The sequence below is a fragment of the Sebastes umbrosus genome, chromosome 6 (assembly GCF_015220745.1).
Source record: "Sebastes umbrosus isolate fSebUmb1 chromosome 6, fSebUmb1.pri, whole genome shotgun sequence".
Lineage (NCBI taxonomy): Eukaryota > Metazoa > Chordata > Actinopteri > Perciformes > Sebastidae > Sebastes > Sebastes umbrosus.
Genome location: NC_051274.1, coordinates 7,945,254 through 8,006,201, shown reverse-complemented (window position 1 = coordinate 8,006,201; position 60,948 = coordinate 7,945,254). Strand labels below are relative to the sequence as shown.

The 60,948-nt window shown below is 39.9% G+C and overlaps 3 protein-coding genes across 7 annotated transcripts in view; 1 reads left to right on the top strand and 2 right to left on the bottom strand.

Annotated features, from left to right (window-relative positions):
* The first annotated feature begins 495 nt into the window (after nucleotides 1–495).
* Nucleotides 496–15,594, top strand: LOC119489634 (serine/threonine-protein kinase 38). 4 transcript variants are annotated; one of them, XM_037772345.1, is made up of 14 exons: nucleotides 496–638; nucleotides 2,535–2,672; nucleotides 3,482–3,533; nucleotides 5,268–5,390; nucleotides 5,821–5,904; nucleotides 6,011–6,134; nucleotides 7,621–7,775; nucleotides 8,915–9,026; nucleotides 9,305–9,366; nucleotides 10,920–11,037; nucleotides 11,151–11,274; nucleotides 11,488–11,583; nucleotides 12,851–12,945; nucleotides 13,044–13,180. In XM_037772345.1, exons 2-14 carry the CDS (start codon nucleotides 2,542–2,544, stop codon nucleotides 13,178–13,180), a joined length of 1,413 nt encoding a protein of 470 aa, XP_037628273.1. In that variant the 5' UTR covers nucleotides 496–638; nucleotides 2,535–2,541. The 4 variants fall into 4 exon arrangements, with proteins under 4 accessions (XP_037628273.1, XP_037628275.1, XP_037628274.1 ...); XM_037772347.1 differs by having other exon boundaries at nucleotides 497–638; nucleotides 8,915–9,017; nucleotides 13,044–15,594; XM_037772346.1 differs by lacking the exon at nucleotides 496–638 and adding an exon at nucleotides 933–1,068.
* Nucleotides 15,595–16,719: 1,125 nt separating this feature from the next.
* On the bottom strand, nucleotides 16,720–25,882 carry LOC119489635 (mitochondrial carrier homolog 1-like). Its single transcript, XM_037772348.1, has 12 exons — nucleotides 25,474–25,882; nucleotides 23,965–24,049; nucleotides 23,775–23,881; nucleotides 23,000–23,062; nucleotides 22,384–22,441; nucleotides 21,917–21,968; nucleotides 21,605–21,664; nucleotides 21,404–21,497; nucleotides 20,411–20,458; nucleotides 20,254–20,321; nucleotides 19,197–19,272; nucleotides 16,720–17,831 (listed from the first exon to the last, which is right to left on the bottom strand). Exons 1-12 carry the CDS (start codon nucleotides 25,624–25,626, stop codon nucleotides 17,757–17,759), a joined length of 939 nt encoding a protein of 312 aa, XP_037628276.1. The 5' UTR covers nucleotides 25,627–25,882; the 3' UTR covers nucleotides 16,720–17,756.
* A 30,081-nt stretch (nucleotides 25,883–55,963) lies between these two features.
* The window catches only part of stk35 (serine/threonine kinase 35), a 20,228-nt gene continuing 15,243 nt past the window's right edge, over nucleotides 55,964–60,948 (bottom strand). The window contains exon 3 of one of the 2 annotated variants that reach the window (XM_037772581.1): nucleotides 55,964–59,747. The gene's annotated coding sequence lies outside the window, so the exon portion shown is untranslated. Of the gene's footprint in view, nucleotides 59,748–60,648 lie in introns of those variants that run through there. The other variant, XM_037772582.1, reaches the window with a different exon arrangement.

Below are 60,948 nucleotides of genomic sequence, written 5' to 3'. Positions count from 1 at the left end.
ACCTGGACTCATCACTGAACATGACATTCCCCCACATGTTCAGGTTCCATCGTCTGTGTTGTCGACACCAGTGCCAACGGGCCTGACGGTGAAGGGCAGTCATTGCAGGCTTCCTGGTAGCCTTATGAGAATACACTGTTTACCATCGGCAGAGCATTTTGGCAAATTTTTCTTGGGCTCTACCCACATAATCAGCTGTGCTACTCATCCCACAAATGCATGATCCTTACAAGTTGGACATCATTGCGAAGGTAAGTAGACAGGCTTTCCAACAATGTAAAATACAATGCCAATTAGCATTGGAACAACAGAGAAATAATCCACCAAACACAAGTTTCCAAACTTTTTTTTTCCAGTATATATATATACACTATATGCTATAATTAGACTATGAACTACCTTCATCACAATGCTCAAATGTTTTGTGGCTCCAGGCAGAATATATATATATATATATTTTTGTTTTGCCTAAAATGTCTCTTTTGATAGTAAAGGTTGCTGACCCCTGTGATAGAAGTAGCTTCTTCCTAGATGCATCCTGATTGGCCACTAGGTGTCACGCTGAGTTTAAAGTGATGGTGACGCAGTCGTCGGTCAAAGCAGAGGAAGAGACGGCAGACACCGCACCTTCGACCAAGGTAAGTGAACAAAGAACAACTATAAACACACAAAGAAAGCATTACAAGACAATATGCTGAACTTTTTATTTACTTAAACATCTTACTAAAGGGATTGTGGACGTGCTCTGTTTAATGATGTTTCTATTTTAAAACAAAAGGACTCGATCTATGTTAGCAGATAAGTAGCTAACGCGGACGAGCTAACTTTCCTTTAGCTGTTGGCTTTGGGGAACTTCAAGTTGTCAAGCTCGTCTTAACGGAACTCAAGCGTGTCCGGTTAAGGATTTCAAAATAAAACCCATAATAACGAATATGCGATAAAACCGCCTTCCCTGTAAACGTGACGATTTTATTTTGAAGGAAACATCCGGTGTTAGTCATACGTCATACGCCGGACTTAACGCAAGCCAGGAACTTTAATAGCTAACTAGCAAGCTAATGCTAGCAGGTAAAAGCGTTTAGTTTGCTCTGGGTTAACGGAAACTAAGACAACTTATACACTATAAGTAAATCAGGGTTACGTCAAAGTGCGTAAGGTGTTGAGTTAAAGTCCTCTCTCTTTGAATGGTTTACACTTTAGGTAGTTTGTGGCACTATGTCGCGTCTGAAACTAAAGTTTGGTAGCTAACGTTAGCTCCGTGTTGTTGACACTGGGAGTAGCTCAGAGACTAACTTCATCACTCATCGTTCAGTAAACAGCCTCCAACACAGCCTGTCTGTGTTTGTTTGTTTTGAGGACGACATGATGAGCTGAGTTTAAACTCTCTAACGTTGCAGATGTAACTTAAGGCGACATTGCACGTTAACGCTAAATAGGTTTTATATAATCCTCAGTATCAGGTTATCAGGTTCCTGTGCTACATTTGAGCCAAACTGTTAGTTACATCCTGAAATCCAATTGTTTATAACTGCTTCTCTAATGAAAACGTTTACAGTCTAGTTTACTGTCATTCCCACACAGCTATTAGGCCAGTAAAGGATGTGGTTGTGGGCTGTTTTGTATCATACCAAACACAGACAATGAATCAACTAATGCAAACAATGGCTTAAGTATTTTATATGGATAGTTCAATGATTTTCCAATATGCTTGTAACTTGTCTGTATTAACTCAATATATATACTTAATATCCTTATGTATCATGTCTAAATAAGCACTTAAAACTATCTGCATGGCTAGATATGCTTACTGCATGAATAAATCTATGAATTTCAGCAGTTATGTCTTGGTCAGTCAAATAGCTGTAACTGATTTACAACTGTGTTGGTTCAATATTGACATGTGATTCTCCAAAAAATGTCAAATTAATTGCACAGGCTGCAGGTATTAATGCACCTACTGTGCAATTATTTTTATTTGACCATTGTAAATCCACCATTGCAAACTTTACAGTGTACAAATTAGTGAAGGGACACAAAACAGTTATCTGAAGTATTTAGTTTCATGCCTAGCCCTACTAGCCTTAAATCAGCATTAAGTCTAGAAACCTTTTAGGGCTCAGCTTACCTCAACTATCTCACAGAAGGACTCCACCACCAGTGCTTGCACAAATCAGATTTCCTCATAATTTCTTCATAACTGCACAATGTTATCACCATTGTTGTGCTCAGACGGCGGAGCCAGCTGCTTTCCTTCCTCTTTCTCTGGGCCAACAGTCATCTCCATTTCATAGTTCCAATTTTTTAGAGTTCAGCTCAGTGTTGTAACATCTAACCTTTACAGTCTACTCTGCTACTTCATTGGCCCTCCATTATCCTGTCCCACGTCCTTCTCCTCAGTGTTGCAGTGTTGTTGTTTTTTGTCTTAGCTATGTGGCAGCATTCTGAATGGACATGTCAACAGTGTGGACTGACAGGGGATGTATTGTACCATGGACATGCTTTCTGCTCTCTTCATCGTCTGTTTGTCTTTTCAGGTAAAGCATGGCAATGACTGGCCCGAGCTCGTGCTCCTCCATGAGTAACCACACCAAGGAGCGGGTCACTATGGCCAAAGTGACCCTGGAGAACTTCTACAGTAACCTCATCGCCCAGCACGAGGAGAGAGAGATGAGGTAACGTCCACAAGATTCATAATCTTGCAATTCCAGGTTAAACCATTCCAACAATTTGATTTGCAGTGAAATTGAGATATGATTGCTGCTTCTGCTCATAAGTTGACACACGCACACAAACATTTAAATTTTGTTTGTGTTTCATCGGTGCGTGTGGCTTATGTCAGAATTACGTTGAGCCAAGACCACTTCCTGTTGTGACAAGTTACATCAGAGTACTCATCACTGTCCTGCTTGGTTTAGTATAGAGGCTGGGTGATTTTGTTTCCTTTTTCTTTCTTTTTTTAAATACAGATTTCACTCACTCAATGATGATAATGATAGGAATGTAACAGTACACAACATCCATGGTTCAGTACAGCTGTTGGTTTGAGGGTCACAGCAGGGAAAGCACAGAAGATAACATTAACAATAATATTAATCAGTGGCTCATTGGCAGGAATTCAAATTCCAAACCCCAGCTTGTAACACAGGCTTTCTGTTATAAAATTGCAGTCTCCGAGCCCCTGCTGAGATAAGGATGCATTGGGATGCAATCAAATAATTCAATCCCTAGAAACAAGATCCTTTTGAGTATAGTAAGTTCAGGGATTTAAGTGTTTAATATTGATTGATTTGTAGCTGATATCTATGAGTTTATGTTGTAAACATTATGCATAATTTCGAAACATCTGAAAAATAAGTTAAAAATGTTATGCCCTTTTCTTGATATTGTTTTTGCCTCTTAGCTAACATAACTGAAATGATGGAATGTGCTTATGCTTCTTTGTGGCTATAAAACAATGGTAACGGTCAGATTGTCTCTTCAGGCAGCAGAAGCTGGAGAAAGTGATGGATCAGGAGGGCTTGCAAGATGAAGAGGTGAGTGACAAATACACCTGCAGTGTTTTCCCAGCATGCTCTGTAGCAGTATGGCAGAACTCACATGAAGTTGTTCTCAGTCTCTGTCATAGTGTTGGTAGGATTTTTAGATCTGCTGGAGCACTGCTTAAACCCTCAGACTGCGATCCTGACCGACATTACTGTCTTTAAGAGGGTATAGCTGGCTCAGTCTTAAGGCCCTGACACACCAGGCCGACGATTGGCAGTCGGGCAAATCCGGGCCATCGATGTCTGTTGCCCTAGTTTTTGCGGTGGTCCCGCACTGTTGGCACCTTGTTGGAGGCTTTTTGGCCGATTCAGCATGTTTTTGGGGCAAAAACCATGCAGTTTTTTGCACGCAGTATAAATGTGTTATTTTCGCCTATTCTAAAAATAGTGTATTTGAATATTTCTGCATACTGAAGTCATGGAATTGCATAAATTGGGTATGACTGTAAAGCTGAGACTCTTGTGGATCCAATGAGCCCAACTGTATTCATGTGTGATGATGTTAGTCCCCATAGTAGCCATTTCATTGTAATGAGACCATTTTTTTAAAACTTGACCTCACTGTATAAAATGACCTGTGGTGACCTCTAGGATAATCACAGCCCCATGAAACTTTACAGCCACAAACTAGAGACCTAGAGCATTCAGAGGATGGATGGCTTTCCTAAGTAGATTGAACTAAACAGAAAAGGAGTGCTTGCTGAAAAATGCAGTTCTTGCAGAAATCTACAAATGTCAAAAGGTTTTGATACCAAATCACAGCATGGCTTTTTCTTTGGTGATGCTCCTCAAGGCCTTTGTTTCTTAATGTGGTATTTTGGAGGGATTATTGATCATTTTTATCAATTCTCATTCAAAAAATGGTTAAATTAAAATAGGGTCAAATGGTATAAACCCCCAAATTGCTGCAACAACTTATGAGACATAATAGAGCATGGGAATGGCCATCATTTACTTCTATCATAATGTTCTAAGCCCTTATACACTTTCACAAATTATTTTAATTAATTCATTAGTTCATGTTTATTTCAGATTTATGATTAGAACAACTTGACACACAGTGCTGAGCTGCAAATCAAATGGATCTTCAGGTTCCCAACTTTCAGATGATGTACACCACTTCTATGTGGCATCTACTGTTGACCTGCTATCTCCCCCTTAAGACCACCTGTAAAAAAAAAAAGGGACAAAAAATGGTCTATGTGGCTCTCTAAGGGTTAAAGTGCTTTATGTGTATTTGCCATGACTGAACAGTAAGCATTTCTAATGATTGTCCTCACAAGTGTTTGATGCTTGATAGCTTGATGGAATAGTTTGGAATTTTCAAACCCTTTTTTCTATTTTACACTTCCCAAGCAAGTAGTTGGTTGATAGTTAAGTGTCATCATCCATCGTGTATCCATCTGCCCATTTCATTCATCTTTTTCTTTGAGAATTTAGTGCATGTAATGATGTACAACTCTTTTGAAGTTTGTAGGGGGTAAAACACACCCTGGGAGTATCCTGAGAAGACAACTCTGGGGAAATAAAATCCCAGAGGCAATAACCCAACACAGACTGTTGAGAGCACTGATTTAGTTAGAACTGGGTCTGTAACAGGGACTGTTATAATAGTGAATTTTAGTTATTGCCTTAGAAATAGGCAGTTATGATACAAATGATGTAGTACAGTAAGTGTGCATCACACATAATGGTGTATATAAAAGTGATGTCTTTGCTCTGCAGAAACGTATCCGGCGTTCTCAGCATGCAAGAAAAGAGACCGAGTTTTTGCGTCTGAAACGTACTCGACTGGGTCTGGAGGACTTTGAGTCCCTGAAGGTGATTGGCCGAGGAGCTTTTGGAGAGGTAAAAACCTTTTGCATAAATACTTGCAACATGATTCCTGTGTGCCATTGTGAACCCGAGAGATCAACAGACCTTCAAAAATCTGCACAGTGTTGGATCACAGTGGCACACAGGGAAGAACATACTACTATATCTATATCTGGAGGTGTGTCATTCCCGGAAAGCGTGGGTATAATAAGTAAGCACGATAGTGTTAGTGTTGTTATTGCCTTAACTGCCAGTCTGTCTGGAGATTGTATTACTACCCTGAGCTAATCATTAAATATGAACTCTCAAAAGTCTCACAGTTTCTACTCAATGAGGAAACATCCTGTGTCTGAACTCTAACATATACTCTTTTACTTATTAGATTAGACTTTTTTCAGTGTCTTTTTTTTCCCATTGATCAAGTCCGTCAGGTTGGTATGAGCATTGCTGTGTTTGCCTCCAGGTTCGTCTGGTGCAGAAGAAAGACACCGGTCACGTCTATGCCATGAAGATCCTCCGCAAAGCCGACATGCTGGAGAAGGAACAGGTGAGGCCGAAAAATGCACACACTGGAATGCTGCTGTTGCATCAGTTGGACATGTTTGAACCCTTGTGTGTTGGTTTGTGTGTGTGTGTCCTTGTCTGTTTGTTAGGTTGGTCATATCCGTGCTGAGCGGGACATTCTGGTAGAGGCAGATAGCCTGTGGGTGGTCAAAATGTTCTACAGCTTCCAGGATAAGATGAACCTCTACCTCATCATGGAGTTCCTGCCAGGAGGTATGACCCCATAGCCCTACAACACAGTACTGTGAGAAGACCAGAACCCATCACAAGGCAGCTAACACTGGTGTTCTGGCACCACAAAACTGACTCGTTTCTAACTCGGATAGATCGTCATGGTAGCCTTACATAGCACTTTTCCACTACAAAGTTCCAGGAACTATGAAATCGGAGGAAATATTCTCAGGAACTGAGTCCATTCCCCTGTGCGTTTCCACCGCATCTGAAGAACCATGAAGATTAGGTTAATTAGACAGATGAGGGACTAAAAAACGATGGCAGCGTTTGAAACGCAATCTTAACACAGAAAGCAACACAGAGTGATTCTGTTGAAAGAATGAAAACGATTCATGGAGACTTAGAAACTCCAGAGGGCCTGTCTCCACAGTAACAGTCTGCTGGTTATCTGTTTCTGATTTAGAACATAACTGCCGGGCAAACAATCAGAAAATAAAGTTTTACTTCATCCTCTCCCTCTCTCTTGTTCGCTCATGTTGTCGGCTTGCTCGCACCGCGTCTCTCTTTTTATTTCTCTTCTTATAAAACAAGTTGGGACTCTTGACAGCAAAGCATAAGTTTGTTTTAAACATTAATAAAACACCAAGGAGTGTCTACCTCTCATCCTAATATCAATATTACTACTGGAGTACTTTGTTGTCTTATGAATGAGGAAGTTGAGCAGCTGCAGTCTGTTTGACCAATCAGTGATGTCAGTCCTGCAAACTTTGCCCCCAAAGTTCCTGACCCACAGAAAGTTCCACCCCCAGAACAGGGACTGTCGGAAAAGTTTTTTGTCCATCGCTACAACATGAGTTCTAGTGTTGCACTGTATACCGATACTATAAAGGTATCGCAGTACCCAGCTGTTAAAACCAGTACTATACCCCATTATAACAGTACTGGTACTTTAAGAATGACAGTGTTTTAATAAGAGATGTTTTATTATGAGTTGGGTCGATGTGCAACAACGGGGCAGTGTGCATGTCAACCTTTTTTTTATTTTTTTTTCATATGCATATACAGTAGGCTCTGCCGTAGCCTGCTCTGTCTACCGTCGCGGCTGTAAAACGATGGATAAATAGTTTTCAGTGAAAAGCTGTTCAAAAGTAACAATCCACAATCTGTTCCAGGATTTCCCAGTGTCGACAGGAAGGAGTTTCCTCCAAACCACAGTCAATTATTCAGTCTCTCAGTTCAGTTCAAAAGAAATCTTCGCTTCAAACAATATAATCCCCACAAGCAATTCGCTGGCGTACTCGCACACTTTCATAGAGTTACCATGTCCGTGAAGTCAAAGTCAGAAGTCCAGGCATTTTAAGTTCCATGTTCTGTCATCTATTATCCCATTACTTTTCCTGACGTTTTATGTTTTTGCCGTGGTATCATTTCAGTATTGGTATCGAGCTATTTAGACAGGTATCGTCATCATTTTGGTATCATGACAACACTAAGTGTGACTGTGGTCTCTACTGTTGTGGTGCAGGAGACATGATGACCCTGCTGATGAAGAAGGACACTCTGACAGAAGAGGCCACTCAGTTCTACATAGCTGAGACGGTGCTGGCCATCGACTCCATCCACCAGCTGGGCTTCATTCACAGAGATATCAAACCAGACAACTTGCTGCTGGACTCCAGGGTGAGTCATGGTTAACCATCGGTCCAGCATTCTGGACTAGGCAGGCATGATGGGAAATGTGGGCCGTCCCTGTCGCTATGATACTCGGGACACTTCCTGCATGTGTATGGCATTTTAAACTGCATGATTTAGCCCAGCAGCTAGCAGACTTTAGTTAGTTAGTTGGTTACTTTTCCTTACTCGTAGCTCTTCTACTCTTACTTGGTTTAACATTAAGTCACTGCATCTCCAGAGAGAACAATACAGCCTACATGCACGTTTAATCAGAGCAGCTGATAGTAGCAACAAGCTAACGGGACTACCGAGTGCCGTCTCTCAGCGAACACGGACTGTCCAAAGCTCCACCTCCCCCCTCGGTGACAAACGAGAGAGGAAAGAGGACTAAAAGAGAGGAGAGAAACACACGTATTTTGTAGATTACAGCGCACTTGTAATGCTCTGCAGAAGGATGTCTGATATGTTTTTGTAATGATTCTGTACTGAGGTGAGTCACACAGATACTGATATTGAAAAGATGCAGCTTTTTACAGTGTAGACTGTTGTAGTCTCATTTTTTGAAACACTTTCTAAATAAAAGGGGAGTTCAGTTCTCTTTTTAAGAAGAATTTGAAAGTGTAAATGACAGTTGTCAGGGCATAAAACCTACTGTACGAGCTATTGATCTTTACCAATCAAGACTGCATAGTCTAACAATGGCATGTTTAAATCAAATCAAATCGTGACCTTGAAAATCGAATGTCAAATCGAATCGTGACACCCCTAAATTGAAGTATAGTCTGTTCTAAAAGCAAAGAGGAATGGACCTTTGAGAAAGTGGGGACAGGTACCAGAGATAAACAGTGAGTACCTTAGGTCAGTTAGACGAATACTGTGTGAAAAAACATCACCTGTGATTCCTACGTTACACAGGAGCTAGGCACAGCCCCTCTCCTTACCCTACCCAGTCTGCATACATAGCATATACTGAACCTGACTATACTTTAATTTGCTCTTCATGATGTTCATAATGTGCCCAGCTGGAGACTGTAAGCATTGGGGAGCTTCCAGCACTTAAATTCTTGAGTATTGATTAATATTGTTTAAACATCTGTGTGCTTTAGACTTCAGTCGTTATAATGGTGTGTGTTTTGTGTTTCCAGGGTCACGTGAAGCTGTCTGACTTTGGTCTGTGCACGGGGCTGAAGAGGGCTCACCGCACAGAGTTCTACAAGAACCTGAACCACAGCCTGCCCAGTGACCTCAGTAAGCAAAGTCAGGCAACCCCTTCCATTTATTTCAAATCATAAATTGCATGCAACCTCAGCCGCTCACATTTCTTCATGTTTTACAAGTGATTTAATTAAAATCTGTTATTTTATATATATATACATACGTTACTGTATTGTTTAATCCCTGTAAAAGTGATTTCTAAATACATCTGGAGTGATTCCCTCCTGGTTAAGATGCAGAACGTGTTAGCCTGTATTAGAGATGTAGGTGTTGATGCATCAGTAGCTTGCTGTTAATACCGAGCTGCCATGTTTCCACAGCCTTCCAGAACATGAACTCCAAGAGGAAAGCAGAGACCTGGAAGAGGAATAGGAGGCAGCTGGTAAGTCTGAACAGAGATGTGATGACACTTTGACAGCAAATGAAACGTATGAATTAATACAGCACAATTTAAAAGAATATGTGTCAATATTTCAGGTTTTTACTCTCACTAGGGACCTAAATATTTTGCCCCAAAAGAAATTGTGCAATAAATCAGCCACCTATTAGGGCTGTGTAACACTGAAATGTGTCTGTAGCACAAACTTGTGCATCAAATGTCTCATCAGATTCATAATCTTGTTGACTTTTTCTTTGATCAGACTGTTTCTGATTGGAATCCAAATTTTCGGTATTAGACTGTATTTAATTTAGGCAAACTTGTTGTACAGCTGATTGTGTTTAATTAACCTTTAACATTTGAGAACTTTAGCTTCTTTTGTTAAAGTAAAGAAACTAGAAAAAAGTAAAAAAAATGCTTCTTTTTTTTAAAGTATAGTTTTGGTATCCGTAGTAAAGCTTTTTTTGCGGTATTATTAACAGTATTCAGCCCCACAAATGATTCAGTTTATTGACAACACTTCCAACAGTTGTTTCACAGGCTCTAAAATATGCCAACTGCCACATCTTGAATTGTAATATTATTTATAGATAAAGGTAATGCTACCTTTGTCTCAAAAGAAGGGTTGGAATTCAGTAGCATTTATTGAATCCCTTATCAAATCAATTTGGGTTCAGCTTTTAATAAATGGAAATAATCAAAACTCTGAGTTTAATTTTGTTGGCTCAGAATGCAGAAACACTGCAGTCTGTTGTGACAACCTAATGTTCAGAGCCTGTACTTCCTATTATACTTTATTTCCTCATCGATCCAAATCCTGGAGTTCTATATTCAGAACTATTATGTTAATAAATGCAAATTATGCAAATTACTTCGAGCAGAGCCGACGTCTGTGTGAAAGGGACAGCCGGCAAGGCGGGACAACACGCACACTAGATGCTGATGAGTTACACGCCACTCCTCTTTTGCTCCCGTGATGCTGGGCTGTGATCTAAAATCACGTACAGGGGCGACATTATGCCGCTGTTGTTTTGTACAGTGTGAAAATGCAAAGCCGGCGTAACGGCGGATCTCCTTTACTGAAGTATTGAGGAATCTCTGTGTGAAACGGGCTACAGTTAGATAGTTTCTCTATTGAAGAGTCGCTCTGCCTGGCTTGTTGAAGCTTGTTGAGGAAGCCTGCAGAGGCACCAAGTGAGCAACTTTCATAGGAATGAGCAGGGCGCCGTCTTTTGAACTCGATATCCAGTTCTTCTTAATACAGCCACGCACAGCTGTCTTCAAATTTTGATTTCAATTGTTGCTAAATCCTGATTGGTGCACAGAAATACCTGACATAACCTTTTCCCAACTGAGTCTGGCCCACATCACACCAGTGAAAAGAGCACAGAGGAAAAACTCAAATCCAGCAATCTATCATGTGAAATATCCAGAGACTGTTCGTGTAAAAGCTCGCTGCTGCTCACAGTAAGAAGTGTATGGAAGCCTTTTAGTCTATAACCTCAAAGCCTCTAATTGGCTTTCTGTTGTTCCCTCCTCCTCCTCCTCCTCGGCAGGCCTTCTCCACAGTGGGAACCCCAGACTACATCGCTCCAGAGGTCTTCATGCAAAATGGATACAACAAGCTCTGTGATTGGTGGAGCCTGGGTGTCATCATGTACGAGATGCTGATAGGTAATGACTCGATGACATGATGGAACAGTATCCACCTTTTATTTACCTAGTTTTTAGACCAGGCCAGGCCAGATGGGGTTTTATAGGATGGTTGTTCTTTTTGCTGTCTGCAGGTTACCCTCCGTTCTGCTCAGAGACACCTCAGGAGACGTACAGGAAAGTGATGAACTGGCGAGAGACGCTGACCTTTCCTCCAGAAGTGCCTATATCGGAGAAGGCCAAAGACCTGATCCTCCGGTAGGAACACGCTTCTTTCATCGATCTCACTTGTGCCATACTATAGTAATTGATGCAACCACTTGTCAGTGATTGCACTTGTTTTGTATACTGACAATGGATGCATTTTTTTATTATTTTGAACATGTCAAAGTTGGAGCCCCTAACGCCTAAAATGTTTTGTATTGAGTTGTTGGATGTGTATGATATTAATTGATCACATGTCGTGAGCAGGTTTTGCTGTGAGGAGGAGCACAGGGTTGGTGCTGCAGGTGTGGAGGAGATCAAGTCCAATCCTTTCTTTGAGGGGGTGGACTACGACCATATCAGGTGGGGACTGTTGTCACATGTTCATGTTAAAAGTATAATATGCAAGAATTAACTAAAACACAATGTATGGACTGATAGAAAAATAATCCCTCTCAAAGAACGTGTCCACAGCCTCCGTCCTTAAACGCTTCCCATTCATCGTCGATGTAAGCAGCCGTGCAAATGCATTCTGGTAGCGTGGCGGCGCGATTCGAGAGACGGAGCGTCGCGTCGCCCGGCTCCTCATTTGCATAAAGTTGAGGTCTGGGCTATTTTATGCAAATCACGGGCGTCCGACGCGACTCGCCGCCTCTGGAAACTCTCGAGAAACTTTTAAACGAATCCTAAATAAAGACAGATTCAGCAACCGCGTGGCCTATTTCTCACATAAAATGTTTTCAGTGACAACTATTTTCGTGAAATAAGAGAAGAAAGTTTCCAAACGAGCCGCCATGTTGGTTCCGGTTTGAAAGCTGGGAGCAGCAGGCTACGAGGGAAAGCGTTCGTCCTATCAGGTGTCTAGTGGCAACCCATCAAGGGTCCAGTGCTGGGGAGCGAGGCGATCCCTTGGGATAAAAAAACGCCCCTGTGGACACGTACCATTAGTCATCACTTGCCGCTGCTGTGCAGCTATGAAGGGTGTTATGGATGTGAGGGTGAGGAAGTTTTCCCCCCAGTTAATAAACTTGTGACAACAAGTTACCGACTACACCGGACCTTTTACAAGAAAATATAACGGTCAATATGTGTAGCGTGCTTACTTTGATCTTTACTGTCGGGTGGCGGTGTGTCTGGCCTCTCCGGTAGAGCTTTTGTTGTGGGGACGCAGGAGTCTACCGTGCACACCGGCTGTGACCGCTCCGTCCTCCGTACAGCGATTACCTCATTAATGTTACAGTTCCCTTTTTAGCATTCGGTTTAAATCTAAAATATTGCCAAATAGGAGCTTTTGCTTTTCTCTTCGACACCAAATCCTCTGCCATCTCTCGGTCTGTCAACTCTCTCTCTGGTCCCGTGTGTGTGAAATCTGACACCTGCTGCTCTGAGCTGAGACTCCTTACGGAGCAGATGCATTCACTTTCAGATTGTAGCGTCCGTCATCCAACTATCTATTGACAACACGCCGCTGGAACGCCAAAATGAACTAAATGCCGTTCTTTGTACCTGGTTTAAAAATGTCATCCAACTCTGGATGATCTGCTAATTCTCAGCCAGCTTTCTAAGTTCTGAAATACTAAACTTCACTTTGTCTCCACCTCTTCTCCAACTCGACTGATGTGCTCTCCAGAGAGAGACCTGCTGCCATTCCCATAGAGATCAAAAGCATCGACGACACCTCAAACTTCGACGAATTCCCTGATTCAGATATCCTCACACCAACAGGTACGCCGCCTGCTTCTGCTCAACACATTTCACATTTTGTGCCTCCTTTTGTGACATGTGAAACAATTTTAAAAACCTCTTTTCTTCCTCTCCTCCAGTCGCCCCGGTGTCCAACCAGACCGAGGCTGACCTGAAGAACAAGGACTGGGTCTTCATCAACTACACCTACAAACGCTTCGAAGGCCTGACTGCCCGAGGAGCTATACCGTCCTACATGAAGTCAGGGAAGAGATGAACACCTCACAGCCTCACACGGGCTTTTAACCAGCACCACCATGAAACCTGAAAGAGTCGTCCAAACCCCTGAAAGGAGAACTCTGTGTGTTCTCTCTGTGTTACCCGAGTGACGAGGATTCTCGCCTACACGGGACTCTGCAAATAAAAAAAAAAAGGGGCTCAATTTCATCCGTTGCTTTCCAGGAACCGCTGCCTTCATTTCTGCAGGTCTTCACTTTCTCTGATGCTTCCGAGGGTACCTTTCTACTTCCTGCTCACACATGAAGACTGAACTGGGATTAAAGTGACTGGGATTCTCTCCACTTGCCTTTTATTCCCTACAGTGGATGCAGTGGGATGTCTTCACTCCTGATACCAGCATCCATTACATTCCCTTCTCTATAAACCAGCACCAGTCTGTTCCAGCTCCTTCTCCTTTTCCAAACCAGGACATCCACTCCATTTCGCCCCGTTTTTACGTTGACTCGTCAACTCGAACATTACATTTAAGTCGTCACTTGAAGTGAATCAGGTGCTCTTCAGGGATTCTGTCCAAATGCTCACTATGAGGCTTCTCTAAAGTGCTGCTGGCTTCTGACCTAACCAAAGACTGTGAGCTGAATGATGTTTCTGCTTGATCTCCCTGTCACTTCTTGTAACTTAGAATTTTTTTTTTAGGTTCATAATTGCAAGTGTTGCTCGTTGAAAAAGTGAACATACGAGCGATGCATTTTGTGGAACAAACCCAAGAGTCTCGTTACATTTTCACAGTGACCCGCTTATGTCGAATGACCTTTAGCACATTATGTGATGTGGTGTTATGGTGTGTGTCCACACACGGGTTTGACAGGGGAGTGAAGGTGCTATCTCAAAAACTGAAGTCACAATTTTACAGTTTTAATGAACATGATGCAAACTGAGATTTAGTTTAGTCTCACTAGAGTGGGGAGGCCTAGATCATTATGAAACAAACAATATCCTCCCATGCAAACTTCAACTAATGCAATTTTTGTAGACCTAGCATCTGTTAAAAAAAAAAGCAAAAAAAAAAGCAGTTTGACCCACATTTAATAGTATACAGTACAGAATGGATACATTACTGCAGTGCAGACGTGTACAGCTGAATGCACTGCAACCTGCAAAATTCCAAGCATTCAACTCATTGGGTTGGAGTGTGAACAAGATTTAGTGTGGACTTTCTTTTTAAATAGAGAAGCACAGGGCTAAACATCTTCCAGTGAACACAATATCCAAATGCTGTCGTTTAAATTGAATGTAAATTAAGTTTTATGGAGAGAAGTTTTTTTTTTTTTTGCCACAATAATTCCAAAATGCTGTTTGTGTGAATGTAGCCTGGACCATACAATTTATTTTTCTTTTTTTTATCTGTGTCCTGGCACATGAGGTGGGACTATGGAAGCCCATTTCCTACAGAAAACAAGGAGAAAAAAAAAAATAGATTAAATTATGAGCCACGTGTATAATATTGACATAATAAATTTCATAATTTTAGATTTAGTCAATATTGTGTAACTCATATTATGACATACTCTTATGAGTTTGACTTTGTTGAGTCGAATTGGGACTTTATATCTCAGTAAGTCTGAAAATATTGATTTCATCATATTCGTGACTCAGAATTTGTTTGAGTAGTTTTTACTTCAATTAAAGTCTAATTGTCTAATTGTATGTCATAACAATGACTTATTAAATCTCATTATTTAGTCTTATGTCATATGTTATATGCCATATTTTGAGATTTCGGAGGTCAAATTCTGATATACTATTATACAATTTTGACTTTAAAAGATAACTTAAAAAAATGTGACTTTGTCTTTCCCATCATTTTTCCTGGCAGGAATGGGCTTCCATATGTAACAGTTCAGTCTGAAGGTTTTTCTTGTAGTCTGTTATGTAAACTCTGTGTATTTAGGTAGTTGTAGATTGAAGCTCAGCACATTGGAACGCATTTTTAGAAAAGCACGCAGTGGAGCTTTTTTCTATGGCAGGGGGTCACTATTTTATCTGTTATTGGAATTCTTCTGCTCTGCATGTTTTTACCAAACAGCAGGTGGGTCATCTTAAAAGCAATAGAGCACATGGAATGACTTATTTTATTGATGATGCCACTCGGTGTGTGTGAGTGAGTGTGTGTGTGTGTGTGATTTCAGGCTATGGGTGAGGATGTGATCATGCCCAGTAAAAACGATGCAATGTTGGATTGCTTGGAGATGTGTATGTTGTTTTCTACGAGTGATGCTCAGATGTGTGTATGCTCTGCTCGTGTCATCATGTACCACATGTGATTCTGAGAGTCAGAAGTGAGGGATTTTTGGGAAGGTGGGTGTACATTATTTAAACCACTGTTCTCTTTGTAGCGCGTGGCTGGTATATTGTTTTCTGCTATTTGACAATGAATTATTCTGCACTTACTGTGTTGTGTCCTCCTTCACAACATTTGGATGAATGTTGGCGTGTAGCAGGTAGTGTTTTCACAGGGGTTTCTCCATTCAAGACTTTAAGTAACGCTAGTTTGTCAGGTAACACTAACCTGCACTGTTTCCTGTCGTGTGTTAAACACTGAATAGATACGCCTAAGGTGACATTATGTAAAGGTAGGTGATGGTAGCTTGTTGGAGAAGCGAACAATAATGTTAGTCAAGGACACAGAATCACTTTATATAACACAACAAATTGGCTGTCTAAGGTTTAATATTGGCATTAAAGGCAGAGTCTTTGATTCTAATCCAATACACTTTTTTGTTAAATTCAGCGAATATCTCCTCTCGGTCCGTTGGCTGTCTGTTCTGTGTGTCCGCTGAAAAAAAAAAATCTGGTGTTCATGCACAGCTGTGGCTCTGTAAATGGGAAACAAAGCTCCGAATGTTATTTTTCTACATTCATTGTTTTTGAAAGGCTAAATGCCAACAAATGGCCTGCAGCAGGCTTATAGCCGATAACGCAGTTGCAACGGCGTCGTCACGGAAGCGTCGCGCCCACACTCCAGTTCCCCCCCCCCCAGGTTAACACTGTTAGCTCTGCCAGCACTGTTGCCATAGTTTGAACTGTTAGCGCTGTTAGCTGCGAGTCGCCGACTCAGCCTTCGCCATGTTGAGAGCTGTGTGGAGGCAATAGAAATGCTGTGAATTTCAAATTCAGCACCTTTAACTCTGTGTGGCTTCGTTATAAATTCAATTTCACTTAGATTTTTTTTACACAAAGATTACATCCTGAGGGGAAAGGCGTTAAAAAAATACAGGTAAATATATTTTACAATTTTGTATATTGGGTTTTAGGTTTTGATGGCAGTATGAGCTTAGGCACACAGAATTCACGAAAAGGGACAGTGACATTGACAACACAAGAGAGCGAAATCAACCCGTTTACTTTTACACAGTTGGGGCAGCAAAGGAAGTGACACCCTTCATGCCCAAGGACCGTCTGTATCTCTGATTTTCACAACACAATTATTGTGGCCAAATGAATTTATGACAACGATGATATCGCAATATATACAGAAATAAAAAAATAATGCTAATAATAATGCTATCAGTCAGATTCATATTTAACTTTGTTTATTGTGCGTTTTGTCTCTTTTTTTGGCAAATGAATTACACTCAAGATACGAGTGTAGGGAGGCGGAGAGAAGGAGAGAGAGAGAGAGAGAGAGTCTGTAAACATAACTGTATTTATAAAATGACCAGACCACCTGTTAGCATTAGTTTCCATTCATTTAACATTATGAAAACTGGGTGTCAGACTCGTTAAACATGCTTTACATGCGCGATCCAACCCAGTGAACCTTAAAACTCCATTAACCTCTGTCTAGGGGACATTATCCTTGCATAGTACTGCAGCTAAAGTACTGACTGATTTAAAAACTCTGCACTGTGTTAGCTCCCAGCGATACTGTAACTCACAAAAACCAGTGCAGACTGGATGTGGCCTGTGATGGATGCTAAAATGAAAGTAAATGAATGGCTGTCTGGCTTGTTAAACTAAAAAACATCCATATGTGTGGAACACAGAAATATGTTTTGCTAAACGGTTAGCTGTAATAAGTTTAGTGGTATGTAGTGAATTGGTTGGTATAGTCCTTTAAAGGGTTAAACTCAATGTCCCTCAACACAGGAACAGAACAATTAGACAATATAGGAATATATGAGTTATGGCCGTCAGCTGGAAATGTTAGAGATCAGGATTTTGTCTCTCAGTTTGGTTTGTGTGTAATTACTGCTGTACCCATAAGCCTCGGCGGCTGTTGCTATGAAGAAGAAGCTATGAAATCAAAGTCGTGGCGCATTCCAAACATTTTGGTCACTGCAGTCATGAACAACACCATAGTTTCTGAACAGATTGTGACAAGAGCCACCTCTATCCTCATCTATCCCCGCTGAACTGAACTAAAGCTCCTGGAGAGAAAAAAGTTCATTGGCGCTCCATCCATGAACTGTGTCTCTGCTGCTCCTGCTACTTCTAGAGGACGGCAGCAGAGGCTGACAGGCGGAGGGGGAGGACGACGTGTCTTTGGAAAATGTTTGTGAGCAAGAGGAGGCGGAGGAAGATCCCAGAAGGTGATGATGATGATGATGATATCAGTCCTCGATGTAGGGCAGAGAGGGCACAGGCACCCGGCGGAAAAAGAAGCTGGATCCTCTGAAGAGGTAACCCTGACAGAAGGGGACACATACAACTGTTAATTTTTCTCCTATTCTAAAATTGTGTATTTGAATATTTCTGCATACTGGGGTCCCTAAACAGTCTTGAATTACATAAATTGGGTATCACTGTAAAGCTGAGACTTGTGGATCCAATGAGCCCAACTGTATTCATGTGTGATGATGTGAGTCCCCATAGTAGCCATTTCATTGTATTGAGACCATTTTTTTAAACTTGACCTCACTGTATAAACTGACCTGTGGTGACCTCTAGGATAATCACAGCCTCATGAAACATTACAACCACAAACTAGAGACCTAGAGCATTCAGAGGATGGATAGCTTCCCTAGCTAGATTGACAATAAGGGGGTTTCTGAGCAGTTTACACAACAGAAGCGCTCGCCATCTAATTGCCGAAAAATGCAATTTTGCAGAAATCTCAAAAATGTCAAAAGTCTTTGAAACCAAAACACAGCATGGCTTTTTCTATGGTGTTCCTCAAGGTCTTAGTGTCTTAATGTGGTATTTTGGAGGGATTTTTGATAATTTTTTATCAATTCTCGAGTGGTAAAAAATGGTTAAATTTAGCACCAAATCGGTGTCACAAATGGTATCAACCCACAAATTGCTGCGACAACTTATGAGACATAATAGAGCATGGGGATGACCATCATATACTTCTATCATAGTGTTCTAAACCCTTATACACTTTTACAATTTATTTTAAATAATTCATTCATTCATATTTATTTCTGATTTATGACTAGAACAACTTAACACACAGTGCTGAGCTGCATCACAAATTAATCTTCAGGTTCCCAGCTTTCAGATGATGTACACCACTTCTATGTGACATCTACTGTTGACCTGCTATCTCCCCCTAAAGATCCACTGTACCCCCTGTAAAAGAAAAAAAATGGTCTATTGTGGGTCTCAGAGAGTTAAATTAAAAAAAAAAAAAAAAAAATCATAAAAAACAACGGTGTCATTATGTAAACAAACGGGCATTTAAAGGGTTCAAATTCTGAAAATGAATGAATATTTAGTAGTTATGATCAGGACTGAAGTTGGGTAAATGATTTAACTCACAAAGTGTTAAAAAAAGCAAGGTCCTGCCCTCCCTCCAATACTCAAAAATAACACAACAGTAACTAAGTTAAAGTATGAAGATTTAAAGATGTACCCCCGTGTGTACCCCGACCGATAATAAAATGCTAAATGATTATGACAGTTAATTGTCTGTGAATCGGTCATACTGACTGCTGAGTGGTCAGAATGGGCACAACTATGAGAATAAGATCCAGGTTGAAAGATACTGTGTGTGCTCTTCCTTTTGTGTCATGTGGTGTTACTGCACTTGTTAGACTGTAGCCTACTTTGATGCGCAGGTGATTATAGCAGTGCAGCCAGGACTTGAAGATGGGAGAGTGAGGAGGAAGACCTGCAGCCAAGCTGAAAAACACACAATCCAAACCAGTCAGACTGAAGCATCAGGACTGTAGCCAGGACTTTACAGATACAATACGAGTACAAAGGACATTTTTCAATCATTTGGAGAGGTCATATTTTCTTTATTCAACTGTTGTAGTTATATCTTCTGTACATTTTATGCACACTGCCAGGAATCAAATTCTATAGTGAATAGTAAATAGCAAATCCTTAAGTAATTTGTTAGTTTAAAAGTAGACAAATTTGGCATCACTCTCTAGATTTAAACTTGCCTCAAGCAAAACTGAACGTCTTGGCTTTTACCTCTTTATTAGCTCGACGAGAGATTGGATCAGAGACATTATGTCCTGTATGAATTTAGAGAAAATCTGTTACACTACCCGGGGAATAGAGAGTACATTTTACAAAGTGTGGAGTATTTTTTGAGAAACCCACTACAGTAATCTCTGAGTAGCCAGTAGTAGTATCTTCTTTTTCCTTTTTTTTAATTATTTATTCATTATTGTCATTCATTATTATTTTTTTTAATTTAATATATATATATATATAAATATATCATTTTGTATTATTATTTATTTATTTTTTCTCTTCTTATTATTATTTCATGACTTATTTGTGGATACTCTCCCTGTATTTTCTACAATTTAAATTTGATGTACTCATGATTGAGAATCAGTTATGTCTTATGTGGCCAGCTGTGGCTGTCTGTGTGTCTGTTGTTGTCAAGTATGATTGATGTGTTGTGTCACGGGTGAGTGTTGTTGAGAAAAAAAATAAATAACTTTGCCTGCATAGTGACTGTTCTATTGATTATTGACAATTAATAGAAAGACCTCTGAAAGAAAAGTAGTCAAATTTAAAGCAAAACAGAAAAAGGTTTGGCAGGTGAATTTTCTTTTTTTTTTTACTAAAAGCATTCATGTTTTCTTCCAGGTGATTAATTAATAAATGAATGTGGTGCTGTTATAATAAAGAATGACTCACCCACAGTTGTTGACTGCCATTAGATCAGCCACCAGCATGAATGGATATGTTAGAACACTCACTGCAATCTAGAGAAAACACACAATCCATCAATATGAAGAAATGTTGCATACTGTATGAGAAACATGTCAAATAACAGTTTGAATTTTGAACTTACGCCCATCACAAACTTAGTGTAGCTTCTTATGGCTGAGACTTGACTGAACTGCAACAGAAATACAAGGAGAGAGGTGAAAGGGTACTTCTATTGAAATTAAAACTTAAAAACTGATAGCATGTGTAGAACTTTTTTAATTGATTAGGTTGAGATTACCTCGCTATCCAGAACAGGTTTAAAAATTCAAACTGAGTAACAACTTTACACCTTATTCTATTATCTTCTGGATCAGATTTACCATCAATTCTCAAGTGAATGCTGGAGTTGAAATAATAAATTTCAAATAATAACTGGAGGCCAGTATGAATAAATAAAAGCTGCTCAGGTAAGAACATACCCACAAAGTGAAATCAATATAATGTCCATTTCCACAGCACTAATTCCATCACAGCTATTTCATACTGTACTCACCACTCTCTTTTAACATTAACACTGTTTTCATTCACTGATAATGTCTAGTTGCTTCTACTTGGTAGTTTTTTAGTACGACCCATGAAGTTACCATCACTTAAACTACTATACTATGACTTTTTAAAAATATTTTTGGACATACTATACTATGACTTTTTACCGACATAATATACTATGACTTTTTTCGACATACTATACTATAACCTTTTTGACATGCTATACTATGACTTTTTTTCATTTTTTCGACATACTATACTATTACTTTTTCTTAAAAAGTTAACACTGTTTTGCAAGACGGGCTTCACTAGATATAAGTTTGTGGTTTTGTTGCTTCCGTGTTTGTTGTGTTAGAGTCTGAGTCTGAACAGCGTAGCCACATGCGAGCGCGCATGGGACACCGACCTGCAATGATTTATACGTGTTAGGACTTACAAACAATACCTTTAACTTTATAGGCTCATTTATACAAATGTTATATCAGTAAGGAATTTATTATGTGAATATAAAATGAGATTTATCGCCATAGCTTGTTGTCTTTCTTACACTCTCTCTTCTACCAATCCAAAAAGGTGAAGGACTTACACTTTCATCTACAGCGTAGGTGTTAATAAGATGAGCCAGGAGGTTACAACACCACAGGAAGAGGACCTCTCCTGCCACGTGGGGTATGAGACCACTGCAACACACAACACAACACTGCTCAGACTGATGGAGGCCAAAGATCAAGGTAAATATGTGGTAAACATTTCACTAATGAACAGTGAAATTAGAAGTATGACTCACACATAGAATCCAGCGACTCCTTCCTCCTTAAAAATCTTGACAATGCAACTGAACATCCCGCTGCAAATGTGACACAAACTCCATTAACGTACTGGCTGATTAACATGTGCAGAATGTCTGCAGTGTCAAAAAGATTAAAAGTTTAGCTGTTATCCAAATTTTACAAGCTCTGAAAACAGCGTCCTGCTTTAAGTGATGGCACCCTACATGAACAAAACTATTATCTATTATCCCAACTTTAAACAATTTTAATTATTTAACATGACGTATGAAGTGGGCGGGGCTTTGCTGTAAAAGATTGTGGCATCTTACCCGTACTTAACCTCTCTGCCAACGAACTGGGCCATACACCGCACTGACATAACTGTGAAAGGAAAGCAAAACAGGTGATTAGCTAAACAACCAGTGTACTACTTGGCTCTCATGACGTCACATTCCATTCAGCCAGTATACGACATGTGTAATATCAGCTTTGAGGAGGCTGACAACGTGTAGGCAGCTTGAAATGGATGGATGGTCGAATCGCTTCTCTAATGTCATTGTTAAACTGAATATCTTTGGGTTTTAAATGGTTGGATTAAAAAAAAGAAAAAGACATTTGAAGAAATCACCTTGGGGATTTTATAAATTAAAGTAACTTCAAAACCAATCAATAATGAAAATAATTAGTTGCAGCCCAAGTCTGGCTTGTGACACTGCTTCCTACATCAAGAGGAATATAGCCACATAATCAAAGACACTTTTTTTATGGTGGAATAAACTTTGGCAGCCTTACATACCATGAAAAGGATGAGTGGCTACTCTGGACAGACACTGGATGATCATCTCATGTGAGGTCTGGAGAGAGGAAACAATTTGAAGAGACAAACTGGTGTAAAGTTGGAACAATGTGCAAACCAAAGCAATAAAAGGAATATAAAGTATCATAAATATGTCTTCAGTAGGGCGGGGTATTTTTTCTAAATTTTTCTGATACCAGTGCTGATACAATACCTGATAATATACTTTGTTTTGGTACCTTACTTTGAGGGCATTTTTTTAAAACAAAAATGTAACAAGACAAAGTCCTCAGATTTTAAAAGGGTCCAGTGTGTAGGAGGATCTGGAGGTATCTAGTGGTGAGGTGAGGAGATTGCAACCAACTGAAGATTAAGAGAGAGAGAGAGATTTTCTAACGGGACTCTGGTGCTCAGAAACACTACCAATTTTGTCCACAGGGACCGCCAAAATCAACACAAAGTGAAAGTTCCTTGTAGTAGCTATAAATACCAAAATGTCCAACAGAAAGTATAATAAGACATTTCAATGGTATCACTTCAGTTAGACTAAAGAAGACAGGCATGTTGCAACAGATTTCACTGTTTTCGTGTTATTCAGGAGTAGCTGACCTCTCACCTCTTTGACCACTTTGTTGAATGAAGTCTGCAGGTCCTCTCTCTTGGACAGAAGCTCCACCTGCTGAATAAAGAACTGAAATGACTTTGACAACCCTTCACAATACCTGCACCTTTAAATGCTTTAAAACAGCCTTTTACCCAAAGACTTTTTTTGCTGTTAGTCAAACACTCCCATCATATGCCAGAACCGTGCATTCTAATGGCTTTATAAATCTGCATATACATATTTCTGTCTTTGTGTGTGTACAGAGTTTAACTCAGAGTTTCATGCATCTGGCCCCTGATGTGTCAGGTGTGGTTTCGGTTGAGTTCAGTTGTGGCAAAAGTTAGAGCCTCAGTAAGGACAGCCAATGAGAGAGCTTTGACTGAACATAAATTGGATTATACTGGACAAACTGGTGGAGTTCCAGTAGTTTTAACAAAGGTTTGGATTGCGTTTTGCTGTCGTTACAGCAAATCTGACTGAAAAAAAGGCGACGACTTTACGAAGCTGTATCCTATAAAGCAGAGAAGTGTAGAGTTCTTCATCATCCACTCAAGGCTGTAACAGCTGAGTAACTGACTGAGTGAAACATTTCTTTACAGCGACATAATGGATCCAATTAGAGATTAAAATGTCACAATAATCCAATTTTCCTCCAGCGATGATTGTGTTGATGACTGCTAACATACAAAATGTTTCAAAAACATATTGGCATCAGCCTTCATATTATAAAATAACTTGTTAAATTGTACTGATATGTGTACAGTCTTTCCTCTCAGTCCTTGCTTACCTGTTTAACTTTGCTCCTGATCACAGTGGAGATGGCACTGGACACGATACGAGGGGAGAGGCCGCGGAAGAGCCCACTCTTTCCATCCACTTTCACAATGTGCCGTGCTAAAAACAAATTCATTTCCTGTCAGCTGCTCTTAACTTGTCCAGAGAAACAATAAGATGTTGATTAGTCACACCTCACTCACCGTAGGAGAAGAAGCCGGGCAGGTATAAGACTCTTCGTCCGAACATAGTTGTGCCCACAGTTGAGGGAAGAGGTTCATGTCCCACCTGGAGACAACAGAGACTGAGATTAAACACAACCTCTCTGCTTCATGAGAATGATGATAACATTGACAGCTATTGTAATGATGACCCAAAACACCATGGCCCATGGAGTATGTCCACATTCAGCCAGGTAAATTTAAAAATGCATCTTTATATCCCGAGTTTTGGCCTCCGTCTAGGTTAATGTCGGGTTTTTCTGACCCCAAAACAGTATTCTATCAAAACCATATCCAGAGTGGATAATTCTTAAAATGCCAGCTTGGTGTTTTAGTGATACAAACCTGCCCCGACATGGTCGGTGTTGCAGTTAAAGCTGCAGTGGGTAGAAATGGAGCAAATATGACCTTTAAAAAAATCACCATGAGACATGGTCTCTCCAAAGTGGCACGACCAACCCCCCGGCTCATCATGGATTATATTTCCTGCATGTAAAAGCCAACAACTGGCCACAATCCAAGGGGGATTGAGCCGTCACCATTGACAGAGAAAACAGTCAAATTTGGTATCTTTGCTGTGAATTGGAATTTGTATTTTGTTATCAATATTTTACTATTATTAAGTAATTTTTTTACAAATAAATGCAGATACCTCAAAAGTAAACCCTGTGTGACTAGCAAGAAGAATGAGCCAAAACTGCTAAGTAAATCACTGTTGATTATGACTGACAAAAAGCTGTTAAACTATTCTCTTTATTTGATATGTACAAATTAATTTGCGATGAGCCCTGTTTCTTTTATTTTATGTGATATATTTAAAAAAAAAAAAAAAATTATTCATTTATTTATTATTTTGTATTATTGTTCCTTGACCAGTTTTACTTTATTTGTATTCACTTTGAAAGTTATCTTTGATATATGGTGTTGCCCATGCTCAACCTAAAGATGTTTTTCTTACTGTTATGATAATTGACAGTGCCTTGTTGTATGTATATTTTTGATAACGAATAATATATATACATACATATATATACACACACATATATATATATATATATAGATGCATATATATACACATCTATATACATACATACATACATATCGTATATACTATATATATATATATATGTATATATATATGTATTTATATTTACATATATACACATATATATATATATATATACACACATATATATAAAAAAAACTATTTATTAAATGATAAATGAGGCAAAATTGGGTCTGTTGGACCTCTTCACAGAGAAGCGGTTCTCTGCCGTACAGCAGCTCCTGTTGTCGGAACAACAACAACAACACACCGCAGCAGGACTCTTGTACCGGGACGTACCGAGCAGCAGGCGAGTTGTCGTTAGTCTCTAAGCTGAATGAGGACATGGGGACGTGAAGAGACATGTGGAGGACTCCATGAAAACAACCCAGCAGCAATGTTTGATCCAGTCCTGAGTGTATGTGTGAGCTAGCCTGCTAACTCACCTGTATGAGCAGCTTGACGTAGAGCAGCGGGTGTGTGACGGCGGTCACTCCGGCTCCCAGCAGCAGCACCGCGGTGTCCTGATCCACCAGGGCCGGCGGGGCCTCCTGCTCAACACCGACCGACTCACCGGACCGGTTCTCTGGAGACTCCATCTGTAGTTACCGTCCGTAGAGGAGCGAGACGGTTCAGGTTCATACCCAGTACAGTCAGTCAGTAGGACCACCACTAAACACTAGTTCCGCTCTGACCTTTCAAAATAATGTTCTCTGCCTCAGAGGTAGAGAGCTGCTGTAGCGATGACGGGAACACAGTTGTAATAAATTATACTCATTAATGAGACAGAGTGAGAACACAGAGGTGTTTTATTATCATGATAAGAACTTAATCTGGCCTGAAAAATATAGCAGGCTATCATCGGTCATGTGACAGCAGAACCAAAACACCTGGGCGGAGTCTAAACACGTGCACACCATCGTATAAAGAGAACTTTATATACTGTCTATATAATATATATATTTATTTATATATATATATATATATATATATATATATATATATATACACATTTATTTATTTATATAATATATATATTTATATTATATATACATATATATTTATATAATATATATGTATATATATATATTTATATAATATATATATTTATATTATATATATATTTATATTATATATATTATATTTATATATTTATATTATATATATATATTTATATAATATATATTATATTTATATAATATATATATATATATTTTTTTTTAAGGTTCAACACAATATATATGAGAAAGAGTATTTTCTGATCAATCTCATTATCATTGTCGCAAAGTTTTACATTCATAAATGCAAATTTGCGAGAGTTAAACCTCTCTTTAATGTTTTCAAGAAAGAAATGGAACTATATATTAAGACAATATCTTCTACCAAAAAAAAAAGGCTAGTAAAACGGTGAGTTTGTGCTCCCATTTTAATGTTTTTTACTTAATATTCTATTATTTATTTATTTATATTAACCCATGGCATGTTTTGTGTTTTATGTTACTATTTTTTAATTTGTTTGTTTTTATTTACCCCTTGGTGTCCTTTATATGTTTCGTTTACCTATGAATCAGTCTAATTGATCTTTGTATTGTTCACAAATTTAAAATAAAGTCTTGATTATTTTTTTTCAATTAAATAATAAAGAGAACTTTTTTTTAATCGCGTAGCCACACCTGCCTTGTCAAACTGGCCAGATGTTACACGTTAATGTTATAAAATAGTAGACTGATGCTACCAGAGGTTCATTCACAAAACAGAAATTTAAAAATAGTTATCAGATACCATAATAAAATCAGATAATATGTAATAATATGTCACAACCTTCTTCTTAATGCTTAAACCTTCAGCACGTGATAATTATCATGTTATGCCTGATGACGTCTGTTTTTACAGCAGATGCATTTAAACAAAGGAGTGCTTTAATTCCAGCAGGTGGTGCTGTTAGCCTTACCATGGTCCTGGGTGTCTTCTCTTCAATTCAGACCCCAGTTCAGTGACTTTCGATATGACAATTTGTGGAAACATTATGAAACAGACTTCAGACCACTTGGATCAATGTGATAAAATGAGAATATGGTGAGGTGGTGATGTCCTTCTCCTGTTTGATGGTATGTCAAGTTTATGTTAGGAGAGCTTATAGTCCCCATGCTAGTTGGTGAATTAACAAAAAAAATATAGTATGAATGTGATGATGATGATTATGATCTAATAATAATATGAAATAATAATAAGATTAATTAAATTAAATTGCACATATTCTTTTTTACTTTACTCTGAACTTTTGCACATTCCCTAATTCCCAGCACAAAACTGTACAGCTCTTTAATTTTAAGACAGATATATAGTAAATCATTTTATGGTATTTTTTCATATTTTTATTGTAAATATTTATATTCCATATTTATATCTGTTGACTTTTGAGGTACTTGCTTTTATTTTTATTTTCTCTTTAGTTTATTGTGACGCACCAAAAGGCAAATTCTTTATATATGAAAACCTTCTTGGCAATCAACCTGATTCTGATTCTGAAATAAACTGCGAAGCCCACAACGAATAAGTCCCTTGAAGGTCGATGTAGGTGCAGTTCAGTTTAGTAAACAGGGTGTCAACTCCAACTACATGTATTCAGACCCCTCCTAAGAGCGTATACGTGCAGCAAAAGCAGGGGCGTCCCTGTCTCGGTCTACATCAAGTCAATATAAAATGGAGAAAAAAGAAAGAATTCAACGTGGCCCCCTCTCAGACCACCCTGAGCAGCCTTGTCAATAAAACAATCTGATACGGGAGAATCCCTCTTTGGTTGAACTCCTCACAGGTCATGGATGCATTCTGTGACAAGTGGCCATGACCTTATATTCACATACATTTACATTTGCCTCAAACACCACACACACTCCTATACAGCACTGTATCAGCACTGACTTAAAATAAAAATGTCAGGTTGAAATATATTCAAATCATTAGAATCAGTTATCAAACACCCAAAAGTGATCTTAAAACAGATTGAGAGTTGCTGTTAGAGGTCTGAGGCTTGCTTCATGCTGCATAGGGTCTTACCGTAGATGGATCTGAGCTGCTCTCACTCATTCTCCTATCAAACAATACACCTATCATTTTATAAAATAGAGTCTAAATGCAACACTGATTCACCCATGAACTATAGACTTATTCAATCCCTGATGGCAAGAAGAAGAATCAAAGCTTGGATCGTGGAAATGTCAACAAGACACTTTAATCAGGTGTCATTGTTTGTGCATGGCATCATCACCATGTCATTCATGGCATTCAACTATTGAATACCAGTTCATATTTATAGCCTCTTTTCTCCATACATGACATCACACCAGAAAGCCAGATCTGATGGGTCTGAAATAAACAATATGATTGGTAGAAGGAGAGGAGTGAGCCTGATTTAGTTACAGACGCTGTGGGGTCAGTTGATTTACTGTCATCATGGCAGAGGCTGGTTTCAGCCCACTGACCATAGACACAAGCCCTCAGACTGCAGGTGGACACATCACTTATTTCATACTGCTGCTGTCTAAGCACCGACGCCTCGGTAGTAAAAATGAGGCTTTAAGAAAGCCGATCCTTTCTTCCATCACAACACCCTGTCCATTTATCTTTCCCCAGTCTGACACTACTATTATACTGGAATGTCTGGTATGAATTCATGTCAAAGAGATGTGAACCAAGGTAAATAGTCATGATTTTTCTTTATTAATATTGTTATGTTAGCTTACTATGGACCAAATGGCTATGTGTGTGAGGTGAAAGGAGTCACCAATTATCATAATTGTCACCCACTCTGCAGTTCTTCTCATTGTTTTGGTTTTAAGGCCCAGAGCTTTACTGTTTTCAGTCTCAACGCTCTCATCGATCTGGTTCCCAGCAGCAGGAGACAGCTGTCGTCAGTGAAAAAGCTCCGATAAACCCAATGTATACTACCTGTCCATCAGCAGGAAACAGCAGACAGACAAAGTTAGCGATTAGCTGGTGAACATAGTGGAGCATTTAGCAGCTAAAGAGACAGATATTTCCCTCAGAAGTTGGTGGAGACCAAAAACAGAGCCAAAAGAGAAAGAATATTGGACTCATCAGGTGGACGCAAACATACCTCCTAATGAATGATAATGTTGCTCTCTGCTGGATGTGTCAATAGACAACTGTTTGCTAACAAGTTTGCCACTTCAACTAAGGTCATAATAGGTAAATGTTGTATTTTCCTTTGTAAGTGGTCAACGAAATGTGTTTTTATGTGATTACAGAATCTTTCAAATTACAGTATTCTGATGGCATTAGTTTGTCTTTGTAGAACAAGACTATGTGCTCTGTTTTTGTGGCGGTGCTATGACAGTTTGGTATTTTCCTGACTTCGAAATTCACCTTGTTCACTGAGTGGTATTTTGGTACCCAGAGCAGCACAGAGAGCACACTGGAAGGAGAGGCACATATAGGTGCGCAAAGCAAGTTATTAGCAGTCGGGAGAAATTCGGTCTTAGTAAAGTCACTCTGCTGGTAATTTGGTCATTCTGTCAACAGGAGCAAACTAATTACTTGCAGCTATTAAACAAGTGATGGTGACATGGCTGAGAGGATGGTGATTAATCACCACATCATCCGATCTATTTTCCACTTCACCCAACACTTTTACACATGGTGCTGCTGCACATATCAAATGTATCATGTATGCATGGAGCCGCCCACACAGTCTGCTGCGCTTGCTCATCGTACTAGCCCCATTAAAATAGGGCCCTGGGTGTCTACAGCCACGCAAAGAAAAAAACATTTATGTCATGCTGAAATATGAACTGTGTTGAACGTTGACTCTCGGTTTGTACTGTTTTTTGTTGATTGTAGTTGGCTGTTGATGATTGTAAATCACATTTTATAGGGTTGGTAAATCCCATTATGAGGTTGAGTAAACAGAGGTGTGAATTTGCATTTTTCCTCTATCCTGTTGGATATAAGTTTAAATTAAATCTACGTGCCCATCAGCTAGTCATAAATTTAAATGATGGAGTCTCTTCTGCTCATTTATATCTCCGGAGCCGGGTCAGGTAGAATTTTCCCCCAGCTGAGTTTAATTAAAAGCGTCTTCTCTTTCCATCTTTTATTGATCCCAGGGACATCATTTTTCTGCTCTTTGATATATACGCACAGCTTGTGTGTTTTATTAGCGGGTGGTCATACATGGGTTGGATGGATCGGTGCTGTATGGATTTCACCCAATGGGAGGTGAGTGGGGTTGTGCTCAGGTTTAAATTCTTTAAATTCTGAATGCAGGCCAAAAGAAACACACTCGCTTGCCTTTTCTTATCGAATTGTTGATATAATTCTGTGGGGGGAGATTGTGTGGTTGGTCACCCCTGATGTGAATGTCCTCCTTGATCGTTGTCAGGCTGTGCAAATACTTGTATATAAGATGTTCACCATATCATAAGGTGATAACATGTCAAACGCGTTTGATTTTCAGCTGATTGTTGAGTTCTGACCCCAAGTAGCAAAAACAAAAAGTGTTTATGTAGCTTTTAAAGTTAATTCTTCTTTATATTAAGAATAATTGATAATTGAGGAGCCTCTGTAGACTGTAATGGTGTCTGCACTGGTTGAATGTAATTAAGTACATATAAGTACAGTACTTAAAGGCACAGCGTGTAACATTTACTGGGATTTATTGGTAGAAATGGAATATAATATTAGTAAGTATGTTTTCTTTAGAGTATAATCACCTGAAAAATAAGAATTGTTTTGTTTTCATTACTTTACAATGAGCTGTTAATATCTAGAGAGCAGGTCCTCTCTTCACGGAGCCGGCCACCATGTTTCTACAGCAGCCCAAAATGGACAAACCAATGTGTTAACTTTTCCTGCTTGGGCCGGAGTCAATAACGTTACTCGCTGACTTGCTGACCTCCCGTCACTTCACTCAGCCGCCGGGAAACAGGAAACCTCTGTTGGTCTTAAGGAGCTGCAGCACTTATTTCTGCACAAACTGCAACTTCCACTGAACAGTCACTTGATATTCTCAAAGCTAAACTAACTCTGTCTTCTGCTCCACTAGACTGACTCACTTGTTCACTCAACACAACATCTACTGTTTTAAATCAGTATCATCTCCTAAATCATCCCTAGTCCTGCAAGGCCGATTCTGAGATAGCATCGGTCATTTGGGACTAATCTACATCATGAAATTTATGTTAAAAAAAGAATGATAACACCCTCTTATCAGACCCCCTCCTCGCCTCTCCCCACTAAGATGTTTTGATGATTGATTTGACTTGGATTATGGACCTTTTATAAAAAGAAAATGATCCCCGAGGTCCCTCCCAAAAACCCCAGGATTTTTTTGAAATCCAAGATAACCACTGGCACCATCCTGAAAAATTTACTTTTGAACCAGATCACCTAGAATCACGTATGAAGACACATATTTGATTTCAAGTTCCTCCAGCAGGTCTTCATACCGTTGAAAAAACACTGTCCTACCGCCCTGTTGCTCTCGCTGCTTAAAGAGCCTCTTGTTTCTTAATGCAAAACATTTTGTAACCAGTAACACCCAGCAGTGCCTTTTACCTCAGAGAAGCCTTTGATATGATGCATGGTGGACGGTGGTTAGGTTTAGGCATGAGGAGTGAAATTTAAGAATACCAGGGTAAGCCAACCAGAGGCAGAGTATAGGGAAGCTCATGCTTTCGTCCCATGGTAGGAAAAAAATGTTGTGACCTGGAAGGTCCTATGACACCATTTAGCATAGTAATTAGCCATGTGCTTCTGTTTGGGATAATGGGCTCTCAGGACATTTTTCGAGCTACTGGGGCTTCGGAATAATGGACCTCGGAACATGCATGCTGTCCACTAGTTAACTAGCGAGCTTCCTTGCTTGCTAAATCCACCATTCTTGCTACACTGGTTACAGAAAATGAGCCGAACAAATTGCACTAGTCTAGCGATAGCAATGTGCTTTCCTACGCTGTGACAAGAGTGTGTGGACGAAGCATTACGTTTTCTAAATTTGACTCATTTACTCTGGCTCTCTGGCTCTCTCTAGTTAGGCTTCTACTCCACTGCTCGGTTTAGTCATTACTGCAAAAACCTCACCTCAGTGAGCCTGCGATGTGGTATGGACGCAAAGTCGGTTTAGTTTATCCAGAAGTCAGCCTGCGGTCGCAATGGCAACGGTACACATAAAAATGTCCGCTGCTCCGACCCTACTACGTTGATTTGAATGGGAATGTCCATTCTACTCCTATTCTATGGGGTGTATTTTTGCTACACAGTTTATAGGCTTATTATAGTAGCTGAGGTTGATTTAAAAAAGCAACAGCTCACACCCTTGCCAAAATGTATCCCATATGCATTAATATAGCCAAAATGATAAAAGAAAAAGAAATCAGAAAAGCCAAAAATGTCCCTTGTGAGGCACAGGTGTTAAGTAAAAGATGTGAATAGTCTACTTCTTCCACCCATGGCTGTGTGTGCAGTGAATGTTGGGTATTACTTTTCAGTGCACTCCTCCCCTCTGATTTGGTAAACAGAAGGTAACAGCCGTATGTTTCTCAGACAATCTCAGATAAACCTGAAATAGTACGGCGCAGACATATCGTCAGCGGGATCTGGGCTTGGGCATGCCGTGAAATGAAAAAGTCTGTAATACAAATTGATATAAAGCAGCTTGAACGACCAGCCCTCCTTCAAATATGTCTTGTGATGAACGAACACATCAAGAGATAGCACTTGTTGAAACATTTGGAAGGAACTATATAAGATTGAAAAAAAAACACCTCTAGTATTTGATGGTCAATAGAAGTAGATAGATCACATTTAGAGTTTAAGAGGACATTTGTTTCCAAAGCCAGCACACAGAAATATACACATAGCAACATACAGATACAGATCAGATGTAAACAGTGCACAAAATCTTCATGTATGCACACATTCATCAGATTTTTTTTTTTACGTATCACACTTCATATAGATAGGGTGGACAAAATATTAGAAACACATGTTAGTATAACACAATACAGTTCAACAGCATCACAAACTACAGCTTCCAAAAAGACCACAAAGCTGAATCAATACCTCTCTAATGGCTGTTGTAGAATGCATTATGTTTAGCCACATGTACCTAATAAACTATTTCCAGAGCAGAACATCAGTACCAGGGCAGACCCATGTCAATAACATCCGCTGCTGCAGAATTACGTAGCATAGTCGTATTCTCTGAGCACCGCGGCAGTCATTTCCTAAGGAATTCTCCTTCACACCTGTCCTTGACCTCATGATGTTTTCCATCAAGGTCAAGGAAAAGTGGTTAGGAAAAGACATAGGATGTAATGTTTTTGACTATTCAATTGCAGCCCAGCTCTCCATGAGATTCATGTTCTCTAATTTCCTGTCAAACTTGAAAAATTAACCCATAAAATAAAAACTTTTCTGTGCTCGGATGAACCATATTTTCCCATTAATGCATTTTTTCCCCCCATTTCCTCTGTGCACCTCCAGTGGTCCTGAGGTTAAGATAATTATTCACCAGTCTCTCATGGCGCTACTACAAATGCCAGCTAATGAGTTCCCCCCCATTCAGGTCGTTCATTAAAATCCCTGCAAACAGATAGAATAGATTCCCTGCGGCGCTGCAGGAAAAATGACCACCCAGACTTCCCTTATACTAATGATTGTGATTATAATACAATCTGGAGAAGGTGAATGCCTGGTGTAGCAGGTGGGGATGAAGCACCAATACTTTTTCAGAAAATTAGAGCTGTCTGGTCATCCCATCATACGGGAACACAGATCACAAAAGTCTTGGGACAGAGATCATATTTTTTAACCATTATTACTATTGGTGGCAATAATATTATACTCACACAAGCAGCTGCTGAGATCTGAGCACAGTGACAATGCTACAACAAAGTCAGATTTGTAAAAAGAAGAGCAAACAAGGATTAAACAGGTTGCAACCAAGCACTTTATCTAAACCAGTTTATTTGGAGGTTAAACTGAAAGTATGTGCAATATGTAATAATGTTACAGAAATCCAGATCTTTGCCAATATATATCTTAGGTTTATTCAGCTATTAAGTTGTTATAAGTCCAGTTGGAGTAACAACCAATCAGAGTTGGGATTAAGAATGGGGACATCATCTTCCTCCATATAGCTAGGTAGCTATAGATAAGAAAAAGCAACAGAAAAATGGCCGCAGAAATGGCAACAAGCAATGTATGAGCTCTCTTCTTTATGTTCTGTCATGTCTTTCTATAGTGAGGTTACAATATCCAACGTTTCACTCGCTCCACATTGCATGTCTTTTATGGTCTCACTATGGGTGTCTGTGGTGGCCTGAATGGTGACTATAAACAGACTATTACACAGCAGATATCTGGACTTGAAATGTCAATGATAAAAGCACCAGGTGAGACTTAATAGATGCAAAGATGTCTTCCTTTATGTTTTACATTTTTGCTTTTAGGGCTGCAGTAACATGCAGGACAGCTGCCTCGATGGCTTCAGTTTGGACTCTTGTTTCCATACAGAGTAGTTCCTCTCTTGATTTGTGCGCCTAGGTAAGACATATGTGCATGTCTGTATTTATAACTATCGCTTAGCAAATGATAAACTGAACCGAGCGCTGACTACAACGGAGCACATCTTCTTATGTTGGTAGGAGGACTCAGAAAGGGGCCTGCTACACCAACTAGTAGGTTTTATCATTGATTCACATGGGCGATCTAAACTTAACTAAGTGTCTTTTTTTGCCTAAACCTAAAGAAGTTGTAGTTTTGTTGCTTAACGCGTTAGAGTGTGTTGCTTTTAAGTTTCACTTTCAGACTTATAAGGACTGATAACAGTGGAATCGGATGGCTGTGCAGTATTGCCGGTAGGATATCCTCCCTCGGATTGTCGTTTTACGTGTTTTCGTCAACTACAAATTAGCCCCCACTGAAACTTTCTTACCTGCCCTGCATGTGTTGCTGTTGAAGCGTTTTAATTAGAATTTAAATAATGGATTTTTTTCCAAAGAAGAGAGAAAATATTTTGTAAATGATACTGAGATTATTCAACCAATTACTCTTTCTTTATATTTTGATCTCCCTCTTGCCTCTCAAGAATAAACACACAGCAGGGCTGACTGCTCAGAGGAAGCGATAAACAGTCAACATAAAGCAGTTGTTACGGTCGCAACCGGTAATCCATTTGTTATGCCTAACCTGCACAGGTAGAGTGTTTGTCTGTGTATGCAAATTAGGATGTGTGGTCTCCAAGGAGTTACTGGACCTTTTCCCTCTAGTTTCATTTTCATTTTCAGAAATTAAATAATTGATTTTGTGCTCCTAATGAAATTCCATTTTTTCATGGCTGAAATTTCTCACATGTTTTATATATCCATCATAATTTCTCTTTTACCTCTTAGTAAACAGCTTTAGAGCATCATTTCCGGCATCTATAGAGTAGCCTCCTCTGCAAACCGTGACCGTGACTCATTTCACCCCCTGAACTCCCCTATGCACACTATCTCAGTAATCTAAATTATATTCGACCACTTCAAATAAACATAAGCAGTCTTAATCACTGGCTTCATTCACTTAAATGTATTCAGTCGGCTCTCAATTGCAAGATGATCCATCAGCCTTGAACGTCTCTTTTTGTCCCCTGAGCTGCAATCATCTCGCTCCCAGCATGCCTTTGTTCTAGTGGTCTGTTCTTATCAGGCAATTTAAATGTCCCTCTCATGTCCAGAGCAGACCGGCTGATGGGACCGGCTGATGGGACCTGCTAACAGCGATGACGGTGACTCAACAGCTCAATACTCTCATGCAGTGACAAGGACAGGGGACGTGTGCTCGAGTTAATTAGTAAAGGTGCCCTCATCTGTGAGATGTGATAAACTCATTAGCAGCAAAGACTTGTGTCGTGTTGTTGAACTGAAGGTTGCAGACACACATGGGGAATGTGGTGAGAAGTCTTCGGTGTTGATCGTCATCCCTGTCGAGTCCACCGTGTCAGGATCTGATACTGTGGCCACAACTGCCACAAACATGTCAGGAGGGCTATTTCTCTGTGTGCAATTAGTTCAGATATCACTGGCTGTTACTGGCTGTTAGAGCTGTAAACATGCCGGTAGCACAAAGTTCTTCCGTTTGACAAGTCTGTTGAGTTATGCAGCTGCACGAACATAGACAAAGTTAGACAACCTATACCCAGGTAGTGTGAGAACTAAAGTGTGTTTTTTCATGATAACAATTCATGACAAATGCTGAGAAACTGACTATCAATGTCACCTGCTGACAACTGCAAAAAAAGAAGAAGAAAACAGAGCTGCTCCCCTGTTCACGCTTTTACACAAAGACCCCCAAAATGTTCAATGTTAAATAAATAAATGTATTTATTATTATGAAATAAATAAATGTATGAATAAATTGTTTAAAATAACAATAACAATTTGTGAAATAATGGAAAAAATTATTGAAACTCATCTCGTTATTATAAAATGTTATTTCATTATTCTTACTGTGAGAAAGTTTTACTATAATAAAATAATAAAAAATAAAAATGTTATTGGATATCATTTTTATTTTATTATAGAAATGTCCTTATTCAATTTTCCCGATATATTTCTTGTCACATTTCATGACAGTGGTCAAAAACAGCTGTTTCAGCATTGTGATGATGCATACGACGGCGTATTAAGGCCTTTGTAGGTTAAAAAAAAAGGACGGAGCCGTGGGAGGGGGATAATATTCCAAGAAAAACCTCCGATTTTCTGAAATTTCTAAGATTAAAGTCATAAATTTACGCCCAAAATACTTGGATAATCTCTGAGATTATAAAGTCCTAAATTTGAGAGACAAAACTCAGAAACTCTCTGTGATTAAAGTCAACAAACTTAGTTGCCTTCTGAATTTAGTTGTGCCTAACGTAATGGCTCGTCCGACCAGGCCTGAGGGCAAAAGATTGAAAAGCTCGCTGTCATAGAGAGGGTGGAGACACGGTGTTGTTTAAATGTGGATAATGATGCACACCTTTGGACCATCCTTCCTTCAGGACATCCATGGTCTTGCACTTGTTTGTATACATACAGTACAAACTGACAGAAATAAAGAGAGCTTGTGAAAGAAGTTCACATCCTGCCTACTTTTACACCTCCTCACACCTGGCCAATCACCGTAAAGTGGCCGTGAATGTCGGATTGTCTTTTTCATGAAGTTACAACAATCCTTGGAAGCAGCGCCCTCATTTCCCACTCTGGAGAGACATGAGAGGGAATGTTTCAGATGACAATCCGGCGAGCACTTCATTTGCAGCACACTGACCCCCCTTCAGTCAGCTATGTGTTGACCGATCAACTACTTTTTTTATCTTTTTGCAAGCTGCCTCTGACGTGCACCTCAACAGTTAGCTGGAGATGTGAGGTGTGTCGGCCCCTTTGGTTCCTTGTGATGCAGCATCGATCTGTTTTTGTTGGCCGTAATCCTGCTGAACACCTCAGTGCCGGAGTGGAAATGCAGCTTCTTCCCAGGATGTCACATGCTAAACAGACTGTGTCAAAGTGGTGCAGCTGGAGCTTGACAATATAATATCTATGTATTGTCCCATGAGGGAGGTTAAGGTTAAGAGTGGTGTCATCGTCTATGAGTGTACAGTATAGGCTATGAGTCACGGCATGAACACCATACTGTTCAAGGCAATGACTTAACAGATGATTACATCCCGTTGACATGAAATACCTGAAATGAATATTTCCGAACACCAACTTACAGTAAATCAAAACACGCTAACATTTTATAAGATGAATTTCCTTTTTATCCCTCAACTCAAAGATAAAGCAGATCCAGCAGTGGGAGCTGTTAGAGTCCTGCAGAGATTAGCCACATCCTAAATCAAACAGGCTCTCAGTCTCTCCAGATGAATGTAAAGCATCATTTTTATTTGCTGTGGAGATGAAGGCCAATACGTGCAGGATTAGAGCAGGAAGACACCCCACTTGTCCAATTTATACAGGCCTATAAAATACGCTTTCCAATTCAACTTCCTAATCTGCGCTCTATAAATAATGTCCATAGTCGGTTATATTGCTCTTATACAGAGTTCTATTCCTGTTTGGTTTGTTTGATAGTGTAAGATGTTAAAGCATTACCTCTAAAATTTAAATATTGTTCATGACTGTTGAATGATCACGATACAATACACAACACCTGTTGCTGTTACGATGTTTTATGCTATTTATGCTATTTTGGGTGATCACTTAAAGGAGACATATCATGAAAACTCACCTTTTCAGTACTTGTGCACATACATTTAGGTATCTGTGGTGTCTACCAACCCACAAACTGTGAAATAAGACAACCCAGTCAGTGTTTTGTGGGCTGCTTCGATCAGAAAAAATGATTCAACAAGCCATTCAGATCAGATTTGGCTCCCCTTCCTATGTCACATGCAGGCTCATTAGAATACACAAGATGGTCTCTAATGTTCTTTCTGTGTTCTTTTATGATCATAAATAAATACTAGTATAATATATTTTGCACTCTGTGGCTTACATTACTGCAGCGCTAAGCCGTGCCGTCTGTTGTGTCATGAGATTGATCCAACCTTGCAAAGTCAAGCAATGTGGTTCCTTGACAAATAAACCTCTCAATTTTCGTGTTTAGTTTTTTTCTCGTAAATTTATGATTTTATAAGCTCAGAAAATATCGACTGTACAATGGCCCTGATACATCGTTGTATTTTCCAGCTGATCCAAGAGGGTTTTAAAAAGTTCATTTATCTAATCACCAAATGTGGAGATACAGACATGGATGTATCGAAGTTTCTGTTCATACTTGAGGAAAAATAATCACCATATACTCATCATTTATCTTAAAGTAAACAGTTTATATTTGCAGTTTTATATAACAGTTTTGTATTGCAAGTTTAAGAAACAAGCTAGTGTGGCTGTATAGGGCTTTTAGGAATGTTTTGTATGGGGGATACAGACCTTTAAAAGACTGTACAGGGGGGATTGGCTCAAGTACTTTATTCATGTGACTTGCTGCCCACAATGCCGAACAGAGCAGCAGCTCAATGTTTTAACATCATCTTTCACAAATATAAAGACACTATTGTTCTTGTGAAAATATTTGCTTAAACTTCACAGACTGATTCCTCACCTCTATCTTGCAGAAGACTTTGATTGGATTGTAATTCAAACTAATCATTTACATGTCTGCAGCAGATTGATTTTTCAAAGAAGTGTCAGTGGTGGTACTCTGTCAGTCAAAGAAATCATGAGAGAGACTGAAGATGACCCCAATCAGAGGTCAACAAGTTTATTATAATTACTTATTGATCCATCAGATGTTGGTATATGGTGTGCTGTGTTCGGTTGGTGACTGATGATACTTCACCACCAGGGGGCAGTCTATAACTTTATTTATAATAAATAAATAAATAAATAAATAAATAAATAAATAAATAAATAAATAAATAAATAAATAAATAAATATAAAGATTATTAGAAATACATAAATAAATAAATATAAGTGGAAGTTAAACAGAAGAGTTAATAAATAAGGGAATTAATACAAATGTAAATAAAAAAAAAAATGAAAACAGAAATATCAATTTATGTCACATTATATCAATTACTTAATGACTAAATTTTTTATATTATTTGCTACTTTTAATGGCATATTTATTTATTAGTCGAATCATTAATTCATTTATTGTTGATTTGGCTGGTTCACATCCTCCGTAGTGAGATGCAATTTAGAGCTGTGAAGAAAGCTACTGAGCGGACCTTTGAGTTGCAGTCTATCTTACAACAATACTTTTGTCTATATGTCTATTTGTATATATGAGTTATTTGTTGCCGTAGTCATTCCCCTTTTTTAAACTGGCCGTGAAGCAATCCCTCCCTAACATATTTTTTTAAAGTAAGTGATGGGGGTTTGGGTCACTTGTGTGCAAAAATGTATTTCTAAGTTCAGCAGAAGATGATGAAGGCCTCAGCAGTCAATACAAGTTGATATCTTTCAAAATGACCGTCTCCTCGGACAGTTTCCTGAGCCGCGTGGGAGACACAGCAACAAACCAAAAAGACTGTCACTTCAGAAGATACCAAAAATGAAGATGCAAAACAAATGCTCTCATTTCTTCTAAATTCGTTTTGTTTTTGGTTGCTTGCCAGTTAATGCATGGATATTTTTGACTATCTTTTTCCACTTTTTTTTGTGATCTATCTACCCAGGATAATATCTCTTTGGCAAGCATATAGTCATGTCATATCCAACATAAGTAAATAACACTATCTGGGTTATATTTAATTAGTAATATCTGTAAATAATTATAAAAGTTGGTCAAAGTGACAAGACTCATATACCGGTCCAACCCCAGCACCTGTCCTCCACCAACAGGACCAGTAGCAGGGAGGGGCTGTGGTCCTTCCTGTGCAGACAGATAGAGGGCAGCACTGCTCCCTAAATGCTGCTGCTGCTGCTGCTGTGTTCATGGATGAGTTGAGCTTTCATGTATATCTACCATCAGCTCTAAGGCTGAGGACAGAGCTGTAAATGTGCTGGGACATCATGTACTGAACGCTGTGTGCTGCTGCTCAAAACACACACACAGACCAAAACAGAACTGCTGTCCTGAAAAGCCCTCAGCTTAAATACTGCAGTTAGTAGTCATCTGCATATACAGGACTGTGGTCGGACATTATTTACAATATCATATCCTTAGTATTTCATTTTAAATATATTCATTACGCTGCTCTTATAAGTTGTGTATTTCTTGTTATTTAGTGTGAAGTGCTAGAGTTTCGTTATGATTTAACATGTATTTGCTGCGCATGTGGGCTGATTCGTGCTCACGTATAATGCGATACAGCAATACAGTTAATAAATACAAATTATAACTCTCTCTGACAGTCATTCATAAAGTAGATAACTATCCTTCAAGCATTAGATGGAACTGAATTAAAGTCTCGCTTACAAACATCTTGGCTCTGAGATGGTATTTAGGAGTGGTTGGTATTTAAAGCAGCGGTAGGCGAGATTGGAGCAAATATGATTTAAAAAAGTTATTTTTATTTTTTATTTTATTTTTAAAACGGACACTATATCCTAACAATAGTACATGAGACAGGTAATCTGAAAAAAAATCATGTGTCCTCCAGTGCTCCTAATGGCATCTGCAGGATTTCACAGACAGGAAAACAAGCAGTCAGAGCTGATCTGGAGTCTGCCGTCCAGAGAGCCGGCTGTCAATCACTCGTGAACTCCGAGTGATTCTCCGAATGAGAAAGTTTGTGAACTGGCAGCCATGTTGAGATCAGCTGAGGAAATACCAAGCACCGCCCTCCAGCCAGAGCACAGCCAATAGGAACGCTCTCTCTCTCTCTGAAATGACCTGTGATTGGTCAAAGTCTCCCGTCACGGGCTAGATTTTTTTTAAAGCCTGAAAACAGAGCCATGAGGAGGTGCAGAAGTGTAGTTTTCTCTCAGAACACTTGAATTACAATATGCTGAAAGGTTATTATGGAATTGTTGTCCCAAATTGCCAAAACGTTCTGCCTACTGAAGCTTTAATGACCTTGGTCATAAAGGCTTCCTCTCTCTATAATGTTCACTAATCATCACGTGCTATGTACATTCCTTTGTAAACATAACAGCCATTCAAGATGTGTGCCATTGTTTCTGTGATCTGTTCTGTGGATGTGATGCAAACAATGAGGAACCTGAATAGTAGGAAACCAGATAGAAAGGTTGAGTCTGGTGGGAAGGACTTGTAGTCTAGGTTTTACTGTGAATGTTGTTTCCCCTGAAGTTTTAGTCCAGTCCTGTGTTGATGTTGTTGATGCTGCTGTAAATCTATAAGAGTTTGACAGATACCTGTAGGTGTTGGTGGGCTTTTTTCCATATTGGCACATGTATCAACGGAGAGCTGGGATAAAGGGCTCCAGGCTGGGGGCAACTCATCAGCAAATGTTTTAAGAAGAAAAGCCAAAATACCATCTGGCCCACTGGTCTTCTTAGTGTGCAACTTTTAAAAAAAAGGCCACAGCACTTATGATCAATTACTATTCTATCCTGTGTTGGATCACATGTCACTGTATTGACAGGTTACTACATTCATCAATACAGTCTGACACTCAGACTATGTTGCTGTGAAGAAAGTGCATTTTTTGTTGCTGAAAGCTGAGCCGAAGCGGTTGTGAAGCACGTACAGGAATGCGTGAATGAAACGGAATGAACATGGCTGGAATTATTATGTTGTGAAAAGTAACACAAGGGAAGAATGATGGATAGCAAAGTGAAAACACAAAAAGGAATGAAGCCATGTCGTCTGCAAATAAGTGAGTGAATCAAATTGTAAACAGCACAGAGCACGTGGATGGCGGAGAGGGCGGTGTAATCTGAGCTGTCTCTGTGTGCTGACTCCATGTTCTTGCTGCGTCATCCTCAACGGAAAGATTGGATTGAGGACTGTCATCCAGGCCAGGCCAGGCCATGCCGGGCTGTTGAGGCACACAGCTTGTTCTCACAGCAGATTAAAGTCCTGTGGATTAGGATTAGTCAAATTCATGTATACCCGTGCGCAATTAGTATTGGTGGGAAGAAAATAAAGCAGTGACCCAGGTCAGAGGACAGGTCGCACACTCTGCTGCAGCAGGGGCTGAATGGCGGGAACTTAGTGCAAATGGGAGAGTTTTTCATGTTTACTAATATTTTTGGATTTTTTTAGACCATAAGAATAACATGGATGAATTTTGAAAATGTGTGTAGTTCCCCTTTAACAAACACCAGCAGCTCTGAGATTTTATGCTACTGGACATATTTTGTATTGTTATACTGAATTCTCATTCTCATAAAATGTCCTGTAGGCTAACTGTTGAATTCTTTCAGAAGGCAATCATTTTCTGCTGGAGTGAAGGACCTGAGAGGTTTGATGCAATAAACAATATGTGAATAAGGTTGTTCACTTTTTCACTTTTAATGAAGCAAGCAGTTTCCCTCAATTTCCAGTCCATGCTAAGAAACACACCTGCTCTATACCGGACACACAGGGATAAAATTGATATTGATCTTCCTGTCTGAGTCTGTGTAAGACTGAAAAACACCAGTGTTCCTTTAAAGCAACATTATGCAACTTTTTTACCTTAAAATAACAGCTTCACAATCTTTTTCCCAACTCCCAAATACCGCTGTTTGGGCAGTGCCCCTCAGGATCGGAAACTGACGCACGGAGGCATCTTTTATCAGCAGTATGTGACGAACCACGCTTTCAACTAACTCTAATGTAAACCCATCCGCGGCGTTATCCGACAGTCGGAGCAAGTGACGTAGTATTAATAGGGTGAGACTCCGCTCAGGGCGTGAGGGAGAAGTGATGGATGGGTCAAACAAACACAAGACTTTCAACCAGGAGACGTTCGTGTCCCGCGTGAAACTAAAAGTAACGTTGACTTATTTTATCACGTCAGTCTTTGGTCACGTGAGTCATTAGTCAGTGAAGTGAACGGCAACCACGACCATTTCCTAACTAAGTGGTTGTGTGGCCTAAACTAAATTCCATGTGAAAACAGAAGTTTATTTTGAAAGGACACTATGCATGTAACAAGAGTATTTCAATAGGGAGAGACCTCATATCGAATGAACAATGATTTATTACGTGGTGCATTAGCAGAAAAGTGCAAAGTCTTTGGCGATTAGACTCCATCGTGACGTAGTCTATTACAAGGGGGTAGTGATGCCGTGGTGAGATTAGGTTTATTCCACCGGAGTCTAGACACCGGTGGTGGTGGTGAAGGGAGTAGCTGAAGATCCAAGGAAGGGATGTGGAGCAGGACTGTGCACTGAATATGATGAAGACTGGAGGTGATGGGGTGGTGGCAGGTTGCATTGAAATCTCTGAAATCCCTGGTACGTCCAGAACTAACGCGAGAGGGTTACCCCGTGCGTCGGTGTCCGATGCCGCGGGGCACAGACCGAGCATGTGTTGTTCTTTCCCACGCTGCACCACAAACACCTGTTCTTGCACTATACCTTTGGTGAGCGGGTACGAGAGAACTGAGTAATGCTTTGCGGTACTACGTCACACACCACCAGCTACCTGTGATCCAGCTCTTTTTTCTAAGTACGGACATCATGGCAGAGGCAAAGAGACCGAAGAGGATGTTGACGGACGGAGCAAAGAAGAGAAAAAGAGAGAGATACCGAGCACGAGGCCAGACAAGAGTAAATCTTGTACTAGCTATTAGTTGTTGGCGAGAGCTCCTCAAAATAAAAGGCTGTAAGACAGACGCCGAGCTGGCCTTCTTGCTGTTGGACTGGTAAGTGGTGCTACGTCTTGTGTTGTTGCATTTGCTTAATATTCTGTGTTAGTAAAGTTGTCACTAGCATGTTCCAAATCCTTCAGCTTGTCGACCATAGACCGTATATAAGAGGACGTAGTCATGATGACGTCACCCATTGGTTTGCGGAATGCCGTTTTGAAGCCTCAAGTGCAGCTTTTTGACCGTTGCCGTCTTGTTTTTTGCAGCTGCAACTGAACGCTGAAAGACATTTTTAGGCGACCAAAAGGTTACAATCAACTTTAATGACCTGAAAACACACTGTGTTAACGTTGTAAGATGGAAAACACTCAGACTGGACAACGCCATGGTAGCGACCTGTCAATCACAAGGTAGCCACGCCATAAAGCATACCCTGGTTTATCGTCTATTTTACTCTGAATGGGACCGAAAATGACTAAATGAACATCATTTACATTGACAGATGGACAGATGGATGAATAATAATATTGGAGAAAAAGCAGAAGAAGAATCTTCCAGTTGATCATTGTGAATCTGAAATATGGGCTTGATAAAAAAAAGAGCATTTTTTATGGTCTTAAGGTTGTTTTAATTGTTTTGAAAGGAAAAAAAAGTGCAGGAATCATGAATCTTGAGTTCATTTTATTAATTTCAAAAATCCAACTTCAGATGTGTACGCTCTTCCCTTTATTGTTACATTGAGGATTGATTAGTGTGAATGAAATCTAAGAAGCAATTTTTTTTTGTTTAATTGTTCTTTAATTTTTTCATTTGTTTAATTGTACCACTCTGATTCCTTGTGTTTGTATGTATGAAGAGCAGAGCTTCTCTTTTTTGAATACTGGAGTTTATTAGTTTTGAAAAACATAAAGGACAGATTAACACTTTCCTCTGAAAAGATAATTGCCTCTGTTGATGTTGTTGTTTTTTTTAACTTTTTAATAGACATCACTGTTTTTAATAATAAAAAGAGATAAACTCTAAACATGCTGTGGCAGAACATAGCAGATATCCGGTGACCGTGTTAGTGTTTCTATGAACAGCACCCGATGATGATCTTAAAACAGTTCATCAGACAGAGAGACATTTGGCTGGAGCAGAGGGCAGTCCTCAGCCTGGATTCAGCAGATCTGTCTATGTTTATGTCTGTATCCATGTGTGTGTGTATGTGTGTGTGTGCGTGTGTGTGTGTGTGTGTGGCGGCTGCCGATGCAATGTGCCTCCCTGCAACAAGGAAGTACCGCTGAAGAAGTGGGTCAGCCTGGTCTGAGAGAGACAGCAGCTCACTGCAGCTTGTTTGTTTGGTTTGACCCTTGTGTTAAGCTCCTGTACCAACACTGACATTTCTGGATTCATTTCATATTTCCTGTCAATGTGTATCTTTAAAGGGACTGTTTGTAACTTTTTACACGTATAAATCTACCGGGTCGGGATCCCATGTTACTGAAACGTTTTCGTCTCCGACCAAAACTCCGGTGTCTCCCTGCGGGCACAGACGAGAGGCAATAACGTTTCTCTTCCTGCTTCAGCCCCGTAGGCTGAGGCAGGAAAAGCCAACACTAGGATCAGCAGTGATTCATGGAGAGACCTTCGTCTGGTCAGCTAACATTACTGCCAAGCAGATGAAATAGAGTGATATTGTGGTTTTAGCTGACGTGTGTCGCCTCACTGTTTTGAGCGATGCTCGTTCATGTCTATTTAGAGCGAGCAAGAGCAAGCCCGACACTGACTTTCGTTGACTTAACGGCCACAGGTGTCACTGTTAACAAGCATTTCTGAAAGTTACAAATAGTCCCTTTAAATTTGATTATTTTCATGCCAAAAAAATTAAACAAAATACAGAGAAAACATCCAGGTGTTTCTAAATTGTATTCTTGTCAAGCAAAATATATATGTTTTGTTTTGCAGTCGGACCCCTACTTAAACCTGCAGTAGGCAGAATGTTTTTGGTATCGTTGGGCAAAAATGCCATAATAACCATCCTATTGGCTGTTCATTCAGCGGAGGCAAATGTCAATCATTCGCAAACTCCGATCAAATGGTCAAACTAGGCAGCGCTGATCAAATATGAATCAATATTCTGTTACTGTAATGCCTCTTTCTCGTCTCAAATGTTTTCAGAAACATCTTGTAGTGTACTGTTTAGCTGTAAAATGAGAAAGTTTGCTCCGGCGGTGCTTGGTATTTCCTCAACTAATCTCAACATGGCTGCCGGGTCACAAACTTTCTCAAGTCCTGTGTTTGTTTGATTCACCTATCCATCCAGACGTCCTTCCTACACGGACTTCCGCGGACTATGATGAGTATAATACAAACGTATTTGTGATACGTCAAAAACAAACAAAATCGGGGAGAAAATGTTTCCCTCAAAATGTAATTGACAATGCAGTTTCGATCAGGCTGGGTGTAGAATCAACGTCGTTCTGCTAATCCAGGGTGCTTTCTGTACTGACAGACTAACAGGTCACCTCAGATTTCCTGCTGTTTTTTCTTTTCCATTTGTGGTGTTGAATCCAAACTGCTTCCATCTGTTCTCAGTTTGGTGTGATTATCTGTGAGGATGTTTCCCCGCTGAGGCCTGTTACACTGTACATTTTGAATTCAAACAGATCATGACAGAAAGAATAGTTACGTTTTTCTCCTCATTTGAGCGGTAGTCTGAATTTTTAATAAAAGATAACAGCCCTAACTCAGGTACCTTCAACTTTGGTGATTCTCATGATTCTCTGGGGGTTTTATAAAATATTACCACTCTCATAAATAAAGAAGAAGCAAGGTGGTCTTCTGTGCCATTTCAGACAGACACAGCCTATAACCAGAGCAACCGAACTGAGATTCAAACCAAATTCACAAAACCCTCAAACGTCATCAGTCACTTCCTGGTGCCCTTTCACAGAATGACTCAGAAAGACGTACTTGAGACAGCTTGGTGCTGTCATTAGAGTACATGCCGCTCTGTTTGATCCATACCTCTTTTATGAGGAGATGAAGCCTGAGTAGAAAGGGACAAGCCATTAGGCCCATTAATTATCATGTTAACTATGTTTAAACAGCACACATTATTTTTGCTTCTTCAGATGTCCAGACTGAGTAGAAAATCAGTCACAAAGTCTCTCACTCACCACATTAGAGGGTTGAAAGGACAGAACCTAATGGAATACTTGAAGATCAAGGATTCATTCAATGGCGTGACCATTTTCAGCGACACTTTCAACTTAAAACCAGGGAAGATGTTTCGAAACTGACATTCAGTCTGTCAGATGTGTTCTTTTCATAATCAATCTGGCCATGAGGAATGGACGGCTTACAGCTCACCATAGATCCTCTGATTACCATTCAATGATAAATGTTTTAGTAATTGCATTAACATACAATTAGGCAAGCAAAGGTCCTAAAAGGCGTATTTAAGGCCCTACTGTGCTAACCTGATAATCATTGCTATTTTGTTTTCACCCCATTTCTGACACGGTGTTCATGTTAGCTGTTCTGTTTGGGAGGGAGGTTATTTTTGCTCCAACCATTCAGTAGTGAGCGATGTATCTGTCCCACCCACATCATTTTCCGTCAACACTGACGATGAGGTAGTGGCTGCTATAGGAGCAGTTAACCCATCGTTTGTCATGATCCACCGTGTTCTGCCCAAGGTTTCTACCCGTTAAAGGGAAGGTTTTTCTTGCCACTGTCGCACCAAGTGCATGCTCATGGGGGGATCTCTTGTTGAGTCTGTAAATTATAGTGTACGGTCTAGACCTGCTCGTATCGAGATAACTTCTGTTATGTTTTGACGCCATATAAAAATAAATTGAATTGAATCCGGTCTGTTTGTTATTGTGTCCAAGTGCCGCTCAAGGAGGAGTCTCGTTTCTGAAGTCTGAATATCCGTATACTCTGGCTCTAATAAATACAGGTGGTGATCAGATTTAAAGACCTCCTTCACATTGTCGAAATCATCAAAATATTCAGCCATGACATTGAAAATCTTTTAGATGACACTAAGCTACACTTTCTGTAACGTTACCGTTGTCTTTCGGCAGCACGTCACCTCGCAAGATTTCAGAACAAGACTTCTCCTTGAGCGAGACTGTTACGGTCCCCTCCGTTTAAGGTCCAAGGGATGGAGGGAGTAACAAAATACATTTGTAAACCCAGGAATGAGAGACGCTGGCAACATAATTGGGTGAAAAATAATCATACAATTTATTAACAAAAAGTATGATAGCAAAAATGTACAAATACCAAATGAAAACTACTCTCTAACAGAAAGCGGGAGGTAAGTACACAACTAAATAAATATGGCCGTAACCAATAATAAAACACTCAAATTAAAGCTATTGCTTAAAAGTGCAGCGCAAAACAACCCGAAGGTACTCAACTTAACTCTACTGCTCCAGAGACAGGAAACAATACAACCTTAAACACCACAAAGTTTAAAGCACACCCGTCAACCACTGACAGAACACACAGTCTCTGAGATACTGCAGATTCGGCACTTGGCAAACTTGTTCGCCATTCTCCTGCTCTTTTATACTCTCCGCCTTGATTACTGATCAGCTGCAGCCGTGTGCTTCCCTGAACTGCAGCTACACAGGGGAGGAGGGCGGCACCTGAGGAGACAGAGAAAAGGGCAGAAAAACACAACACACATGCAACACAGCACGGCACCTAACAGAGACTCTTTGCATAATGTTGTCAGACACTTACTTAGAATAACAAGAGTGTGGACCCCAAATTCAGCATGGCACGTTAAAACTTCCAAAGACACGCAGCTTTGAACATATGAAACTAGACGAGCTAAGGTATCCTTTGGTACTAACCATGTCATGTTAACTTGTCTAAATAATGCTACACATGTTGGCGAGAAAAACTGGCATGGCCATATTCGTAAGGATCTCTTGACCTCTGACGTCAAGATATGTGTATGAAAATGGGTTCTACAGGTACCAGTAAGTCTCCCCTTTACTGACATGCCCACTTTATGATAATCACATGCAATTTTGGGGCAAAAACAATGCAGATTCTTCCATGCAGTATAAATGTGTTATTTTCGCCTATTCTATAAATGGTTCCTGCATACTGGGGTCCCTAAACAGTTTTGGAATTGCATAAATCGGGTATCACTGTAAAGTTGAGACTCTTGTGGATCCAATGAGGCCAACTGTATTCATGTGTGATGATGTTAGTCCCCATAGTAGCCATTTCATTGTAGTGAGAAATTTTTTTTTAAACTTGACATTGCCGTATAAACTGACCTGTGGTGACCTCTAGGATAATCACAGCATCATGAAACTTTACAACCACAAACTAGAGACCTAGAGCATTCAGAGGATGGATGGCTTTCCTAGGTAGATTGACAATAAGGGGGTTTGTGAGCAGTTTCCAGAACAGTTTCCTCAAGGTCTTGGTGTCTTAATGTGGTATTTTGGATGTCTTTTTGATAATTTTTTATCAATTCTCGAGAGGTAAAAAAATGGTTAAATTTAGAACCAAATCTGTGTAACAAATGGTATCAACCCCAAAATTGCTTATGAGACATAAGTGAGCATGGGAATTGCCATCATATACATCCATCATAATGTACTAAACCCTTATATACTCTGAACTTTCTACATTTGCATCTCAAATTCAGGTTCTCAGCTTTCAGATGATGTCCACCACTACTATGTGACATTTACTGCTGACCTGCTATCTCCCCCTAAAGACCCCCTGTACCCTCCTAAAAAAGACAAACACGGGTCTATGTGGGTCTCTACGGACACACGTCAGAGGGAGTGTTTGCTGTCTTGTACACTGACACCAGTGAAGCATATACGATCTCCGTCAATGCTCTCTCTGTCTGTGTGTGTGTGCGTGTGTGTGGCGTGTAGCCCCGCCTTCCTGTTCTATATGTTCTGGAACATGTTGTTCTCTGGCAGCAGGGCTTTAAATCACCACCCTCATATCCTCACACTGCAGCGCATGAGCTCGTACATGTCTCATATCTGCCTTACATCATGATTGTACTCTCTACTGCTTCAATAGCTCTATATAGTCGGATGTGGCTACTGAGAGCGTACACATGTGGAAAAGGGTGGGGGGGGGACATGGGTTCTTTTTTGTTTTGATTTTTTTTGATTTGATATGATTTTCAAATGTGTATTTTACAGATGAAATAAATCTTAAATGTTAATTATTATTTGTATTGTTAGAAGGGGAAGAAAAACAACAACAACAAATACAAAGAAAATGTATAAATCACAAATTTTGAATTTTTTTTCTGATGTTTCTCTGCAAAAATAATGCCGTTAATTGCACAACTAAATAATAGAATGAACTCGTAAGGACACATAAATAATAGACTCTTGATTCTTCAAGTCTGATTTGTCTTGTCTGGGATTCAAGGATTCTTGAGCTCCTATTGGCTGCTCGCTGCTCATGTCACAGCTGTTTCTATCTTCCCTGATTCAGTGGCGTCTTGTAAAATCCCCCCCCCCACCCCCACCTCCTGCTTTTTAGCTCCATTTCACTGCCTATAGCTGCCCCTGCCATCCACCCCCCCCCCCCCCCCCCCCCCATCTTCCCCTCCCATCCCCTCCCATCCCCTCCCTGCTCCTCCACTCTTAGTACACTGTGTACCCAGCTGAACATAATAAAGAGCACAGAACACTGACATATTGTTGTCTTCTGTGGATGTGTGTGAGCCCATTGTGTGAGCGTGTCGGTGGGAAGTATCACTGGGGTTTCCCTGGTCCCCCACCGATCATTAATCTACACATTCCAATTAATCCAGCAGCCTAATCATCGGTGGTCGTATGGAACGGGGCTTTGTGTCCGACCGGGACTGTGACATGGCAGCGCTGCTCTCCTGTGGAGTTGTTTATAATTCCATATTTACTCATTGTGGCGGGGGGTATTCCACTTTCTCCCAGCCAATAGGATCACTGCTCTGTTATTCCATCAGCTGCTACTGCTGCAGCTGCTCTTCCTGAAGACTACAGAAAAGACATTCCAGACAGTATACTATAGATATAGATAGATAGATAGATGGATAGATAGATAGATAGATAGATAGATAGATAGATAGATAGATAGATAGATTTACTTGATCCCAAATTAGGAAATAGCAGATCATCCAAGCAATGCACAGGAAGAGCACATAAAATGTACATGTTGACACTAGAGAAATATATCCATAGAATACAAAATATAAAGAATATTGGAATACACAATAAATATACCTGACTACTATAACTAGTCTAAAAACATCTAAATTATAGACATAGAATAACCCATTATATACATTAGCAAGTGTGCAATAACATACTTTATTACACGGCTGTGTTGAGTACTCGATTCTGATTGGTAAATCATGGTGTTCTGCAGTCTGTCATTTCTGTATAGCAGACCTCCTGGAAGACTCCCTTTAGAGGTTTTCCGGGCACGTCCAATTGGTAAGAGGCCCCCGGGGTAGACCCAGAACACGCTAGAGAGATTATATATCTCGTCTGGTCTGGGAACGCCTCGGGGTCCCCCAGGAAGAGCTGGAAATCGTTGATGGGGAGAGGGAAGTCTGGAATTCCCTGCTAAGCCTGGTGTCCCCACGACCTGGCCCGGATAAGCGGAAGAAATTGGATGGATGGATGGATGGATGATGGATGGCTGGATGGATGGATGGATGGATGGTTGGATGGCGTTCATGCAACTGTGGTGTAGTTCGTTTATAGCCTAACATTAGCTTTTTACTTCTGGAGATTGCATTCACACTTCAAAAATCAAAAAAGTGGTGTTGATTTGTGGAGATTATCTTGCTGAACAAAACGTGTCAGTATCATAAACATTTATTTGCCACAGAGCTTACTTTCTGTGATAATCCAAAACCCAATGGAACAATCCCATTGGCTTTTTGTTGAGGGAACCCAGGTCGATGCTAACTTCCTGGTTGGCCTCAAGGCCTATAGAAAGGAGGCTGAGTCACGCGTCATCAACGCGTCATTTCTTTGGGGGTATAACACATGCGCAGTAAAATCTGCCCTGCACTCGCCGAAATTGAGCCAATCGCAACGTACGACCGCAGCTTCAGTTACACTGCACATGTGTTGTACCCCATACCCCAAGACCCATGTCTGCCTGTGACCCAGCCTCCTTTCCATAGGCCTACAAAAATAAGTCATCCCTGGCCCACGCCACAGCCTAGGAACATACTGTAACTACTGACATCAGAAATTGAAACTCTATGACCACCGGTCGGTTTGGCCTTGAATGGATCAACTGTTTGGGAGTCTTCCCGAACCTCCTGATGGCCAGTCCGCCCCTGTTGATAGCACTCACATGTGTGTCCGGTAAGTATGAAGCTACCATCAGCAGCTGGCTAACATAGCTTGGCATAACGCCTGGAAATATCGGGAAACAGCTAACCTTGCTTTGTCCAAAGGTAACAAAATCCACCTACCGACACCTCTAAAGCTCACTGGTTAACATGCTCTGTCAACAATATCAACCCTACAGCCAGCATAAGGCAGGATTGTGGGTGCTGATTGGATTAACTCAGACAGTTATAAAACAGAGCTTAATGATATCAAGGAAAAGCACAAGGACCAAAAACAAATAGCTACCAACATCATGCCAAAGGAAACAGAACAGACGACCATCGCATTATGATGATGGAAATCATAATGTCATAATGGTTTTAGAAGAGTATGCTTTTGGATTTTGTCAAAACCATGGTTCATGATTCATGTAGGCGATAGTTTATTCACTGAATAGGTTTACATTAATAGGCTGTTAGTAATCAGCTAACATAGAGTGGTCAAGGTAAAGCTGATAATCATCAATTTCAGAGTCGGACTGAGATGTTTACAGGCTTATAACAAAAAACAATAGAGATTAATCCGTCTGATTTATGCTTTGTGTTTTCCTGGAATCTTTGACTGCAACACGGGTGTTTTGTAAAAAATAACTGTATAGGTTGTTGTTTTGCTGGCGATCAAAGAGCGGAGCCTGTCTGGTGTTTCTGGGCTGATAAAACAAACCCTGTGGGATAATCCGGTGAGGATCCAGTGGGATCAGTGACAACTGTGGGAAACAACTTCCTCCATTTGGTGCCCGTGCCTACATAAACACTGACGCGACATAGACGCTGCAAAACAAACCAATATTAATTTTGCTATGCGGCACAGAAGCGACAGGAATCAAACCGTTACTGTCCATCAACAATAGTATCACTGAAAACTCTGGTCATTGCCCTTTCAAACAAATGTCAGTCAAAAGAGAAATTAGGCTTTTTGTCCACATAGTGTACAGCTAGGTAGGTACATCCAGATCATAAAACCACTCTGAACAGCTTTTAGCCATAACTACGTGTTCCAAAATTAGTCAAATACTAGAACTTATTTACAGAGTTAAGAGTGTATCATTTTCCTCTCTGTGCATCCAGTACTGAAAAATACACTGGTTTGCTGTACCCATTCAGATGGGAAAAATAATATTCTATTTATTTATTTTGATTTATCTGTACAGAAACAGGCCTGAGACATGTTTAGCCTAACTAAACTGGAAGCTGGAAGCAGGAGGAAACTGTCAGCACGGCTCAGTGAGAAAATATGCCCTCCATGTCCACTATCCAGACGACCGGTGGTTCAATCCCCGGCTCCTCCAGTCTGCGTGTCATTTCGCGTGCCCTTGGACAAGATACTTAATCCCGAATTGGTCCCGTGTGAGTGTGTTCGAATGATTAGATTAATCTGATTATCAGGCTGACACCTTGTATGCCAGCGTCTGCCATCAGTGTATGAATGTGTGTGTGTGAATGGATGAATGTTGACATGTAATGAAAATCGCTTTGTGTGGTCGGAAGATTAGAAAGGCCCTATATATAAATGCCATTTACCAATAGAAAAAAAACCACACATAAACTAAACTGCTCTAATCTGGTAAAACCTCTCAAAGGACAGAACGTTGGAATTTGCTTCAGTGCTGCCGCTTCTCCGTGTCTTGTGTTAATATTTCTTTGACTGCACCGGTTCAGACCGCTAATATGATCGCTTCTGCCTAACCTAAACTAAGCATGTATCAGGTGTAGCTGCTTTTCTTTCTCAAACACAAAGATTAGATTGTTTCATTTGAATGGAAACAGCAAACCAGTGTTTTTATAAAAAAAAGTTAAGATTGTTAACATACTCTCTTTCTCCTCTTGTTGCCTGTCCTCTCTCTTCTATCTGCTGTCACAACCCCACGTTCACATGACAGAGTGGGACACACATCGTTTCAAAAGATTAGATAAAGTCATTTATTTAACAAAAGTAACTGAAGTATATGCATAATAAAACATCACAAGGCATGGGGTGTGTATATCAGTAGTGTGCAATGCGTCAAGGAATCAATTTTTTTTTTTTCACACAGGCTTTTAGAAGAATCATTAGCACCAGCGGTTAAAGTGTGACACTAAATCACAAGCAAATTCCACATTAGTCAGCATATTGCCTTTTTTCCTCATGTTCCCAATTCAGTAACACTCAATGCAGAATATGTCTCTTGAGCCCTGCCAGTGTGGACGCACTGAAGCATTAATGTCCTGACTCCATCTAGTTTTTCACTTCCACAATTCAAAAAGAGTAAAAGGCTCCTTCCCTAAAAGGCTTCCTTTTATGGGTACCCACGAGTCTCCCCTTTACAGACATGCCCACTTTATGATAATCACATGCAGTTTGGGGCAAGTCATTGTCATAGACAGCTGTTGTTGCCTGTTGGGCTGCAGTTCGCCATGTTATGATTTGATCAAATTTTTTATGCTAAATGCAGTACCTGTGAGGGTTTTATAATTAATATATAATTCATATTTATCATTGTTTTGTGTTGTTAATGGATTTCCAATAATAAATATATACATACATTTACATAAAGCAGCATACAGTATGTGCTCAATCCCATGTTGATAAGAGTATTAAATACTTGACAAATATCCCTTTAAGGTATATTTTGAGCAGATACAAATTGTGTGATTAATTTGCAATTAATCATGGACAATCATGCGATTAAATATTTTAAATGATTGACAGCTCTAGAAAAAAATCCCAGCCCCTCCCTTCAGGCTCCCAAAAACACATGAAGGCGCACTGTCTGTCTGCTGCTGGAGAGTGGAGGAGCATATCACCATCGTTGTCATCGCTAACCGTATGCGACTATCTCATGACTCATTCACATTTCACCTAACATTATCATAATGAACGTAAACAACGAGCTAGCTTGCTAGCTTTAGCAGTATGTCTGACTAACAGCTTGTGGAAGAATGCAGTGCCTGGCACAGTGCGTGCACGTACGTAAGTAGGCCGTCCAATCATTTCATATGGGTTGACTGAAATGATGGCAGGTTTAATACAGTCCTGCAACAGCTACAAATACTGGATTCTTTTTCTTTTTTTATCAGAGCATTTGAATTATTGATTGCTTTCAGGATCTAATGAGAATTTCAACAAATATAACAAAAAAATGCTTCTAAAATAAATTGCCTACCTTAGCTTTAACTCCATTAAATATCTATTTTTATAATAAAAATACTTAGACCATAATGTAGGGAGACAAAAATACAGATATCAGATATAAAAAATAAAACGCTAAATAAATTGATAAAATGTGGACCTTTTTTTGAACACACAAATTCAGACGGTCATATTTTTGATCATTTATTCCAAGAAAAGTTGTCAAACATATTTACAGCAAAAAAACAAAAAAATATGATGCTTTCTCAAACATCGAATGGCTCCTGTCAGCTTCATTAACAAAAAGCAGTTCTTATTTAACACAACATACATTTCTGTACAAACTGGAAAATATGCGCTAAAAGAGAAAAGTTCCAAGATATTACACACAACTGTTTGAGAACGGTGTGGCTCTGTACGGTGTTTACAGTGAGGCAGTGAAACATTTTGCATAGTGTAAAGTGTTTTCAAGTGGAATCATTACTAGTCTAAAGAGAGCTAAATGAAATATGTTCATACGAAAAATACAGTGACAGCAGGGCAAGTGGACAGTAAAGAAGTAGTAAAAATCCTCAGTTAGCTTATTACCACAGCAATGTCATATACAGTCGTTTAACTATGTTAGGTTTAATGCTTGTACATGTACATTGAACACTGCAGAGCAAGTCAGAGATTCAATATTTCTAAGAGGAAATAACAGATTTCCTATGTCCTACACTAGTCCTTTAGCAAAAAGTGAAAATCTCATCCCAAAATGTAACATCTTAATATTTTAGCAACAGTTGTGTTAGCATTCAACAACTACAGCACCCATGAGTTTCAAGGTGCATCAACATTGAAGGCAAATAAGCAAGGTTTTGTTGTGCTTTAATCATAATCGCTCCATGGAGCCCTACACCTGCTGGATGAGCAGATTAAGTGCTTGTCAGATTGTCTGACAATTCTTTCAATTTCTCGTTTTATTCGTAACATAAATACTCGTCATTGTTCGTGTGAACTGCCGAATCCAACACCGCGGTTGAACTTCAAGGAAAGACTGAGAGAAAAGTTTACACGGCATTATCTCCATTTGTACAATGAATCGCATCAAGACTACAACAGGTGTCGCTGTTAACAAGCAATTTCTGATTCTTACATAGAGTCCCTTTAAGACGCGGTCGTACTATCCGTCACACTAACTAATTTGTTTGTTACCTTCGGGCACTAATATAGCCTTATGTGCTAGCTGTAGTTGTTGAATGCAAACAACAGAATTAAGGACTATCTCTGTAATACAGCCACTAAGAGAGAAGCTAACAGGTGCTGCAGATGTAGTCATTATAAAGGGAAAAAGCCAGGTGTTACCTGTATCTAAGCAAAACACCACACAGAGAAGTCAGATTCATTGAAAGTTGGTTCAAGATTGAAGAGATTGAGTCTGAGGTAAAGATCTATCCCATTCAAGCAAAGTTCCCCTTGTATCAGAAACTAAGACTAAGTTATTGAGACTGTCAAGGTAGATGTTTCAAAGTGCTGAGAATGAGGTAGGACCACACTACAAAATGCCTTAAAATCTACTACTACTGCCGAGTCGCTGAACTGAACCCAAATGCTACGCAGTGCTATGAAATCAAAAGGAGGTTTTGGTCATTCCTCTGGTCTGTGTTGGAGAGTGAAGGCTAGCAGAGCTTTCTAGGTCTGGAACATACAAACCCTTTTTGTCAGGTTTGCCACTGTATGCTTTACCACTCTCTGTTTGCTTCTGTGTTTTAAAGGGGACTTATCATGAAAAACTCACTTTCTCAGTGTGTGTGTGTACATACATTTGGGTATATCTGGAGTTCCTACCAACCCACAAACTGTGAAACAAGACAACCCAGTCAGGTTTTTGTTGACTGTCTAGATCAGAAAACATGTGATTCAACAAGCCGTTCACATTTGGGTCCCCTTCCTATGTCACATGCATGCTCATTAGGATATATCGCCCACGGCTTGAGAATTATCTTTGCGAAGGTGTACCATATTTTCCTAGCCAGCCAATCAGAGCAGACTGGGGCTTAAAGAGACAGGCGTTAAAACGGAGCGTTTCAGACAGAGGATGAATACAGGTATATTCAGACAAACCGTATGAGAACAATAATGTTTTTTTAACATTAAAGCATGTAAACATGTTCTAGTAGAAACCCAAAAAACAAGTATGAACCGGAAAATGAGCATGATATGTTCCCTTTAATTCTTCTGTGTATTTGAACTTCTGTTCTTTCTTCCTGGAAATCCTAGTTTCTTCAAGTACCATCTCATCTGTGGATCGGTCATGTGGCTTAGTATGTTTTGTTGGGAGCACATGTAGTGATCGGTTTTCATGAATCACAGTTTCAAACTAGCCACGATTTCCTCACAACACAGAGAGTAGGCTGCAACCAAACAACTACCTGAATTTGAAGCACTTCAGTAAAGAAGGGAAAGGAAGAAAGGGACAGTTAGGATGTGGCTGCTTTTTGGGGATTATTATATCCAGATGGTAAACCTTCAAATTTCCTGTGAGATTTTCCAAATGAGATACAAAAGAAAGATTCAGCCACAGATGTCTCAATACTGCTCAGGTTGTTCCCGTAGAATGACCCATTTAAACACTTTTCATATCACACCAATCAGAAACCTTCAAACTCTCAAGGTAGAGTACAGAACGATGCTCAGTATCTCTTAATGACAGATAATTGCAAGTTACCCATTGACTTGATATCTTGAACTGCATTGAAAGTGGTATGTATTCCACTCCTAAAAAAAACGCCACACTCAAACTCAATGTAAAAAAAACATTCAGTACAAAGTTACCAAAACAGCCATTATTAGCCCACCCCAATGATCATGATTGTTTCTTGGTCATATATACGTTAATTTAACAAATATGTTCATACCAAGCTTTGCAGGGATGATAAACAGATATACGCAATTTGTCCAACAGGTGCTCTTTGGATTTCAACAGGAACATAAAACCAATCTGAATTCCCTGCTGGACATTGTTTGGTTACAATAGCACAGTATTGTATGGAGTTGATACAGGCCTGCTACTTCTGAAGGTGTGAATTCTACATAACACCTTCAAAACAACACCGTTCATGTTCACATTTGTTCCGCCTCTGCCTCCGGCGTGTGGCACAGATTTGTGAAATATCCTTGTAAACCTTGTCTGACAATATCTTCATTTAGTTTAATTTATTTCAGCTACAGCATCATGATCGCAGGTGAGCTTTTGGGTAGAGGAGGGCCACCAAATTATCACATTCTCACTTGACATTATTGCAGCCTGGGGGAATTTTTTTTTTTAAAAAAGTGTGACATCATTGAAAGCAAAATATTCAATTGCGCATTTCTGCAGACAGAAACCTGCACGAGACAAAGGTGGTTCCAGCCTCATGAAGTTTCTGTCTTGGTGTGTGAGTTTCCACTGTGACCCACTAAATCATTTTAGTTCATCCAATTGCACTTGGTGTGAATCATCTTTAAGGCACGGGGGTTGCACAGGCCGGCGTAGTAAAGACAAACTGGTAGTGTCATCTGAGTTCGTAGTTATTCGCAGACTATCATCAGTAAAATGATGCCTGTACAGGTCCAGTACGTTACCTGTGCCACAGCCAAGTACTTTACAGATGTTAAGGAAGAGCAGGCCTATACTGGGGCTGTTAGGGAACAAACATCAAAAAAATATATAAAACAACTAATGTCATAAACCTGGTTGTCACATCCAGTCAGCTCAGACACTGACGTTATCCACCAGTTAAATGTCCTCAGCTCCGTGGTGACAGTGATTGTAACTGGATGGTGCTGGAAGTGCACTGTTGTGGTCGGGTTTGCATACTGTTCCTGTCCCAGAGTTTTGGAATCATTAGCCAGTCCATCGCTTCCCGCTCAAATCATGATTGTGGATTCTTCACAGTTCAGTTTGTCAGAGATGCTTTTTTTCCATTGGAGTCCACGTCCATGTAGTAAACAAAGCTGCAAAGACACAAAGTAGAAACGGGTCAGCATGGAGCAACAAGAAAGAAAACTATCACTGGTTTCTGTATGTTTAAGACTGAACATGTTAGTTAGTAACCTAACAGAAGCTGTCATTGGTTAGTTTGGAAAAAGGGCAGGCACTTTCACTTCACTTTCAGTCACCATCTATAAATCAAACTCTTGCCAAAGCCATTCAGGAGAAGAGCAAAAACATATTTCCCATCAAGAAAAAGCCTTCCGCGTCAAATACCAACATTTTGTCACATCCCTCTACGTCTGACACCAACGCACGAGGCACCCGCAGCATTATTAGACCTTCGGAGCAAGTGCTCCGGAAGTCAGGTGACGTAAAATAAAGAGCGACAAAGTCTGCGCAGGGTGGCTGTGACATGTGGGAATGAGAACGGGTTTGGAGAGTTCATGTGTGGAAGCATTTTCAATCCTACTATACTTAAAACGCAACTGCCTTGTAATCTAGTCAGAGAGCAGAGGCACCGCTACTGAATGGAACAACGTTCAGGAGTTTAGGATGAGTCTGTGGCAAATTCATTTCCACACATTATGTGTAAGTTCTCATTTCAAACTTTACCTGACAGCCCTAACAAATAGTACAATTGAACAGTTAACCGATTACAGAAAATACGAAAAACAAAAATCAAAATAATTCTGACATTCTTTTTAAATTTTTTTTGGTGTGTAATGAAAATGTTCTTTGTCATGAGACCTGTAAGCACGGCGTCATTGCTAAAAAGAAATCCGACTGGCCGAGAGACACGAGCAGTCAAACAAACAGATGTAAACAAACAACCAGGCCAGATAGTCTGTGTGGAGTTTGCATGTTCTCCCCGTGTTAGCGTGGATTTTCTCCGGGTTCTCCGGCTTCCTCCCGCAGTCCAAAGACATGCAGGTTAGGTTAACTGTTGACTCTAAATGTCCCGTAGGTGTGAATGTGAGCGTGAATGGTTGTCTGTCTCTATGTGTCAGCCCTGTGATAGTCTGGCGACCTGTCCAGGGTGTACCTCGCCTTCACCCACTGTCAGCTGGAATACAGATAATGGATGGATGTTTATTATATACAATTATGCTAGATGCATCATATTTATTTTAAATTCAACATCATTGCAGACAGTGATGCCTCAACAAAGTCACAGACTGGTTGACAATTATGGAGTAACTGCTTCTACGTCTACCTGCAGCG

Bases quoted from the DNA above. Each gene is read 5' to 3' on its own strand.
- LOC119489635 (XM_037772348.1), bottom strand. From the start codon at position 25,626: ATGGAGTCTCCAGAGAACCGGTCCGGTGAGTCGGTCGGTGTTGAGCAG. The intron at 24,050-25,473 runs GTGAGTTAGCAG...TGTTGTCTCCAG, and splicing joins ACGTCAAGCTGCTCATACAG to GTGGGACATGAACCTCTTCC. The intron at 17,832-19,196 runs GTAGGCTACAGT...CCCTTCTGTCAG, and splicing joins ATAATCACCTGCGCATCAAA to GGTTACCTCTTCAGAGGATC.
- LOC119489634 (XM_037772342.1), top strand. From the start codon at position 2,542: ATGGCAATGACTGGCCCGAGCTCGTGCTCCTCCATGAGTAACCACACC. The intron at 2,673-3,481 runs GTAACGTCCACA...TTGTCTCTTCAG, and splicing joins CACGAGGAGAGAGAGATGAG to GCAGCAGAAGCTGGAGAAAG. The intron at 11,038-11,150 runs GTAATGACTCGA...TGCTGTCTGCAG, and splicing joins CATGTACGAGATGCTGATAG to GTTACCCTCCGTTCTGCTCA.